Source organism: Silene latifolia, chromosome 1 (genome assembly GCF_048544455.1).
Source record: "Silene latifolia isolate original U9 population chromosome 1, ASM4854445v1, whole genome shotgun sequence".
NCBI classification, from domain to species: Eukaryota; Viridiplantae; Streptophyta; class Magnoliopsida; order Caryophyllales; family Caryophyllaceae; genus Silene; species Silene latifolia.
The window spans coordinates 76,650,914-76,723,002 of NC_133526.1; the positions used below are offsets into that span (position 1 = coordinate 76,650,914).

The 72,089-nt window shown below is 41.2% G+C and overlaps 2 non-coding genes across 2 annotated transcripts; one reads left to right on the top strand and one right to left on the bottom strand.

Annotated features, from left to right (window-relative positions):
- The first annotated feature begins 29,326 nt into the window (after positions 1–29,326).
- On the top strand, positions 29,327–29,433 carry LOC141618515 (small nucleolar RNA R71). The gene has a single exon (XR_012531416.1). It is a non-coding gene; the product is annotated as a small nucleolar RNA R71 (small nucleolar RNA).
- Positions 29,434–41,569: 12,136 nt separating this feature from the next.
- On the bottom strand, positions 41,570–41,676 carry LOC141618233 (small nucleolar RNA R71). Its single transcript, XR_012531336.1, has one exon. It is a non-coding gene; the product is annotated as a small nucleolar RNA R71 (small nucleolar RNA).
- Positions 41,677–72,089: the final 30,413 nt, after the last annotated feature.

Consider the following 72,089-nt stretch of genomic DNA (forward strand, 5'->3'; position numbering starts at 1 on the left):
TGACATACCTATTAGGGGGAAACTCAGCAAAAGACCGCTACCCGACTCAAGAGACGCTCTCCTAAGGCTCAAGAATCTTCAAAAGGCATCCATGGAGGTTTTGAGGTGAAGGGAAGGGGAAAGGGGCGACTGAAGGATAGGAGGAAAGTAGCGAAAGTGGTTTGCGGATTTAACAAAACGCGATATAAAACCCTCGCTGAAAACGCGGTACTCGATCGAGTACCCAACCTACTCGATCGAGTGGCCCCCTACTCGATCGAGTACCCTAGCTACTCGATCGAGTAGCCTCTACTCTATCGAGTACCACTCTCAACACGCAGCCCAAACAAGTTTTGGCACGCTTTCCTAAGACTACTTCCACTCCCAAGGTCGGTCAACGACGGTCAAAGGGTCCCTAAAAGGGCGGGTATTACAGTCTTCCCCCCTTAAAAAGAACTTCGTCCCCGAAGTTCACCTCACCCAACTCCCGCTTGAGACACGAGAACAACACCTCACTCATCCTCCCGCTCAACCCACTACTCCCTGGAAACACCATCCCCCCTCCATGTCATCATCATCACCGTCTATACTTATCTCTAAAGACTTTTACTACTATCATGCAAGCACTATTACCGTTAACCGTTACTCTATATACCTATGAAACATCAAGCTCGTCATGCGAATCACCATCTACAATCACCCGACATACGGTACCGATATACAGTATCGACTATCAAACTATCGATCAGGACATGTCTCACATTAATTATCATATGGTACAACCAACGTCACCATGTTACTTGGCGACGTGATTCGAGCACGATTTATCACACTATAACTATTTTTCATGACCGTCTCTTGAAACATACAACCCCTTCACTTTAAATAACTAAAGTAATTCGTTATATCACAGAAATTTTTGTAACTAAAGCAAAACATAATACCAACAACATTGCAAACAAGCAAAGCATTATTCAAAAACAGCCTTTTTATTTCGCGACATTACTCTTCCCCTCTAAAAAGGAACTTCGTCCCCGAAGTTCACCACCCAAATGTCAACGCGTATTGTATCTTAACATTAAAGGAAACCATATTATTTGTTGTGGACATTACTCGCTAACTACATACTCGTTAATTTAGAAATCATACGCAAGTCACCGGAATAACTAGTTACCGTTGACAACACACGTTAAAATGATATGCACGAATATAGGCGGAGTTACAACTCCGATAAGTAGATCGTAATGAGGCGTATGCAATATTAAAGTAACAAGGAAATGATTACCGCTTCACTAATCGTGACAACTATGCTTATAAAAGTTCAACCACAACTTGCAACATATGAATTAACGGTTTAAAGGTGTTACTACGCACTCACAACTACATTAAACATTAAACTCGCAATTATAAAACAGTTGAGCATTTTTAATTTCCAAAAACCCCCTGTAACAGTGCTACTCGATCGAGTAACTAGCGGTACTCGATCGAGTGCCATGATACTCGATCGAGTGTCTTGGCTACTCGATCGAGTAGCCCGAGATCAGAATGTCTTCTTTCTTCCTTTCCTGCAGCTACTCGATAGAGTGTGGGGTACTCTGTCGAGTACCTGCAGGTCAAGTACCTTTCATAACCCGTCGTAAACCAACATATAACACATGACTGTCACATAAATTGAGTCGGGATGATGCCCCGACTCTCAATAATCCTGCAAAAGGTTAGTGTAGCAATTCCGGCCTTATGGCCAATCATACAAATCCGACTAAGTTTCAATAATAAAAGGAAATAACTACCAAAGTCTAACAACAATATCACCATCTAACATCAACTACTATCAACAAAGATAAAGACGAGGAGTATCACTCCTCCTGCTGCTGCTGCTGCTGCTCGAACATCACCTCATCATCACCTCCACCACCTCCCCGCCATGCCCGCACTTTGATGAACCCACTCCCGCATCACCTCCCGCTCCCCGCTCCCGGGCCCACGTACCATGGGGTCAAGCCACCGTAAGGGAAGGACTGAGGTGCCCCCCATGTCGACTGATCCACCCCGTAGGAATGGAAAACCCATGTGTAGTCCCCGACTCCGCTCCACCACACCGGATGCGATCCCTCTGTCCCTATCCCCTGCGCGTAGGCCATCTCATGCATGTTCCGGAGTGTCAAAGTAGATGACACTCTCTCCGCCAGGTAACTGGATCGCGTCTCCGGGGTGTCGAGGTAAGGGTAGCATGGAAAAGGCTGCTGCTGCTGTGGTGCTACAGGCTGTGACCTAGTCTCCGAGGCCCTCTCTCTCACTCGACGGGGTCCCCTCACCACTCGGGTCTCTCTCGCCACCTGCACTCCCGCATTCTCACCCTTCGTCGGCTCCGGCATCTCCGTGAGAATGGCGCCGTCGATGAGATAGGTCTCAGTCAGGCGGGGTACGTCCTCATCCTCCTCCTCCTCATCATCGGAGTCCACCGTCACTCTTTGTCGGCTCCAAGGGCTCCGTGGGTGGGAGGTGCTCGGGAGCTGGAATTTTCATCCAACTCATCCCGTGCACCCTCCATGCTAGGGCCGTCGACCAAGGTCCTCAACCATTTCAGGTCGAGATAGTATTCACGATCCATGGTAGGCACTGGGGTAGCTAGAGGCACGTACGCCGAAGAAGCCTCAAAGGAGGTTAGCTTTTCAGCTAACCGAGTGGCAATGGCACCACAACTCAGGTACCGGGAAGAGGAAGAAGCCATCAAGGCAAGAGCAGCACAAACTATAGAAGGAGCATTAAAGACCACTTTCCTGGCCCGCTCCGGGTTGAGGTACGACATCAAGAGTAAGACTTCATGGTTGTTCAATTTACTGATATCCTTACGGTCATAGAGGAGGTTCGAGAGAGAACGGAGAAAGACTCTCAAGGTAATATGCTGAACATCATTAATCGAATCTGTCGCTAGAGGTGGGAGCTTGCTTCCCGGTCAAGCAAGGCATTAGGCGGCGACGCCGCACTCACCGGGGGATGTCGGTGAAGGAGTCCTTGGGAGGCTTGGCCAACCCAAGGTGAGAGGTAAACAGTCCATAGTCAACAGAAACTGGTATTCATCAATCTAAACTCGACAACGACCCATTGGGTCATAGTTAAAAGAGCTCATGAACTCCAAGGTAAGAAAAGGGTAAGTATGCTTCCTCAGCCTATACAAACCCGTAAAACCCAAGGTCTCGAATATGTGATGGACATCCGTCTCTATCTCTAACTCCTCTAATACACTGGTGTCTATACACTTTGTAGGTCTCAATTTGCGTTTTTGTAAGGCTACAAAACGCTCCCTTTGCTTAAAGTCAACAAAAACAACTGTAGGGTATTCAGGGACTGCGGGTACCACAGGCCCACTTCCTTCTCCTAACTCAGGTGGGTTACCCCTCCCTCGTTTGCTTTGGCGTAGTCCAAGGTTCAGTCTCGGCATCTGCTTAAGGCATATGGTCAAACAATTTGTGTAAAACATGTAGGCATATATTCATACGATTTGAGTTCTATATACTTAGCAAGTTCACTAACTCATCAACTAGTTCCATATTTGAAGCACATAAATCATGCCATTAAACTTAGATGCTCAGCTAGGTACACACATTTCATCAATAGTTCCCTCAATTTTAACATATAGTCTCAGTTTGTAGCCACTTAATAACCGCAATTATGAAAATTTGGCATGTGAACACATATTTTCAGCAATTCGAATATCCTAGCATGCTTCTAAAGGTCGTTCCATTTACATTGCTAATTTCATGTTACTACTTCAAGAGAAAGAATAATTTATGGCATATCATCATCACTTTCATGTTATGTTCAACAACTCAACTAAAATTTGCAGACGGTCTTTACAGCTGTGAAAATTTGGGCATATATTCATCACTCATCGATTCTATTAGCATAATGAAGTTCAACTCATGCTTATATGTCAATTACAACCTCAATTCTTCAATTATAAATCACGAATTTCCACTTAAGGCACTTTTAAGACGGAGTTTTAAGGCAACTTTCTAAGGTAAAATCACCAAAAATCTATCCCCCAACATGATATAAACCATACTTAAGGCTCAATTCTTCCATCTAATCATTGTAAAACAATCAAAAATCGATTTCAATTTTGGAAACCCTAGAAATTTCGGGTTCAATTTTGCAATTTCTAATCTAATTTACAGCACTTAACCACCAACAAACATGGAAAGAAGGCATGTGAATCATGTTTCAACAATTAAAAGCACCAAATTGATCATTATAATCGAAAATTTCAGATTATTACACTATTTTAACACATTCAAAGTAACAAATCACCTAAATTAAGAAGAATAACATACCTTGATTGATTAGTAAGGTAAAGAAACGAATTAAACAAGAAAATCAACCCCAAGAATCACTACTAACCCAAGAGAAAGAGAGGATTTGAGAGGGAATAAGGGATTTGAGAGTGATTTAGGATGGGTGTGTCGAAATATAGAGGAATAAGGAGAAGAAATAGAAAGATGGAGGGTTTTAAGAAAACTCGTAGGTATTACTGCACAGTAACCTACTCGATCGAGTGCCTGGGGTACTCGATCGAGTACCACCCTACTCGATCGAGTAGGGGCTAAATCGTCGAGTATCTGCAGGAAATTTTCCAAATCCCGACGTTATCGCCTCCTAACTAGATCGAGTGGGGTCTACTCGGTCAAGTAAGCACTCGCACTCGGTCGAGTATAGTTAAGTACTTGGTCATAAGTACGAAGTAACTTGAAGATTCCTGCAAAAACAACACCGCGTGTCGATTCCAACTAAGTTCGGAATTCGGCACTCATTGTCAAGTTCGTTCGCGCATTACTATTATTAACAAAGCCTACCATATTGTCAAACAAATGAAGTTCATTTCACGTACACTACACCCATTACTCTACTCGGTTTACCTCCACTCAAACCCTTCCGTAAACATAATCACGTCATCGTATTACATTTAAGCCTACTTTATATATTACTACTAAATCGAAACTTTTAACTTACCATTCGTTCTTTCTTTCATTTGTCATGTAATTGCATAATTTTCATAATAAATAAATCTATCACCTCTCGCATAATGCATACTTTTAAACAACTCATTCGATCATGTCCTACATTCTATCATAAGCAATTCACCTTGCATGAATCAAATATCATGCAGCGGAAAAATTTCGACCATCCTATAAGGCAATAACGCATTACCATACGCTATATCTCGAATTATAACTCACTACACTATAATTACTATCATGAAAGCTACATAAATTTTCGTCACATATCTCATAACCATCATATAAGCTCACTACTCATCCAACGAGCTTCAATAATCTTATCAATAATTACCATACTCGGCCCAAACATTACTATCACACCTCTATTAATTCTAACAAAACTTAACCGGAGGTAGCTCCGGCACAATTAACATACATAACACACATAGACACACGGACTCCACATTCCCACCCCATGTGACTGGCTTAAGCGTCATGGGGCCAAGATTTTGAAATGAGGGCGCCTACTCACCCAAAATCTAGCATCAGCCGGGGCTCCCATTACACATACACCAGGTTCATTTTATTAGACTCTCTACGTTCATTATGTTCATTTGTTACAGGTTCCAAAATCGTCGCTCTGATACCACTTTGTAACACCCCCATATCCAGAGGAGCCTTAACTAGGCCTTCCTTAGCATATAAGGGCGTTACCATCTCGGTCACCCGAGGAAAGTAGTTACCAAACGTCAATAAAAGAACTATTAAGCTTTATTACAAGTGATTCAAACCAAAATACAATACAAGGTACAACTCAAGACTACTCGCTGATGCGTGTCATTTATATGATGTTTCACATCTCTTTTTACACGCATTTCAGAGCTCAATTGTGCTATATATGCCCATATTTCTCTATTTTCCTCTACTTTCGTGCTTTTGTACTTTATTGCAGAAATGTGGAGAATTTAGCGGGAAATCAAGCCAAATCTGTTTCCGAGTAAGCTGCATTGCAAATGACGTAAAGGAGTTGCTTAAGGAACAAGCTTGGTGCGCGATCCAAGGCCCAAAGGACGAATCCACGAGTTAAAAGAAGTCAAGTAGCAGCTTAGCCAGTCGACCGACCAACCTAGTCAGTCGATCGACCAAGGCTCGGTTCCCAGAAGCTACTGTTTGCTGATATTCAGTCGATCGACCAGCCTCTTCAGTCGATCGACCAGACTTCGATTCCAGACGAGATTTAGAAAGCCCGTGAAGTTTTAGGTTTTGGAATAAGTTGTTGCGTGAGTTCCTATATAACGTAACATAAACATATCTGGAGATAAAGTCTTTTATCAGAGAATTTACATCAAGTTTTACATTCAGTTTTAGAATAATTAGGGTTTGGGTTATTATTGAGCATCGGATCTTTCAGTTCTAAATCTTAATCTTCCTTTGAATCTTGGTAATTGTTCTGCCCTAATTTCGGTTTCTTTATTTTACTTCTATTGTTAGTGTAGAATTGATAGTTAGCATTCCCAAAAGCCAATTATCGCTTCATCATTATTGTTGTTTACATCAAGTATGAATTCCGTAATAGACATTAGTCTTATTGTTGTTTTCACATTCACCATGAGTAGCTAAATAGCTTGTGCTAGGATGTAGGCGATTTATGGCTAGGCGGCAATAGGTTAGACACGGACTGAACCCGCGTGTCAGTCGATCGACTGACATTGTTGGTCGATCGACTGACCTTGTAAGGTCACCTTCGTTTTAATTGTTTTTAAACTTGTATTTAACGAATCGAATGCATGCGACCAGTTAGATACCTCCTTTGTGACTGACCCATTGGACCGAAAGGTAGGGTAGGTTATTTGACCGTCAATTAATTCGACTAAACTGTGCTAAAGATCGAAAGATCGGTATAGTTTAGACCATTAGTCGCTTTTCAGGACGAAAGTCAGTATTAGTGACATTAGGGACCTATAGCGAGATCGAGAGATGCTATCTGTTAGGAGTGGACCGAGAGGACCTCTTATTTCCCGCCTTACTTGTGTTTAATTCAGACCGACCTAGTTTGCTGCCGCCGAAGCTGTAATGACCCGATCATCCTAGTACCTTTCTTTTATCTGTTTAAATCATATTTTTAGTTTATTATCTTTGTTTGCCTTAGACTTAGACCAACTCAATTCAACCCCTATAATAGTTACCTTAGACTGATCATAGAACAACTAGAATTTACAACTGCCTCCTTGCGGATCGACCCTGTTACCACTAGCCTAGGTTAGTCTTAATAGGAGATTATAAATTTTATCTTTGGTACTCACAGCGACGGGTATCAAATTTTGGCGCCGTTGCCGGGGAGGCAATAGTCCTAATTTTAGTTGTTTCTATTTTTAGTCTTCCTTTTATCTCAGGGAACCTCGGTTCTTCGAGACCGTGCCCATGTCGTTCTTTGTGAGATTTCCGCAGAAAGAGAACGAACTCTTTGGGGCTTATGTCGCCAGGCTTATGGAGTGGGTAGAACCCAGAAGAGAAGCATTCTCTCCACTCCAAATATTCTTGACCATCATCCATGGGGTGACCGACCCTACGCGAGCATACCTAAACTCTAAGTTAGACTTCACAGGAATGTCCGAAAATGAGGCATTAGAGTTTTTTGATCAGTTCGCTGCTGAGTCTCTTAAACCCGATTTTGTGTTTCCTGAACCAACTGTCCCTATTACTACTGCTGTGTTAACCCCTCCGCCCCGAACTGGGGGCAAGAAGGAGGAAAAACTTGTTGTTTTAGACATCGCAGGAGCTGGTTTGGGGAAGGAAGAGCCGCTGGATGCTCCAGCTGCGACAGAGCAGATCGTCTCAAGAGGAGGCCTTGGATGCTTAAGCTATGGGACTGATGAAGAAGTAGAGGATGAGCCAGCCAAGGTGAGATGGGCTGATTTGGACTCCGATGGTTCTGAGGGAGTCCTTGATTGGGAAGACGACGACGCTGATCAGCTGAATTCTCCGTCTGTCGAAGCTGGGAAGGGTGCAACTGATAAGATGAGCACCATTGAGGCTACCTCTAGTAGCCAGAAGCCGACGAAGTGGGCCATCCCTTGGTCCTTTTTGATCAACTATTAGTTGATCAAATTCGTTATAAACTTCATTTTATTGCTTTCGAACTATTTTTTTTTATTGCTTTTGTGTGCGCGAAAACTTCGCTTTTATTTTGCTTGCTTAGGATTTTTTTATTTGCTTTAGACTTCGTTCTGGGTTTTGCGCAATTTTGGGCGCGTACTTTTGTGCATTTGCAGGTATTTAGAGCTTATAAGCTCAAATCATTGAGCAATTACGAAGAAATACGACAACTGCGAAAGATATTTGCGATCGATCGATCGTATCATTGGTCGATCGATCAACTGCAGATTCTGAGCTCTTTTCTCGCCACCGTCGATCGATCAGGTTAAGTGGTCGATCGACCGCTGCTGCTGCTGCTATGTTCTTTCACGACCTCTCCCCTGCTGTGTTTGGTCGATATGCGGACCTAAGGGAGTTTTCTACTCCACTTCATTTCCGTCATATTGTCTATTTCTTCTATTGCTTCATTTTTGCACAATATTTACGCTCCAAAATTGTTTCTCTCAGTCTTATGCGTGGTTTTTATTGTCCTTCAGGCACTCTTGTTAGTAGCACTGCTAGCTACTGAAACCTCCTAGCTCACGCTGGTTTGGGGAGGTTTCCTTTGCTGCGCTTAAAGTCTTGTGAGTTCCCAAGTCCTTCCTTTATGTCATTATGTTTTTCTTTCCCTTTTCTCGCAAATTCCCATTTCTCTTTGCTTTCATTATATGATTTTGCACAATGGGGACATTGTGCGATTTGGTTTGGGGAAGGGTTTTGCGTCGCACTTCATTTGTTTGCATTCACGTTTAATTCTGTTTTGCATTGTTTATTTCATATTCGCTATATACAAAATTCCAAAAAAAAAAATTGAAAAATTTCAAAATTTCCATAAAATGCATGTCTATTTTAGCATATAGGTAGAGTCGGAACGGTAGTAATTCTATGATGATTTAGCATTTGCATCTGTTTTGCCTGAGCCTTGCTTGACTTACATGTTACTAGTAGAATCATAAGTGCATACCTACGAGTTTTCGTTAAATTATTTGCTGAGCCTGAGACTTGACTTTAATAATTGGCAAGCTACATCATATTTCTGAGTTATTAGAGCCTATAACTGGTGTCATTCATGACCAGTTTATCTAGGAATGTGAGTAGTTACTCCTTATGAGGCATGTTTCCTTAATTTGCATAATTATGAATTTGATCTACTTAATACCTGTGTGCATTCGGTTTGTGGTTAGTTGACACATGTGGTAGAGGTTTCCTTTTCTCATTTTACCCATAAGCTTCACTATGCCAAATATATCTTTTTTTGTCCCATTACTACATCCTACATTTAGCCTGTCTTTGTCAAGCTAGTAGCCTAGTTTTTGGGATTGTTACGCGTTTTTGGTAGCATTTGCTCGATTGAGATGTTGTTGGGAAAATGGAAAAAAAAGGAAAGAAAGAAACAAAAGAAAAAAAAAAATGAAAAATGAAAAATATGATTCGAAAAAGAGATGAAAAAGAAGAGAGTTTCTGTACTGTTCAAAGCAGTCGATCGACTGCTCATTCAGGTCGATCGACTGACGTGCGTGAAACAAAAGAAAGAGAAAAATCAATTCGCATACTTTATCCTTATCTTTTGGCGATTTTTGCTCCCATGATTCATTTATTTCCTATGGGGAGTTTTATTGATTTGATAGTTGGAGATTGTGAGTTTTGTGCTCGTTATAGCACCGTTTCGTTCGTTATTGAGCAAGAAGTTGGATATTGTCCCTTGGTTCCGTTTTGGTACTAGCTTGATCACCTGTACCTCCACTTTACCATAAAATGTTTTGCCTCTTCTTACCCATACCTCACATTTCCATAATTATACCTCGGCATGTGTCAATGGTCATCTGTTTGGTTGGAATGCATATGTACGGTCATAGAGGTCGTCTTCATAATTTATTGCTGGCATGTTTTCATAGGTCGTAGTTAGGTGAGAGTCACTACAAAATTAATTCTTTCTATCTTACCAATATATCACCTGTGCTTAATTGAGTGATTTGAGCGACCCGCGAGAGTCCGATTTGATAAGTCTCTATAGTCAACAGTTCGGCAGTTTTTGACGACTTTATAATTCGTTTGCATGATTCATATTACTAGTTGATTGTTGGTTGTGCATTAAATTGGTTTAGGCCTTACAGTTTGCATTTCGCTCTGAGTTTGAACTCGTTCCATTAGGTCATTAGATCGAGTCTAGTTCTTGCTTGGGGACAAGCAAGGTTTGGTTTGGGGAGATTTGATGCGTGTCATTTATATGATGTTTCACATCTCTTTTTACACGCATTTCAGAGCTCAATTGTGCTATATATGCCCATATTTCTCTATTTTCCTCTACTTTCGTGCTTTTGTACTTTATTGCAGAAATGTGGAGAATTTAGCGGGAAATCAAGCCAAATCTGTTTCCGAGTAAGCTGCATTGCAAATGACGTAAAGGAGTTGCTTAAGGAACAAGCTTGGTGCGCGATCCAAGGCCCAAAGGACGAATCCACGAGTTAAAAGAAGTCAAGTAGCGAGCTTAGCGATCGACCGACCAACCTAGTCGGTCGATCGACCAAGGCTCGGTTCCCGAAGCTACTTGTTTGCGATATTCGATCGATCGACCACCTCTTGATCGATCGACGGACTTTCGATTCCAGACGAGATTTAGAAAGCCCGTGAAGTTTTAGGTTTTGGAATAAGTTGTTGCGTGAGTTCCTATATAACGTAACATAAACATATCTGGAGATAAAGTCTTTTATCAGAGAATTTACATCAAGTTTTACATTCAGTTTTAGAATAATTAGGGTTTGGGTTATTATTGAGCATCGGATCTTTCAGTTCTAAATCTTAATCTTCCTTTGAATCTTGGTAATTGTTCTGCCCTAATTTCGGTTTCTTTATTTTACTTCTATTGTTAGTGTAGAATTGATAGTTAGCATTCCCAAAAGCCAATTATCGCTTCATCATTATTGTTGTTTACATCAAGTATGAATTCCGTAATAGTCATTAGTCTTATTGTTGTTTTCACATTCACCATGAGTAGCTAAATAGCTTGTGCTAGGATGTAGGCGATTTATGGCTAGGCGGCAATAGGTTAGACACGGACTGAACCCGCGTGTCAGTCGATCGACTGACATTGTTGGTCGATCGACTGACCTTGTAAGGTCACCTTCGTTTTAATTGTTTTTAAACTTGTATTTAACGAATCGAATGCATGCGACCAGTTAGATACCTCCTTTGTGACTGACCCATTGGACCGAAAGGTAGGGTAGGTTATTTGACCGTCAATTAATTCGACTAAACTGTGCTAAAGATCGAAAGATCGGTATAGTTTAGACCATTAGTCGCTTTTCAGGACGAAAGTCAGTATTAGTGACATTAGGGACCTATAGCGAGATCGAGAGATGCTATCTGTTAGGAGTGGACCGAGAGGACCTCTTATTTCCCGCCTTACTTGTGTTTAATTCAGACCGACCTAGTTTGCTGCCGCCGAAGCTGTAATGACCCGATCATCCTAGTACCTTTCTTTTATCTGTTAAAATCATATTTTTAGTTTATTATCTTTGTTTGCCTTAGACTTAGACCAACTCAATTCAACCCCTATAATAGTTACCTTAGACTGATCATAGAACAACTAGAATTTACAACTGCCTCCTTGCGGATCGACCCTGTTACCACTAGCCTAGGTTAGTCTTAATAGGAGATTATAAATTTTATCTTTGGTACTCACAGCGACGGGTATCACTCGCTATGACCATCCTATCTCGTGAGGACTCATCCCTGCCCGGACTCCAGCTATCCACAACATCAACACCTGCTAAGACCGACTGCTCACCATAAGGGATCACGGCAGACACATAACAAACAAACAACCAAACAAGGTCAGTACTGAGATAAGACAAGACAATGGCAACTACAATCAACAATACGAACAATGACAACAGTCCCAACCACAATCACAATAATCCAACCAAACTCACATCGATCGTCCACTGGACCACCACGCCATGGGGGACCGCAGCCGTTCCCACCTAAGCCCCGCTCATCATACGAGCGATAACCCTGTCCCATTAATGTGCACATCCCCTTCCGTGGCGGGTTCCACGAAGGGCGAAACTAGGGCGTGAAGTCACTCCCGCAAGTGACCCCACTCAGCCGAGAACGCATCTCGAGAGCATCAACAACAACCACAACCATCACGATACAACAATTATAGCAGACAACCAACACAACACAGCCACAATATTCGACACACTAGACCATCTACAGAAACTGAGTAGGCGAACCTACCTTTACGCATCCGCAACCAATCCATGCCGACAAACAAAGTATCCAGCGCACAAGCAAAGCCTATCACCATCATGCAAATATCTATTACTACAAGCAAAACCCTAACTATAGAAACAAAGGCACGGATGATGAATATGACATACCTATTAGGGGGAAACTCAGCAAAAGACCGCTACCCGACTCAAGAGACGCTCTCCTAAGGCTCAAGAATCTTCAAAAGGCATCCATGGAGGTTTTGAGGTGAAGGGAAGGGGAAAGGGGCGACTGAAGGATAGGAGGAAAGTGGCGAAAGTGGTTTGCGGATTTAACAAAACGCGATATAAAACCCTCGCTGAAAACGCGGTACTCGATCGAGTACCCAACCTACTCGATCGAGTGGCCCCCTACTCGATCGAGTACCCTAGCTACTCGATCGAGTAGCCTCTACTCTATCGAGTACCACTCTCAACACGCAGCCCAAACAAGTTTTGGCACGCTTTCCTAAGACTACTTCCACTCCCAAGGTCGGTCAACGACGGTCAAAGGGTCCCTAAAAGGGCGGGTATTACATTTAGCTACTCATATCGCTAATTAAACTAACAACAATTAATTTTCCAGTAGTAAACATTATAAAATAAACGATAAATTGCATAAAAGAAATTAGGGCAAAGAAGTAAATGCAACGAAATGAATAATTAAAGCAACAAAAGGTTAATTATTAATAGGGGAAGAGAAAGGAATTACAATCCAAGCGATTTCGGCGTAAAGAACACAAAATCCGAGTAAAAGCAATCCCGAAATAAAGTTACAGTGAAGAGGAATAAAGCAACGTAACAAGTTTAGCAGTAGGAAGTTTGATAGATGAAAAGATAAGATAAAAGATGTTCTTAACCTAGTTAACATAGGTTTAAATAGAAAAGCAAGCAAAGTTTAGCGAAATAATTAACACACGGGTTGATTAAGCCCATTAACCATCGAAACCACTCGATCGAGTGGATTAAAACCACTCGATCGACCAACTCTTCAGCAAAATCCACTCGATCGACCAAATAGTTACTCGATCGAGTGAATGGTCCTTCTGCAACTTAAGGATCGAGTACAAAAGTACTCGATCGACCAACTTGGGGTGTAGAAACCACTCGATCGAGTGGAAAAACTGCTCGATCGAGTGCTTCATCTTCAATTCAGCTCAATTCCGCCACCAAATGCCTCGTAATGCGTGCCACGACGCCTTCAAATGCAGTATCTCACTCTGGAACAATCCCGTCTCCTCTAAATGCATGCAAAAAGGACGAAAAAGGGTACGATTCCGCTACTTTCGCGTTCATTTCTACAAAATGGACAAAACGAACCAAAGTAGCCAATTCGGGGCAAAATACCATAAAAGTAGTATGAAAATGCATAGAAATACGTGCTGAAATAGGCTAAAAAGACTATACATTAGGCACGTATCAAATCTCCCCAAACCGAACCTTTACTCGCCCTCGAGTAAACTCAAAACTAAGCTAATGGAACGGAAATGATAACTCAGAGCTAGCTTAACTTGTCTACTTGAACCAATTTAATGCAACGAAAATTAACAGTTAAAGCTAAGCAGTCAATACGCAAACGAATTATAAGCTGTTCAGAAATATAGCCAACCTATCGACCTTGCAAGACCAACAAAATCGGACTCTCTCGTGGTCACTCTTCTCTCATGAAGCAAAGGGTGAAAATTATATGTAAAAGAGAGAAGAAAAGACAGTCACTCACCTAACTGCGACCTACATAGCATGCATGCAACAAAAATGAAAGACAATTCAAGTACTAATGCACACACTCCAACCAATAATGTCCGTCACAGCCGAGGGCTTACAAATAATTTGGGAATAGTGAGGTTCAGGTGAGAAAAGGCAAAACATGTTATGGAAATGTGGAGGTAAAAGCGTCAAGCTAGTTCCTAACAGGACCATAAAGAAACCATCCTAATCTCAACTGACTGAAAAACGAAGTACAAGTGCCCTTCAATTGGCACAAGACTCACTAAACTCAAACACAATCTCCTCAAAAAATATGGGATAAAACGGAGGAGTCAGACGGTCACAAAATTCCCTTTTTTAATACCGTCTGAATGAACCAAATCAAATAAATCACCCTTTTTTTCAACTCTTCTTTTCTTTTCACTGTACACGTGATATTCTTTTTTTTTTCATTTTTTTTCCTTTTCTTCTGTTTCACGTTTTTCTTTTTATTTTTCTTTTTCAATACTTTTTTTTTTCTTTTCCTCCTTCCTCAATTCTTATACCAACTCCAAACAAGTAATACGGACCAAACTGCAATGGAAAATATACCTCAAAAGAACATACTAACTAGCTTGACTGGGCAGGCTTAGTTTGGATGTAGTAATGGGTCAAAAAGGCAAATTTGGCTAATGTGGAGTTAAATGGGTGAAAAATATAAGGAAAGGGAAATTTGCAAGCACCTCCCTGCATGTGACACCAACCACAAACCCGAATATGTGCATTTGACTCGAAATTGAATGTCATAAATGTGCAAAATAGATGAACATGCTATGCAAGGAGTACTACTCAAAATTCCTAATGAACTGGTCATGAATGTCACCAGTTATGGGCTCTAATATCTCAGAATTTTTAAGTAGTTTGCCAATTTATAGGTCAAGTCTAAACAGTCAGCTTATATTTGAACAGAAATTCGTAGACTATGCGTATGACAAAGCTAATAACTATCAATAAAGTGCAAGGCTCAAGTAAATTGACAAGTTATAGTGCATTGTCATCATGGAAATCTACCGTTCTGACTCAACCTATATGCAAAAATAAACGTGAAAATGTTTTGATTTTTTTGAAATTTTCTAATTTTTCTAATTTTTTTTTGGATTTTTGATGGAAAATAAAGAACAATGCAAGCTGAAAAGTAAACGTGAATGCAAAAACAGATGCAGATGCAGACTCAAAAGGATGCAATACCCTCCCCAAACCAAAACGGACAACGCCCTCGTTGTCCTCCAAAGATACACCAAAGATATATACGGGGGGAACGGAATATACAACCAACAAAATAAAAACAATGAAATAAAGGAGACAAAATAAAAGAGTAAAAGATACATACAAAAGACGAACTTCCCCAAACCAGCCAGAAAACTGGGGAAGTGAGTAGACCAGTAGCTACTCGTCGTCGTCGTCGTCCATCGCTCTCTCACGGCCAACCTCCGCCCCCGTACTCCGGGTCCTCCTCCTCCTCTCTCCTCCTCCGCTCCTCAGCGCGAGCTCTCTCCACTGCCACCTCTGGGTCCTCGTCCTCCTCCTCCTCCTCTGACGCCGGGTACCCCTCAGCTGGGTACCTGAAGAAGGAAGGGTGTGGCCAACCCTCCGGGATCGGTCTGTGTCGCCGCAAGTGGTACTCGTACAGAGGGTGTAGGGTCAAAGCTAAGTCCCTCTCCATACGAGCCTGACGCTCTGCAATCTCACGCAACAAACCGTAAACGGCGCCCCCTTGGTCTACGACCGCGGGCGCCACAAAGGGAGGAGGTAGTCTAAAAGTGGCCGGTAAAACCGGCTCAGTCTGGTCAGTGGGAGGTGGAGTAGGAGTAGGAGTGGTAGTAGTAGTGGGAGTAGGGGTCGGATCAGGAGTAGCCGTGGAAGGCTGGGTGCTCCCTGAAGGTGTGGACCCCTCTCCAGTGTCAAGTCGCCGCTTCTTGGCGGCAGGTGCGGCAGGAGTAGGAGTAGGTCTGGGTGGAAGGTGAAGGAGAGGTAGTGGTGGCAGACGGTGGCCCTTTGCAACAGTAGGCAAGGGCTCAAGACGGGGGAGAGTCTGACAGGGTAGGTCAACAAACAAGGAGCCATCTATCTTCCAAGTCTGGTAGTCTGGGGTCAGCCAATGCTGAGAAAGCATGGCGTCCAGACTCAGTAGCCTCTCTCCCTGGAGGTACTGCAGGTCACGAGGCCAAACGGGGAAAAGGCGGCGAGCAAGAATGGTGGCTATGCCACCGCAGGCAATGGTTCCCGCCTCCTTCTTCCCCTGGCTCAGAAGGTACTGGGCGGTCAAGTGGGCAATGTTGAGGGTGAAGGGACCCTCGCAGTCAACGTTCAGGTAACCACCCAGGATGGAGAGCTCATTGTTGGTAATGTTGTTTGGCTCCTTTCGGCCGAAAATAGTGCTCCCCATCAGTCTAAGGAAAACACGGATAGGGGGTAGGTGGACCTGATGGAGCTTTCGCTCCCTAAAAGTGGTCTGGGCCAGACACCGCCAAAGCTGACGGTAGACCTTCCTCGGGGCAGCAGTCAAGCCCGTAGAGGAAAGGTCAAGTAACCTACCAAACTCCGCTAATGGCATCGGAAAAGTCCGGTTAAACAACCGGAAGGAGACTGAAAGGCTGTCGGGGTCAGTCTTGTGCGCATCAGGGGAGAAGGTGAAAGAGCTGAGAAACTCGAGACTCAGCTCTAAAAAGGTACGGCCTCTCATAGTGATGAGGCCAGGCATCCCCGTGGCCCGTAGTAAGTCACAAACCGACTCGTAAATGCCGAGTCTCGTAAGCGCCGATTCCTCTAGAAATCGGGAAGGTACATACACACACTTAAGCAGGTTATAAAATTTTGTACGGTGTAAAGCGTTTACGAATAATACCTGCGGATAATCTGGGTGAGAGTCGAGGGAGGTGTCCCTCGAACGTAATGATGCGTAGTAGAGGCGGAGCGGAAGCGGCGGTGTAGAAGTGCTAGGAGCGGAAGTAGAGGTAACAGGAGCTGGCGTAGCTCGAGACTGTCTACGACCCCGGCCTCTGGAACTCAAGGCAGAAGCCCGTAAAGCGACGGTGTGAGGAACCGGGGGTCGCTGCTCAAGGCATCTGCGATCGATCGCGCGAGTCCGCCACAGTGTAAAAACAGGTGGTGCAGAGGTAGTGGCTACTGTGGTCACCGCTGAAGAGGAACTAGCAGCAGTGCTAGCTGTGGTGGTGACCGTAGAGGAAGAGGTAGCCTGAACTGGGCTAGCAGCTGAGCTAGCCGGAGTAAAAACCGTCCCTGCAGCTGAAACAAGGAAAACTGGGGCTGCAGTGGTGACTAAGGCGGTGGTAGTGGCAACAGCAGGGGCCACTGACTCACTCAAGGACGGGCTGGAGGACGAACTAGTAGATGGTAAAGAACTAGAATCCATCCTGCAACAGAGGGTAAGGGGTATGATAAGAAAATAGCTGCTAACCGTGGCTAAAACAGCACGTAAAACCAGCATGTGACAGCATATGAATCCCCTAAAAGTCGAAAAATTCGACTCTACAGCATAGAATTCCTAACAATCCTCAAACAAATTCGAATACAGCATGTAATGGCGATAAGGGACGGGGTGGCAGTTAACAACAGTATCAAGTGAGAACAACTGAGGTTAAATAAAGCAATGCAGCATATAAACCGTCTGACAGTCGAAAAATTCGACTTAACAACTCTAATTGCAGTTTTTGTGCAAAGGTTCAGTGAAAACATTTCTAAGCATCGACGGGAGTGCGATTTCAGCTAACAATCAACAGCAAAATCGCAGTGACAGATGCTAACTAGGCAAGATACAACAGCAAAACCGAAGTGACAGTCGAAAAATTCGACTGTCCTGAACCAAACCACAAAAATCATGTGAAATTCGAATTAAGCATGCAAGACAGCGAGGAAGGGGAATTATGATCATCAAGCAAGCTAAGCAAGGGCAATAAACTTAATTAATGTCGAAAAATCGACCTACAATGGATATTCAAACCCTAAATTCGATTTTTACCTCAGAAAATTTCAAATAATCGAAATCAAGATACAAAGAAGGTAAAAGAAATGCTTACGTGATGAGAATGATCCTACAATTGCAATTAATCTTCAAATAAACAAGCAACAATAGCGATTTTTCGAGCTTAAAACCGCAAACCCTAAAACCCTTTTAAAACCGAGATAATCAACACAAATGAAGGGGAAAATAAGGGGCTTTTGAAGATTAATATGCAAACAATGGAATGTAGGAAGCGGATTTGGTGATTTGGGCAAGAAATTGGGGATTTGGGGGAGTTGAATCGCAATATAGGGTTTATTAGACGAAAATTTAGGGGAAAATGAAAGTTAGAACAAAACAATAGAGTATAAGGCAAAATACTCCCTGTATACTGTTCATTTCACTCGATCGAGTGGTTTTAATACACTCGATCGAGCACTTTTATGGTCCAGCTGCTTGGTCGAGTAAACTTTTACTCGATCGACCAATCCCACTTATTGCTTACTCGATCGACTGGGAAAAAGCACTCGGTCGACCAACTTTTCACTCGATCGAGTACAAAAAGTACTCGATCGAGGACTTTTCTCGCGTATGCTCTTGAATTTTCGTCTTTCTTCCTTGGAATGCGTAAAAAATTCCCCAAACCTGCATAAAAACACACGCAAAAATTTCCCAATATGCCAAATACGCATAAGAACAGTCTATAGTCTTACGTCTATGCTAAAAACTGTCTAAAACTAATTGTCCTAATTAGAACGCAATAAAACAAATTCAAAAGAAATTCAAAAATTATCTATTACAAAGTGTTACACGGGGCATTTCCCCGTTTAATTCCCAACAAATTTCAGTAGCCCCTCGGAGGGCTCCTGACTGGAGGACGTCATCTCAGCAACATTGACTGTCCTCTTCATCTTCCATGAGCATGAATTATCACTTGAAACGGTAGGAGGGGAGTAGTTCACATCTACGTAAGCGCGAACTTTCCTCGTCCTTGCTCCTTTATCACCAGCTTTAGCGTCATCATCTTCAATTTGATTGATAATAATTACACCATGTCCTTTGACAGCTCCTTCATTGCTTTCATCTGTACCTGCAGCAAGGAAAACAGACGAACTTTCCTCCTTTTTGCTCTCAGTCTGAGGCGGAGGGTTAACAATAGCAGCACGATTCTCCAAATTTTCATCTGGAGTGTCAATAATAGGGTCAATAGAAGAGAGAGCATTGCAAGGCTGGGCTTACATGGGAGCTCTCCGGAACTTAGACTGATGAAAAATCAGCTCCTCGTCCCCTACCTGAAAGGTCAAAGTCTTGCCCCCGACGTCTATTACTGCACGGGCAGTGGACAAAAATGGTCTCCCTAAAATAATAGAGGTGTGTGTATCTTCGGGGATATCTAAGACGACGAAATCTACGGGAATAAAGAACTTCCCGATCTGAACAGGTACGTCTTGTACTACACCTAGTGGCCGTGATAAACTACGGTCGGCCATCTGGACAGTCATGTTGGTACAACTAAGCTTCGTCAAACCAAATCTCTTAGCCAGAGATAACGGTAAGACACTCACGCTAGCGCCTAAATCGCATAGCGCGTTATCAATCAAATGCATACCGATATGACACGGAATTGAAAAACTACCCGGGTCTGATTGCTTAGGAGGTAACTTATTTTGAAATAGGGCTGACCCCACCTCAGTCAAAGCTACGGTCTCACTATCATTAATAGTCCTCTTACGCGATAAAATTTCTTTCATAAACTTTAAATAAGAGGGTACCTTTGTCAGCAATTCAGTGAACGGCACAATGACTTCCAAGCTCTTCAAAAGTTCGACAAATTTGCCAAACTGTTGATTAGCTTTTGTATTTTGCAGCCGCCTCGGGAAGGGAACCGTGATGGGTATCTCAAGTCCCTTGTTCCTCGCTTCCAATGTATCTTCCGGTGCAAGTTCTGTATCCTTTGGACGCTTCTTACCTCTCGAACGAGGTCTTTCCGGTGATATCTCGCTTAAACGAGCACTAGCAGGCTCTCGAATAAGCTTCCCGTCGTCAATACTACTCGATCGACCAATTTGCTCACTCGATCGAGCAGTTCCTTCATCAATGTCAGTCGATCGAGTACAATTTCCACTCGATCGACCAACTCCACTTTGCTCTTCACTCGATCGAGCATAAAAACCACTCGATCGACCCGTTTCTTCATCATTTCTACTCGATCGACCACCTGAAATCAGTCGATCGAGCACTTTCTTGGCTGACAGCTCGTTATTTTTGGCAGAACACTGTTCATCATCAGTTTTAGACTTCCTTGGGTCTGATTTCAACACTTCTGGTCCCTCATAAGAAAGACCGCTTCTCAATTCTATCAGATTTACCGTCTCATGAGGATTCTTCTCATTTTGAGTCGGTAAATAACCCTGCTTTCTCGAGGATTGATTCGCGGCCAATTGGGCAACTTGAGTTTCAAGTGCCTTAATAGACGCGTCCTTCTGTTGATTTTGTTGATCACTCAGCTGCAACTGCTTTGTAATGGATTGCAACATAGACTTTATCTCACCTATTTCACTCACCCCACCGGAAGATGATGCACAATGGTTAGGAGGATTGAAAGACGGAGACTTCTGAAAGCCTTGTTGATTCTTGTGTGGAGGAATATACGGCTGCTGCTGGTTCGGAGGATGAGTAGGATTGAGCACATTTTGGCTTGTCCACCTCAAATTGGGATGGACATTCGGCTCATAATAAGTATTTGTCTGCCTGTAATGTTGATGCGACTCCGCTAAGTGTTCACAAATTAAGATGTGGTCGTTGGTCACGGTCGAATCAAAACACAATTTATAGCTTAACAAGCAACTCTACAATTAGTAAAGAGGCAAGTAAAGGTCGGATCCCAAGGGACGGGAGTTGAAATGAGATTTCTATTGTAACTAGTGGTGTCTAAGGGGTGTCACAAATTGGGTTGATGTAGAAGGTTACTAAACTAGAATAACAATGAAAATAAACAAGCAAGATGAATTAAAGGGGTGTAAACAATTGATTAAAGGCACTAGGGTGTCATGGGATCATAGGGGAATCATGGGATATGATCATACAAACATGTTCTCAAATTATAAGCAAGCAATTATTGTTGTGATGGATTGAGTTGGGTTATATCTTACAATCCTAGGAAAGTTTGGGTCCTGGAGCCGAATCGATTAGATTGTACAACACCTACAAGTCGACTTAATCTTCCCTACTCAACAACATGCATGGTCTAATGAGACTCGAGTTGGGTTATGTCTTACAAGTCTCATTGAAAAGATAGAAGATGATAGTAAATGCAAGGATTCATAGGCTTAGCATTTCATCAAATATAACATGTGCATGAGTTGAGATCAAGACAAGCAAGCAAATAAAACATGAAAGCATATTAATTTAAGCATGAATCATTCCCCATGTTGGTTTCCCCTAATCACCCATTAACCCTAGCTAAGAGACTACTCACTCATTATCATGTTGATCATGCTAGCAAGGTTGTCAATCATACCAACAATATGAAACATGATGAATAAATGAAAGTAATTAACAATAATTAAAAAGGGATTAAGAGATTATACCTACTAATGATTCCAATAACAAAGCAAGAATAATAGAAGTACTTGAATGCTAGATTGAGAGGTTGTCAATACCCCAATAATAACCCAAATAATCTTCAATTACCCAAAATAAAGGATGAACAAAAGAGAGATTAAAGAAATAAAACTTGGATTAAAACTTGATTAATACTTGATTACAATATTGAAGAGAGATTTGATTGATATTAACTACACTAATTATTGATAAGAAGAACATGCTCCTCTAATTAGCCTAATGGGGTATTTATAGTGAAAATTAGGAAGGATGCATTAGGGTTAACTAAGGGCTAAACTAGTAATTACACTTTTTAAGTTGAGCAAGGAGGACCCGGTATTTTCTGAGAGAAGGGCTTCTCTTTTCGTAGCTTGAAGAAGACAATCCGTGCTGTGAAGAAATCCGGGCGGAATAAGGTCGGGACGGACGGATTTGGGCGGTGGAATCCGAGCGGATTCTGGGGAATCCGGGCGGATTGTTGAGGGGGAATCCGAGCGGATTCTGGCGTGGGACGCTCGGATTGTGCAGGACGGACGGATTGTTGACAATCCGCTCGGATTGTCAGTCAGCATAGTAACTTCTTCTTTTCTTCCCTTTTCTTCATAAATTCCTTGGGGATTTCCTTGGGGACTCAAGGATCTTTCCTCAACATTGCTCTTCTACTATGATATGTACAAAGGCCTTCTAATCTTGTCTCTCCTTGATGCTTGGTCATTGAATTCGATCAATTTAGTCTCGTTTTGCCATGAAAATGCAAGATTCTTACTCCTTTCCTACCAAGGGATCAAAATCTCAAAGAATATGCAAAACAAAGGACTAAAGATAAGAAATGACCCAAATAAGCACTAAAAAGCATGGAAACAAGGCTAATTCGGGGGCTAAATATGCGCCAATTATGGTCACATCAAATATCCCCAAACTGAACCTTTGCTCGTCCCGAGTAAAGAGGTGACAAAGACTAGGACCAATACTAACCTATCCTAATAATATAGCCGATATGAGACAATTAGCGGGTCTCACTCCGCCCCTTCAACTCACAACAAGACAACCATGAGGTAGGATGCCTTCTTGCAAGGCAAGGTGGGTCTTGCCAAAATGGCGACACATCCAAACATTAAGCACACAAAAACACATAATGGATGAATCTACAAAAAGAATAGCCACTCCCTCATTAAGTGGCGGAAATTATCTACAAGGGAAGCAATTCAAGGGTACACAATCCTTCATAGATGCAATTTGTTCAAACTACTAAGCCTAGAAGGATACCAATAAATCACCTCCAAGTTGTGTCAAGCTAGGGTACCTTTGTCCTCAATCGTTAAATGCTTTTGTCAAGAGTAGACTCCCTATGGTGTTAGAAACACTGGAGGATCGCGGAATTCCCCCTCTTGCCTAGACAAGAAGAAGGGTCGTCCCCTCTCTACCATGCACAAAAATGGATAAGATGGATAAAGGGACCAATAGATATTTGAGTTTCATTTTGGGAGTTTGCTTTTGTTTTTGTTTTTCCCCCCAATTTCTTGTGGCATTTGACATTTGAGAACACTTTCTTTGCCATTTCTTTTTGATTTTTGGCATTTCAATACTTGACAACTTTTTTTTTTTTTTTTTTTTTTGCATTTCTTTTTGAACATTTTCAAAGTCACCCCAATTAGTAACGAGGGTGCCTTGTATTTGAAGCTTAGGAGTTCTATTTTTCCTCCTCTTTTCATTTGATGCATTTTTGCAAACTTTCTTTCACTTTTCATTTCATTGAACTCAAATTGATTTCTTTTTGTGCCCATTCCCTTTTGTTGACAAAATGTATGGTAGAACATGGATGATGGATGTATGGGTGCATGGTTTCAAGGGTCACCTTGGAATAAACGGTAGCCAAGGAGTTATCACACCACAAGGTACTCTTGACTCGGCCTTAAACCATGGGTCAAAGGATACTAGCATGACACATCCTAGGGTGTTTTACAAGCATTCTAACAAGCAAAGTCTTAAGAACAAAGGGCATCTACTAGGGCCTATATACACTTGTCAAGCTTCCCAAGTAGACGGTTTCGCAAAATTTTTCTAACATGCAACTACATGCCATGATGCAACTAGCATATAAACATCCTAATGCATATGATTCTACCAACTAATATGACATACAATCTAAATGCAAGTCCTAGATTCACATTGTTATACCGCATCAATCAAAATAAAACCACATAGTCATTAACATAAAGAGGAAAAAGGAGATTGGAAAGATCATACCATGCGGTCTTCAATATCCTCATGTCTCGGATGTGGCGTAGTCAATCAATGTGAACAAGGATAAAACAAACACAATATATACAAGACAATATATACAAAGGAAATGAACTTGTTTTTGGGTTTTCAATTTTTTCAATTTTTATGATTTTTGAAATTTTTCAATTTTTATGGGTTTTTGAATAAGAGTTAAATGTTAGAATTCTCATCCCCACACTAATATGGGCATTGTCCTCAATGGCCAAAATGATGGAAATTATGCAAAGATGATGCATGATTTCTATACTAAATGCAATTCTATACTAAGCTACACTACATGATGCATGGTTTTTGTTATGACGGAGAGGATAATTTAGATTACCTCCCGTTGCGTATGCATTAACTTCCCCAAACCGAGTGAGACACTATTGCTAATGTCCAAGGATGGGTATAGTTCATGCTCACACTATGCTATGCATGAAACTAGTTTGTCATTTTGGATTTTACAAACGGGAACAATAAAATAAGAACACCTCAATGGTACCGAGGTGTGAGTCCTTTGATGTTGCTAGGACTAAACCAACAATGATCAAAATGAAATAAAATACAAAGAGATATAGACAAACCATGGGAGATTAGGAGTCTCCAAGGCTTGCTAGTCTTCCATCATGCTATCATCATCATCACTGCCCTCATGAGAAGTGGTCACATTGCCACTTTCCTTGTCATTTGCTTCTTCACTTTCTTCCTCATCTTGCTCATCATCATCTTCACCATTTCTTTCTCCATCTTCACTTGCATCTTCCTCAATATTATCATCAACTTCTTCATCATTTCCAACAACCTCATTGTCTCCCACAACGACCCTAGATGCACCCGGAAATAAGACTTCTCTATCCGCCCAACTAGGCAAAGGACAAGATGGATCAAGGAGTCCTTGCCTAGCTAAATGTAGGAGGGGTGGATATTGAGCCAAATAAGCATTTTTACGATCTTCATAGGCTTGCTTGTGCATTGGTTGCATGAGAAGAGTCACATAGTCTTTCCCAACTTCAATTCCTTCCGGCTTGAACTCTTCATACTCAAAGGGGTAAGGTGGTATGACAATGGAAGAGGAGGGGGTTTCAAGATCACCCTTTTGTTGTTGAATGATATACTCGGCTTCTTCGGAAAGGGGAAGTAGATAATTGGTCCGGTGGACGCTTAGACGACAAATCTTCGAGGGCAAGGTGAACGATCTAGCTTCACTAGTTAGCCATCCATACTTAGTGTCAAGGGGGTTTTGAGCAACCCACTTGAACTTGTGAATCATAATATGCATATCAATAAGATGGCCACCTTCCTTTGCTTTGTACTTGTTATCCTTATTGAAGTTAGGATCAAAGTGCTTGGCTAGGAGTGTGACTAGGCCGCCATTGACAATAACGGTCGTGCCATTCTTCCCACTATCAACATTAAGCCATCTATCTACCAAGAGCCTCAAAGAATTGTAAGGCTTGGTATGAATTCTTCCGATATTCAAAGCCGATTCAAGGAGAATAAAATCAAGTCTTGTGAAATGATTGGTGTCTTTCCTAGCAATTATGGTATTTCCCACAACCTTGTGCCATACTCTTATGCCCGGATGATGGACCAAAAGAGCACGACAAGCATGAAAATCCTCAAATTTCTTCCCGGAGATTGCCTCCCAAAGAGGCTCGGGGTCATACTTTCCATAATGCTTAAGATAACTCGATTCATCACTAAGACCCAAAATTCCACCTAATTCCTTAAAGGTAATGCGTCTACTAACATTAGCTAGACGAAACTCGAGATTTTCCCTATTCTCAACTTTGGTGACTTTCAAAGAACTTAAAAATTCCAAGACAAGGGAGGGGTATGTCAATTCCTTTGTTTCAAACAATTTCTTCAACCCCATGGCTTTGAAAAAGGCTTTTGTTTGTTCAAGAACACCCAATTTTTCCAAGGTATCCTCACATATGAATTTGGTGGATTGTAATGACTTCATAGCAAACTTGACAAAGGTATTTCTATGGGTATCGGAAATAAAAGTTACCTCCGGATAATGCAAAAGTTGATTAATTATCGGAGTAGAAGGTGTTGTTGCTCCCATAGAAGGTTGTTGTTGTTGTTGCACTTCCAAGTTTGGTGTTGCTACCACCATAGCCAAAGCTTTCTTTGTTTGAAGAGCCTTTTGCCTTTGTGAGAGTGCCTTAGCCTTTGGTGCCTTTGTTGCCTTTGTTGCATCCTTAGTCCTTGCCATTGATGAACTAACCAAGAAAAGAATGAAAAATCTTCACTTTGTAGTATGCCCAAATCGATTTGAAGGTGAAAGGCTTTGCCTTTATGAAAACAAAAATCGACTCAAAGGTTGAAGATTTTGTTCTTGGTTTTGATTTTTGTTGAAGAAGGAGTGATTAATTTGTTGTTGGAAGGATGGTTTGATTTGTTTTTGTTGAATGTTGTTGAGGGTTTTTGTTTTTATGATGGAGAGGATGAGGGTTTTGATGTTGTGGGTAGTGTTTATGAATGAATGAATGAATGAATGAAGGTGGGAGGGGTTTTAAAGAGGCCGAAATTTTCAAAACTGCAGGGGCAATCCGTGCGGATTAGGCTCAATCCGTGCGGATTCTGCTTCTTCTACTTTTGCAAAAACTCGCCTAAAGACGGGCGGATTCTGTAGAATACGCTCGGATTCTTCTGTTAAGGGACGGGCAGATTTCTTCAAAGACGGACGGATTTCTGTCCAGAGAAATTTGCTTGTTTTCCTCAGTTGCAAAGACGGACGTCTTTTCTCCTGGACGGACGGATTCTTCAAGACGGGCGGATTTTCAGAAATCCGCTCGGATTCTTTAACAGTCAAGAAAATTTCAAAATTCAGCTCAGTTCAGGACGGGCGTCTTTTCTGCAGGACGCTCGGATTGCATAAGACGGGCGGATTCTGGAGAATCCGCTCAGATTCTTCCCCTATGTACACGGATTCAGTTCCACCCGTGCACAGCGCATTCCCTTTATCATTCTTCCATTCTCTCTTCAAGTCTTGTGTTCTTCATTGTGGGGGCACTACTAAGGCATGGATAGCCCAGGCAATTGCCATCCCCACACTAAGGTAAAGCACTACACATCAATTGAAATTGTTAGTCCCTCCCTCACTTCTCTCTTATATGACAATTATTTTGATCAAAGTAAATAAAAATCCAAAAATGACAAAAATGCAATACAAGAATTTAAATGTAAGTTAGGGAGTTAGAAATATTTACAAGTGGTGGTTTAAGGAGGACTCCACCAAACTCTCATTCTTGATGAGATGTCAAGGGGGCATGTTCAAGGTGTTGTTGATGTTGCTCAACACCTTGAAGAAGTAATCAAAAGCTTGTTCATTATTATGGTAGAGGTCCTCAATAGACCGTGGCCCTTGTTGTTGATCATGATCGATGACATGTCCAATGTAGGGATTAAAAATCCCTTCAAATTCGTCGTCCCAAAGACCACAAACTTCATTGAGTTGATCATTGAAAATCTCTTGCTTAGATGGAGACAACTCTCCCAATTTCTTCTCTTGGCCAATGAGGCCATCCTCTTCTTCCTTGGTGGATTTTGATGAGCTTTGCAAGCTCTCCTTGTCACAATTCACTTGCTCTTTGAATGGAGCATCTTCAATTTTCTTCTTCCATTGGAGTTCCGATTTCTTCCTCTCATCTTTTCGGCTATAATGATCAATCATGAAACATGGCTCATGCAAATGAGGAGCTCTCATGGTCTTGTCAAGATTAAAAGTTATGCTTTCATCTCCCACTTCTAGAGTGAGCTCTCCATGTTTCACATCAATCACCGCACCGGCGGTGTGTAGGAAAGGTCTTCCTAGGATGATTGGAATGTTGGAATCTTCCTCCATATCAACAATGACAAAGTCCACCGGGATGAAAAACTTCCCAATTCGCACGGGGACATCTTCCCATATCCCTAACGGTGTCTTCGTCGATCTATCGGCCATTTGGAGTGTGATGTTGGTGCATTTAAGCTCTCCCATCCCCAACCTTTTACTTACCGAGTACGACATGACACTCACACTAGCCCCTAGATCACATAAGGCTTTGTTGATCGTCGTGTCACCAATGGTACACGGTATTGAGAAGCTTCCCGGATCCTTCAACTTTGGAGGTGAACTCCCTTGAAGTATTGCACTGCTCACCTTAGTGAAGGCGATAGTCTCAAGTTTCCGGATCGACTTCTTCTTTGTGAGGATATCTTTCATGTACTTCGCATAGGCCGGAACGTGATTGATTAATTCCGTGAAAGGAATTGAGACTTCTAAATTCTTCACAATTTCCATGAACTTTCCAAGTTGATCATCAAATTTGGGCTTGGCTTGACGACTTGGAAAAGGAAGTCTAATCACAATGGGCTCCTTCTCCTTGGCCTTGTCTTCATTTTTCTTTGAACTTTCTTCTTTTGATGATTCTCCATCTTTGGAGTTTTGCACAATTTCTTCCTTTTCACTAGCTTCCACAACTTCATCCTCAACTTGCTTCTTCGGTGCTTCATACCTTGTACCACTTCTCAAGTGAATGGCACTAACCGTTTCATGTCTAGGGGGATTACTCTGAGGTGGTAATTGCCCCTTTTGTCTTTGTGAGCTTGAAGATGCTAGTTGAGTCAATTGTGTTTCCAACATCTTGGTGTGAGCTAGAATGTTGTTGATGGTGGTTTCTTTTGCTTGGCTATCTTTTTGCATTTGGGTGAAAAATTCTTGTTGATTCTTTTGCATTTGGAGGACCGCTTTTTGGACATCAAAACCTTGGTCATTTTGGTGATTGTATGGATTTTGATTTTGGTAACCTTGGTTTTGATTGTAAAAGGGTCTTTGATTTTGATTTCTCATGGGTGGTGGAGTGTATGTTGTTTGAGGGTTTTGAACATTTTGGCTTTTGTATGAGAGATTTGGATGGAATTTGGTGTTTTCATTGTAAAAGTTGGAATAAGGGGTACCACTCTTGTATGCTTGGAAAGCATTCACTTGTTCATTTGTTCCCCTACATTCACCTTGGTCATGTCCCAAAGTTCCACAATTCTCACATATCCCACTTGGGATTGATGAGGATGCCGTCATGGCATTAACATGATGCTTCGATGATTTTGAGTTTTCCTCAAGTCTAGCCATAGCTTGTTCAAACTTCAAGTTGATTGTGTCAATGTGAGCACTAAGTTGAGCACCCAATTGAGTAACGGAGTCCACTTCATGCTTTCCTCCTCTAGTAGCCTTGCGAGGTCTACTATATTGTGAGTTATGGACCGCCATTTCCTCAATCTTGTTCCATGTTTGATTGTCATCAACTTCGGTGAACATTCCATTTGATCCCATATTGAGAATGTTCCTAGAATCTTCATATAAACCATTCCAAAATTGTTGCACCAAAAACCATTCGCTAAGTCCATGGTGAGGACATGAGCGACAAATTCCTTTGAACCGCTCCCAAGCTTCATACAAAGACTCTTCATCCCTTTGCTTAAAACCCGTAATTTAAGCTCTTAGCATGTTGGTCTTTTCCGGTGGGTAGAATTTTTTGTAGAAAGCTAAAGCCAAATTCTTCCAAGAATCTATTCCAAGGGTGGCCTTATCAAGGCCCTTCAACCATTGCTTTGCGGTGCCGATTAAGGAAAAAGGAAATAAGACCCATCTAATTTGGTCTTGAGTCACGCCCGTTTGAGAGATAGCATCACAATAATCGCAAAAGGTTTCCATATGAGAATGAGGGTCCTCACTAGGCATCCCCCCAAATTGGCTCCTCTCAACTAGTTGGATGAAGGCGGACTTGGCAATAAAATTTCCGGTGAGATGTTGCGGTGTAGGAGTACCATTTGGTAGATTCTCCTCGGTGGGTACGGAGTGTGACGAGAATTTTGGCATTGTAGGTGGATTTTGTGGGGTATTGTGTAATGGGTTTTCTTCTCCTTCTATTGCGAAAGGATTGACAAACTCACTAGTGGGTTGGACAACTTCACCAACACCTCTCAAATTCCTCCTAACAAGTCTCCTATTGTTCGTCAAGGTTCTTTCGATTTCACGGTCAAAAGGTAACAAATCACTTTGTAACCTTCTAGACATGCAAAATATCAAACAACTCAAAAACAATTAGAACAAACCTTGAGGGGTTTTACTTCCTCAAGGCGAAGAAAGACACAACTAATAACAAAAAGGAAATCTAAGTCAAACAAACACCGTCCCCGGCAACGGCGCCATTTTTGATGCGACTCCGCTAAGTGTTCACAAATTAAGATGTGGTCGTTGGTCACGGTCGAATCAAAACACAATTTATAGCTTAACAAGCAACTCTACAATTAGTAAAGAGGCAAGTAAAGGTCGGATCCCAAGGGACGGGAGTTGAAATGAGATTTCTATTGTAACTAGTGGTGTCTAAGGGGTGTCACAAATTGGGTTGATGTAGAAGGTTACTAAACTAGAATAACAATGAAAATAAACAAGCAAGATGAATTAAAGGGGTGTAAACAATTGATTAAAGGCACTAGGGTGTCATGGGATCATAGGGGAATCATGGGATATGATCATACAAACATGTTCTCAAATTATAAGCAAGCAATTATTGTTGTGATGGATTGAGTTGGGTTATATCTTACAATCCTAGGAAAGTTTGGGTCCCGGAGCCGAATCGATTAGATTGTACAACACCTACAAGTCGACTTAATCTTCCCTACTCAACAACATGCATGGTCTAATGAGACTCGAGTTGGGTTATGTCTTACAAGTCTCATTGAAAAGATAGAAGATGATAGTAAATGCAAGGATTCATAGGCTTAGCATTTCATCAAATATAACATGTGCATGAGTTGAGATCAAGACAAGCAAGCAAATAAAACATGAAAGCATATTAATTTAAGCATGAATCATTCCCCATGTTGGTTTCCCCTAATCACCCATTAACCCTAGCTAAGAGACTACTCACTCATTATCATGTTGATCATGCTATCAAGGTTGTCAATCATACCAACAATATGAAACATGATGAATAAATGAAAGTAATTAACAATAATTAAAAAGGGATTAAGAGATTATACCTACTAATGATTCCAATAACAAAGCAAGAATAATAGAAGTACTTGAATGCTAGATTGAGAGGTTGTCAATCCCCCAATAATAACCCAAATAATCTTCAATTACCCAAAATAAAGGATGAACAAAAGAGAGATTAAAGAAATAAAACTTGGATTAAAACTTGATTAATACTTGATTACAATATTGAAGAGAGATTTGATTGATATTAACTACACTAATTATTGATAAGAAGAACATGCTCCTCTAATTAGCCTAATGGGGTATTTATAGTGAAAATTAGGGAGGATGCATTAGGGTTAACTAAGGGCTAAACTAGTAATTACACTTTTAAGTTGAGCAAGGAGGACCCGGTATTTCTCGAGAGAAGGGCTTCTCTTTTCGTAGCTTGAAGAAGACAATCCGTCTTTGTGAAGAAATCCTGGCGGAATAAGGTCGGGACGGACGGATTTGGGCGGTGGAATCCGAGCGGATTCTGGGGAATCCGGGCGGATTGTTGAGGGGAATCCGAGCGGATTCTCGCGTGGGACGCTCGGATTGTGCGGACGGACGGATTGTTGACAATCCGCTCGGATTGTCGGTCAAAGATAGTAACTTCTTCTTTTCTTCCCTTTTCTTCATAAATTCCTTGGGGATTTCCTTGGGGACTCAAGGATCTTTCCTCAACATTGCTCTTCTACTATGATATGTACAAAGGCCTTCTAATCTTGTCTCTCCTTGATGCTTGGTCATTGAATTCGATCAATTTAGTCTCGTTTTGCCATGAAAATGCAAGATTCTTACTCCTTTCCTACCAAGGGATCAAAATCTCAAAGAATATGCAAAACAAAGGACTAAAGATAAGAAATGACCCAAATAAGCACTAAAAAGCATGGAAACAAGGCTAATTCGGGGGCTAAATATGCGCCAATTATGGTCACATCAAATGTTGAAAGGCAGCACATTGCTCAAAAGGACTAGGACAATTCTCTGAAACATGCCCCTCAGCTCCACATCTTCTACAGACGAAAGAACCGTCTGAAACAGCATTTACCTGATACATCCCTCCTTTGGAAGCTCCTCATAACTCATATTTGTCAAATCTCGCAGTAAGAGCTTCTAGTGCAGCTACAGAAGAAGATTCAGCAGCTCTTCTTTGATTACCTCTGGAGTTCCCATATTCGACCTTATGGGTGGCCAAATCATCAATGATCTTCCACCCCTTAGTCTCTCCCATGTTCTCAAGAAATCGGCCATTGGTCGCAAAGATCCAAAATAGCCCTCTGATCGTAATACAGCCCGTTATAGAACTGATTGCATAAACTCCACTTTTCGAAACCATGGTGCGGAATGGTTCGCACCAGCTTCTTGAAACGGACCCATGCCTCATGAAAGTTCTCATCAGGCCCTTGTTTAAAGCTCGTGATCTGAGCTCTAATGGCAATAGTCTTCGATGCAGAAAAGTACTTCTTGTAAAATGCTAAAGCTAGTGAATTCCAGTCTGTTATCCCATGAGCAGCCCGGTCTAGATTCCTATACCACTCCCTTGCAGCATCGCGGAGTGAGAAGATAAACATGGTTTCTTTTATCTGATCCGGGGTCACGCCAGGTGGTGGGGGTATGGAGTAGCAATAATCGATAAAGGTCTCCATGTGCTTAGCTGCATCTTCATTTGCAGCTCCCCCAAATTGGTTTCTCTCAACCAAATTGATATAAGACGGCTTTGGCTCGAATTTTCTTGCGTCCCCTGGTAATACAAATCCCTTATAGAGATTCGCCGCTGTCGGCTCAGAGTGACTGGCAATAGTTGCTTCTTCAGCCATTTCTAGAAAGTCCGGAGAAGTGACTGCCTCAGTGATGAATTGAAACGGAGATGAAGGTGGATCCTCCTCAAACAGAGCGTTCTCGTAATAACTAGACAGAGTACTCAGCTCTTCCTCTGTCGGTAATACCCTAGTTGATCGCCTCAACTCGCGCAAAGATTTCTCAATCTCAGGATTATAAGGCAATAATTCACCACCCTGTGACCTGCGCATAAGAAGAAGCTACAAATAGAATATAAGAATAGTTTAAGGAACGGATGCCCCTTAAACTAAAAGAAGGACTAAAAATTAAAACAACAAATAATTTAAACGATTGCCTCCCCGGCAACGGCGCCAAAATTTGACACGGCTATCGCAACCCTATCAAAGATAAAACCTAACGGTCTCAACTAAAATGTAGCAGAGGCAGTCGAGTATCGAATCCACAGGGAGGTAATGTAATTATCAGCTATCTAATTCTAGTCCTAAGGTAACAATTGGGGGTTTTGTTGAATTGATTTCTAAACTACGAGATTTAAAGGAAGAGAAATAAAAGTAAGAGTAATAAAAGCAAGAAAATCGGTTTAAACTATCAAGAAGAGAGGGACATGTCGGGATTTCGGTTCACTACGGTAGTCCAATGACTCAGCTGTAAATGATTCAGACGAACTAATGTGAGACGGATGTTGAAAGGTCCTTTCGGTCCACTTTCTATCCTAAAATACCACTAACTTAACTTTCATCCTCATTAGGGTAGTCTACTGTTTATAGCAGGCCTATTTAGTCCAATCTTTCAATCCAGGATTAATTTTAGCCAGATTAAAGGGTGACATAGAAGCGTGCACTCAACTAAGTCGAATAAATACAATTAAATTGCTATAGTGACAAGGTCTCACAATCAATTCATCTAATTCATTTACTACATCGTCACATTTCTACCGCAGATCCCCTAATCCCAACATGAAAGGGGTTTAGCTACTCATATCGCTAATTAAACTAACAGCATTTAATTTTCCAGCAGTAAACATTATAAAATAAACGATAAATTGCATAAAAGAAATTAGGGCAAAGAAGTAAATGCAATGAAACGAAGAATTAAAGCAACAAAAGGTTAATTATTAATAGGGGAAGAGAAAGGAATTACAATCCAAGCGATTCCGGCGTAAAGAACACAAAATCCGAGTAAAAGCAATCCCGAAATAAAGTTACAGTGAAGAGGAATAAAGCAACGTAACAAGTTTAGCAGTAGGAAGTTTGATAGATTAAAAGATAAGATAGAAGATGTTCTTAACCTAGTTAACATAGGTTTAAATAGAAAAGCAAGCAAAGTTTAGCGAAATAATTAACACACGGGCTGATTAAGCCCATTAACCATCGAAACCACTCGATCGAGTGGATTAAAACCACTCGATCGACCAACTCTTCAGCAAAATCCACTCGATCGACCAAATAGTTACTCGATCGAGTGAATGGTCCTTCTGCAACTTAAGGATCGAGTACAAAAGTACTCGATCGACCAACTTGGGGTGTAGAAACCACTCGATCGAGTGGAAAAACTGCTCGATCGAGTGCTTCATCTTCAATTCAGCTCAATTCCGCCACCAAATGCCTCGTAATGCATGCCACGACGCCTTCAAATGCAGTATCTCACTCTGGAACAATCCCGTCTCCTCTAAATGCATGCAAAAAGGACGAAAAAGGGTACGATTCCGCTACTTTCGCGTTCATTTCTACAAAATGGACAAAACGAACCAAAGTAGCCAATTCAGGGCAAAATACCATAAAAGTAGTATGAAAATGCATAGAAATACGTGCTGAAATAGGCTAAAAAGACTATACATTAGGCACGTATCACCGCCCACTGAGGTACTCGGTCGAGTACATAACATACTAGGTCGAGTACAGGATACTCGGTCGAGTAACTATATTACTCGGCCGAGTTTTTGAATCCAGAAGCAAACGTAATTATCACAGAGGATTACTCGGTCGAGTATTGGGAATACTCGGCCGAGTAGCCCTTACTCGGTCGAGTACTACTTTACTCGGTCGAGTACCAACACAATTCTCAAAGATCGTCCGTTTTAAAAAACAGTCATATCTCACTCGTTACTTGGTCATTTTGGGCGTGTGACCTATCGTTAGAATCGTAAGAAGACAAGCTATCACTTAAATTTGGAATCACAGATATATCATTTCTAGAACTTGACTTATGACAGTTTTAAGACAACCCTTCCGTAATCGATCTTCATACAAATCAAATTTTCTAAACCCAAACAATTTGAACATGCATAAGGCAACAACAACAACTCAATACTTCAAGAAAGCAGTACATAATTGAACTCTTATCACACTCACATGAAAATTAAACACAACATTCATATATATATAGACGCATGACCTTAATCACATGCTACTACCAACAACCAAACATTAACATCATCATGATCATATACGCATGTACCACCACCCTTTTGAAAGACACATAATAAACACTTAATATGCCAACATATTCCCTACTAAAATTCAAATCAGTAAATCTCGCCACGCTTTTCACATGTTTCCACATACCACTTCTCATACCGCATTATCCAACCATTCAAGTTCCAAGTACCACACACATACATGACTCGACACATAATAGTCCCCCCCCCCCATGTGACCGGCTTGAGATCGTAAGGGCCTTAATGCGACTTCGGGACGTCTCCCAAGTCTTTGCGGTAGCTCCAAACAACTCTCCCCGGGTTCATTTTATTTAGACTCCCTAAGTTCATTGGGTTCATTAGTTTTAGGTGCCGGAATCGTCGGCTCTGACACCACTTTGTAACAACCCCTCATACCAAGGTACCTTACCAAGGACTACCCTAGTATGAAAGGCTGTTACCATCTCGGTTGCCCGATGTTAGTATATCAAAAGCAACAATCCAAAACAACTTTAATAGAGTATAAAGAGTTTAACGATTACATAACCTCAGACCAACTCAACATAAAAGCGTAAGGAACTCAATACAACTGAAATCAAAGACAGCTAAACTCGTAACAGCGGAAGCTAGACTCGAAGTGATGACTCCCCATGACTGTCCCATAGCTAAACATCTGCATTACCTGTTATAATCTGCTCACCATCCCCGAATGGATCACCGCAGGTTTTACAAAACAACAACACGGGGTCAGTACCGCTCAATCAAGATAAGACAAACAAATATTGTAACCGGCTGATCATCCTCCACAGTAACCGACTACACACCGAAGTGTGTAGCCCTGCCAGATTACCCATCGCAACAGGTAATCCACTCGCCGATGGGTGACCGCAGCCCATCCCCACCAAGTCCAGCTCATCAACGAGCAACTAACAATCCCTGTCCCTTAATGTGCACATCCCCTCCCGTGACAGGTTCCACGGAGGGCGAACTACGGTGTGAAGCCACTCCCGCAAGCGACTCCACCACAATCACACAACACCACAGCATCACAGCTGTCACAACACCACAACCGTCACAACACAACCACATCACCACCGCCATCACAACACCCATACTCCGATGATCAACAGATAATAACAATTACAACACAAGCACGTCTTAAATCGCTTAACGAATCGAGTAGGAAACCCTACCTTTTCGCAATCCGCTTACGCTGCAATCAACCATACAAATGCATAACAATTACCACATCTTCACCTACACCAACAATCACATAATACAATCACTAACTGCAAAACCCCCATTTCCCCCAATTCATAATCAAGAACAAACCCTAAAATATAAATCAGTGAATATGAAGATGGGGACTTACCGACGACGAATCAAAAGGAATGAATGCAATTGCTATGATCACCCACACACAAGGAGAGTTTAGGAGATGATTAGGGCGTCGTAGAATGTTTTTAGGTTTGTAAAGCGTAATTAGAAACAGTCTAGCGTAATATATATAATGCCCTAATCATTTCCAAATCAAACCGCGGAAAAACACTCGACGGACCGGATACTCAGTCGAGTATAGAGTATACTCGGCCGAGTACCCTCTACTCGGCCGAGTATTCCACATACTCGGCCGAGTATTCCTAGGCAGTAGCCAAACAGGGACCACGACACACTTTACTCGACCGAGTAGGCCATACTCGGTCGAGTACCAGCCTATAAAATCTGTAGTATTACAATAGAGTACCCAAAGACTCATAAAACCGTAGTATTATAGTCTTCCCTCCTTAAAAAGAACTTCGTCCCCGAAGTTCAACCCATACCCAAAACAAACATACTAACTCGATCAAGACACAACAACGCAACTAACAACTCAAAACAAAACTCCAACCTACAAATATGAACTCGTAACACCAACTCCACCAACTATTCCTACCTCCACAACATGGCTCACGATATCGTATCAACTACATCATAGTCTCCCTCGACACTAACTCCATACACTACCAACTACCATCCACAAACGTTTCTAGCTCCGTTTCACTAACATATTATCAACCTTAAAATCCAATATCAAGACACTCATAAATATCAAACGGAATGTTACATTCTACCACCCTTAAAAGGACCTTCGTCCTCGAAGTTTACTCACACTCATAAACATCATCATCCCACTGTCAACACTCTCCAACTCCTAAACATCATCATCCAACTGTCAACACTATCAAAGTATTCTCCCATTCCTAAACATCGAACTACTACAAGCACGTCCATGACCTTTTAACACTATCAACCACAATATATACAAATCCATTCTTTATGCTACACCAACACTCTACTTCCAATTATACTACGACATGCACAACCCTAAAACGCTCTTTGCCGCATCCTACTCCTCTTAAGACACATGTTACGTCCTCGTAACTCACTAATACTAGATCCTTAGCTATATCCTCTCATTATCTTCATCACCACCACATGTCAAAGATAACCGCCTATACCCTCACACCTATAACCATTCCTATTTCCAAGGCTCTCTTACTTAAACAGTTCTCATACCTCAACTCATTCTGCATGCCATCTAACCAATACCACAAAATCCAGATCATAACAGACACTCTAACTCTTCCACATTACAGCAACACGACATACCTCTCAATATAAACTATATAAAACTCCTATCGCCAAAAGCATAACTCACGATCCACACTTGTTACGTACACTCACACTAGATCCTCAAGTTCCTTTCTTTCATTACCACAAAACTCATTCATAACTCAACATGACACCAATTCCCAACACCCTATACTCACTGTCTCAACGAAAGATTATGAACCACCCGCAGCTTTCAGATCATTACCACACATGTTCTACGAATCACTTGCCATGACTATGTCTACCGATGCCTCATCTTAAAACAAGATCAAAATTACTGTAACAACCTCTCACAACTGTGTCCTATCAACAGAATATCACTATGCCATGACAACCACGGAAACAAATACAACTCTCTTCCATATCATATTCTACCCTCACTCCCAAGCTGAAACTAGCAAGAAACATCAACAAACAAAATAACAATCTATATATGTCTAACCGAAACTCACAAGGAACAACAGTAAACAAACAACAATCTATGTATAACTGGTATGTACTTTCGAAAACTCGTATCGTAATCATCCCGCCTACTCCACCACAACCGGTGACGGCATCGCAACACCGCCACTAACAGCCGCACCGCAGCGCGAAAATACCCGCATCACAACACGAAATACCATGCCCGGATCACCACCCGAGGCACAACAACCACATCGATAGACATAACCACTTACACTATTCTCATGCATACTGACTCAAGACAACTTCCTGGACAAGAAAACTTACTCAAAACCATTTTACTAGCTCACAACACAACATATTGTACGGAATAAACAGATAAGAACCTCATGAATACCATCCATACCTTTTCACGAAATAAACATATATCATGCATACACATACAAGTATAACTAGCCATGCCAGATCACTCGAATTATTACCTTTTTAAACATCATTCCACTAGGTTACCGTATCCAACATATATTACAGAACATTCAGATAACAGCTTATAACTATCGCACCATACCACTTCTCGTGAGGTCAGAACTCCACATAAACATTTATATATATATTAGACCCGTAATGACATGTGAGCCATGACAATGGATGCTAGCTGGGAAATTTGGACGTGATGGGTATCACCACAGGAGTCGACCGCTTATTAGCTAGCTTTATATTGGCATTATTCTATTTTATTTAAGTTTTCCGCTGTAAGTTGTAAGATAGTTTATTTTACGATTATGCAATAAAGAATTACATTATTTTTCTATTGTTGTTTTTTATATATACTACCTCGGGAAACCGCGATAGTAACCCCTCTATTTACTCGGAATTGTCTTGCTAAAGCCCCCTGGATAAATGAAAGTCATATTAGAGCGATGATAGACTATCACGCACCTAACAAAGATAAATGCCCTAGTAACAAATGAATGTAGTAGTAGGGGTCGAACATAAGGAGACGGGAGTTGCTAAACAAGTTGTCATGGAGCGAATTTTATCAAGGTTGATTAACGATTGGGTGTTGGTTTGATTGCTAAAACTTGTGATAATATAATGTAAAATCGATAATAATCATAAAATAGTCTAGGGGAGTCGGGTCACACATGCAAATATGTAAATACTCATGTCAAACTAGGAATTGATAATAACGATAATTGTTTAGGTTTAAAGACGACCACCTCTCAGCCTTATTGTCAACCATAGAACATGTTCTAGCGAGCTCTCGCTATTACTAGATCGGTCTACTAAAACATGCTTAGTGTAATTCAATTTCGTGCCTCTCGATTTATAAAAGTGAATTTACAAATTTAATCTAAGATTGTGATCAATAATCAAAGAATAGCAAACAATACAAGCATGTGGTTGAAACGGTTAAAGGATATTATAGCATCCTAATTCAACAATAACAAATACTAATTGTGCATGACTTCCCTATTCCCTAGACAAAATGAACTACTCGCTCATATTGAAAATTAAACTAATAACATATGATATAATAAACATGATGAAATGTATTTATGAAAGTGCTATGAATAAACTTATGATAACAATAACTTAACAATGAAATGTAATAGACTAATAACGATATGGAAGTGATAATGATAATGAAAACAATGTAACAATAAAAATGATGGATGAATTAACGAAGTAATGCTAGAAACAAAATTACCGTAACAAGGTAAATAGAACTTGAATAAGAAGAACACAAATGAGAAACCCAAATAACTTGAATGGAAAGTTTGAATTAATAACTTGAAATGCCTAAAGGAAATTTTTTATAACAATAAGGAAATGCTTAAAGGAAATATAAACTATTCTAAAAACTGAAATAAAGTGTATGAAGGTGTGTAAAAATGGTATCCGAAATGACGGATTCAACACCCCTTATATAGGAATAAGGGGTGAAACGTAAAAAAAAAACTCAAAGAGGGGCAACCCCGATCGGGGACACCTCACCCCGATCGGGGTCGTGGTGATCCGGGTTTAATGCCTTTAATTCTTGATTAATTGGTGCATGGAATACAAAGCTACGTCTTAATGCTCCTTAATTCTTCCGACTTAAAGCACAATTTGGAATCCTAAGCTTGCAACTTCACTTGATCATTTGGACTTTATTTGGGCCTCATTTTGATTTCTTTACTTGTGCATCAATCCATGTTAGTTTCCTAATATCGCTCTATAAGACCACCTTATCACTATAAATAGATTGTATGACCTAATAAGAAACTTATTTCTCACATAAGGACACGATATCACATAAAAGAAAGAGAGGGAGAATAAGGAGAAAAGCAAAGGAATTTATCATCTTTTATTCGCCTCAAGGTAAAACCGTCTTATAAAATAATGTATTGATTTTGTAATTATTACAACTCGTAAACTAGACCATCGTATGACGAACTAAGACCGTCACCATGACCGCGGACCACCAGGGTGTGACCAGACCCACCAGTGACCACCGTTGACCGGCGGGAGAGGGTAGTTATTAGGGTTTTCGAATGATGGTTATGGGTTGTTAGTTACACGATGAACACGGGTTTGCAACCCCTAGTCTGACTCGTCTGACCTGGGCTTTGTAGGGTAGGGTCGTGGTGATTAGTCGGTCCTATTGGTGGTGTTAGGGTGGTCGGAGATGGTGGTTTTTGTGGGTGGTTGATGGGTTGTCGAGTAGGTGTTTGAATTTGTGGGTGTCGTGAGTTGCTGCTAGGGTGTGTCATTGGGGGTCGTGTCATGGTGGCATTACTGGTGTTCAGTGTGGGGTGATGTAGCAGGTGGTGGTGGCTCATGGTTGCTGCGTGGTGGCCGTATATGGCGGATTGTTTACATGGGTTTGGGCGAGTTGTTGTTAGTGTTAATTGTTGTTGTTGTTGTTGTTGTTGTTGTTGTTGTTGTTGTTGTTGTTGTTGTTGTTGTTGTTGTTGTTGTTGTTGTTGTTGTTGTTGTTGTTGTTGTTGTTGTTGTTGTTGTTGTTGTTGTTGTTATTGTTGTTGTTGTTGTTGTTGTTGTTGTTGTTGTTGTTGTTGTTGTTGTTAGGTCGTGGGTGGCATAAATGCCAGTATGGTGGTCGTGACGGGGTTATTGGTGGTGCTGGGTACTGTGGGGGCTAGGTCTGGTAGTGGTGGTAGTAGTGGTGGATATTGCTGGTGGTCGTGATTAGTGGTGTAAATCGTGAGTTATTTAAGTTGCGTCGGTTTCGTATATTTTTTTTTTGCGGGATTAGGGCAGGTGTTTAAGGTGGGCTCGGGTGGAGGTTGGTCGAAATTGGCTCTTGCTTTCTATCAAAAGTTTTTTCCACCGGAGAAAACTTAAACTTTGAGGAGCCAAATCACGGGATTCCGTCAACAAGCTCTTGAGAGCTTATATGAAGCTTGGGAGAGGTACAAGGAGTTGCAAAGGCAATGCCCACATCATGGGTTGGATGCTTGGTTCCTAGCTATAACTGTGACACCCCCATACTCCAAGTGCCTTACCAGGACCACTTAAGGTATGAGAACGTCACCATCTCGGTTACCCGAGGCAATGATAATCAAATGACAATGAAGAAACATAATTTAAATAACGATATAGTTTATAGTGATTACATGATCAAAACCAAAACTGTTAAACTGAAATACAAGGTTCTCAGACGGTCTACTGATAAAACTATCAAAGCTATAAAACATCGTCCGACACAGCGGAAGACTTCTAAATGCCACGTGATGGCTCATCCCAGCTATCCCATACGCGTCATATCATACCTGCTCAATAACTGCTCACATTCCCCGAATGGATCACCACAATTTTTAAAACATTTAAACGGGGTCAGTACTAATTACACAATCAAAGTCACACTGAAACAATCATACAAACAGCTCATACACAAACTCAGTCTCCATCTCCAATCGCCTCATAACTGACTACACACTAAAGTGTGTAGCCCTACCAGAGTACCCATCGCAATAGATACTCCTCGCCGCCAGTGGGGGACCGCAGCCGTTCCCACCTAAGCCCCGCTCATCTCCATCGAGCGATAAACCCATGTTCATTAATGTGCACATCCCTCCTGTGGCGGGTTCCACAGAAGGCGAATCAAGGGCGTGAAGCCACTCCCGCAAGTGACTCCACTCAGCCAGGGACGCACCCCGAAGAACACAGACAGATACAACAACAGTCAACGACAATAAACAACAACCGTCACAACACCAACAATTACCAACAACCAATTCCGATTTATAATTACTCAATAACAATAACAATCACCACACAATCATGTAACTAATACTGAGTAGGGAAACCCTACCTGGAATGCAACACAAACAGCAGACGATCTAGTAGCTGTCTCAAAACCTTTCCTCTACGAACCCTCCTCCTATGCACATAATCATACAATCACTACCACATCAACATAAACATAGAAAACCCCCAATCCCAAAATTAGGGTTTAAACAACCTTAACCAAATGCTATAAAAATGGTACGTAGGACTTACCCTTGACGCAAGGATCACAATGATACAAAGAACGATGAAATCCGACCTCTCTAGCTCCGGGATTTGCCAATAATGCGAATAGGAAGAACAACGTAGTTTGCAATCTCTTTTGAGTGTATTAGGTTTATAAAAAGTGTTTATGAAAGATGACGGCGTAATATAAATACTAATTCACATTATTAACAAAACCCGTCGAGATATAACCCGTTAACCGACTTACTCGATCGAGTAACTAACATACTCGATCGAGTACCAAGGCTACTCGATCGAGTACCCTACAGGCAGAACACTGTTTCGTAAATCAAAACATGCTTACTCGACAGAGTAAGCCCCGCTCGATAGAGTACCCAGAGACTCATAAAACTGTAGTATTACAGTCTTCCCTCCTTAAAAAGAACTTCGTCCCCGAAGTTCAACCCATACTCAAATAAACACACAAACTCGACCAAGACACAACAACATAGCTAAGAACTCAAACGAAAACCCAACCTATAAAACATGAACTCTCAACACCAACTCCACCAACTACGTCTACCTCCACAACATGATTCACGATATCGTATCCACCACATTATAGCCTCTCTCGACACTAACTCCATACACTAGCAACTACCATCCACAAACGCTGCTAGCTCCGTTTCACTAACATATTATCCACCAGCAAATCCAAAACCAAGACACCCATAAACATCAAATGGAATGTTACATTCTACCACCCTTAAAAGGAACTTCGTCCTCGAAGTTTACTCACACTCATAACATCATCATCCAACTGTCAACACTATTGAAATATTCTCCCATTCCTAAACATTGAACTACTACAAGCACGGTCATGACCTTTAATAAAATCAATCAAAGCAAATATCCATCCTTTGTGCTACACCAACACTCTACATCCAATTATACTACCATATGCACAACCATCAAAATCTCTTTTATCGCATCCTACTCCTCTTAAGATAAATGTTACGTCCTCGTAACTCACTAATACTAAATCCTAGCTATTTCTTCTCATTATCCCCATCACCACCGCATGTCAAAGATAACCACCTATAATCTAAACACTCGCCATGCATATATCTAAGGCTCTCTTACTTAAACAACTCTCATACTTCAATTCACTCGTCACACCACCTAACCTATACCTCAAAATCTTTAGCTTAACCAAAACTTCAATTGTTCCCTATTACTGCCAAAACGACATAATCATCTATATCTGCACCTATCTCCATACTCATAACTCACGATCCACAATTATTACATGCACTCACACTAGATCCTCAAGTTCTTTTCTTTCATTACCGCAAAACTCATACATAACTTAACATGACACTAATTCCCAACACCCTACACTCACTGTCTCAACATAAGATTATGAACCACCTGCAGCTTTCAGATCATTACCACACATGTTCTACGAATCACTTGTCATGACTATGTGCACCAATGCCTCATCTACAACAAGATCAATCAGTCTTTGTAAATAACTTCTCAACAATCGTGTCCCATCAACGAATATCACTATACTATGACAACAACGAAAACATATACAACTCTCTTTCATACCATATTCTACCCTCACTCCCAAGCTGAAACTAGCAAGAAACATCAACAAACAAAACAACAGTCTATATGTCTAACCGAAACTCACAAGGAACAACAGTAAATAAACAACAACCTATGTATAACTGGTATGTACTTTCGAAAACTCGTATCGTAATCATCCCGCCTACTCCACCACAACCGGTGACGGCATCGCAACACCGCAACCAACAGCCGCACCGTAGCACGAAAATACCCGCATCACAACACGAAGTACCGTGCCCGGATCACCACCCGAGGCACAACAACCACATCGATAGACATCACAACCACATACAATTCCCACAAACATTGATTCAGTATAACTTTCCGGACAAGAAAACTTACTCAAAACTGCTTTACTAAATCACAACACAACATATTATGCGGAATAAACAGACAAGAATCTCATGAACATCATCCTTACCATTTCACGGAATACACATGTATTATAAATACACATACAATTATAACTAGCCATGCCAGATCAATCAAATTATTACCCTTTTTTTTATTCAATTAGGTTACCGTACTCAACATATAGAAAATTCAGATAACAACTTTATAATTATCACACCATACTACTTCTTGTGAGGTCAGAACCTCACACAAACATTTATACACATTATAGACCCGTAATCACATCCAACTAGTCAATCCTGATCACGTAAGTTACCACTTGATAAAGGTTACCTCTCGCCCGAGCTTAACTCGTATGCCCCTCATAACATATTCTCCCATTCGCATACCATCACCTCCTGCCAAGTATTACCATACCATTAATATTCAACTACTAGCACCCGCCTCATATAACCATATTTTATACTTCCTCCCAAATGTACATATCAATCCGGCCTCTACAAAATCAACCTCTTTAGAATTGTTATCCTTCTTATCTATCATCACCCTTAACCACTAGTGACAATACCACAATACCCCCACTGCTCGTATAACAAACCCTTTTACATTCATCTCTAAACTTCACGGTTTCTTTCTATCTTTGGTTAACATCCCAAATAACGAACATCAAATCCATCAACAAAAATTACCTCAACACTATTCCCAATTCCATCCTTAATTGCATCGTCACCCAACTCACCACTAAGATCTCATATCGTGTAAATTCTTTACTCGGCTTCTTACTTTCCTTAATTCCCCGAAACTCATGACTAATCATATTGTCCTGAAATTCCTATATAACCATTTACTAACATCCTCATGATATTATCATACATCTGGGCGATTCCTGACTTCCATATCAGATAACTCCGATCGACATCTTTCTCAGCTTACTTTTATCCTTCTTATCTCTTTACACTCAACAATACCAATTAATGATTCAACTCCTTATTCCTTCTACCTAACTCTTTAGTGCTCCGGTTACCTTCTCATTGCTCAAAAACTCAAATCCCATTATTTCATATCAGTATCATCTCACTCTTTCTTACTACGGATCTTCTCTTATCATGCTATCACTCACACTTATCACCAATCAATCAAGACCATCTCATGCTATCACTCACACTGATCTTCAATCACCTTTTTTTTTTCTAGAATCCCAAAACTCATTTCATCACGTTACTTGCCCAAGGAAATTACACATTAGTTTCACCTCTTGATATTACAAATTCCCAAACTCACTCACTATCTGCAAATCCACATCGCGACATGTCTCCATTGAGTTCGCTATATACCACTCTTCTTAATCCCTCTAAAACGGCCTTTCACTACATATATTCTTAACCCACACGATTTCTAACCATCTCCCTCCATAATTCTTTACACATCTCAAGTTGCCACTATCCACATCCTTCCTTTCAATCTTTTCATTCTCACGTTCCTTAGACTCACATCATCCCTTGCCCATATTCACTTACTTTTACATTACTCAACACACAATGATATCACTCATCTCATCTCACAAAACATGCTCCATGCCTTAATAAACCTTACCAATCCTTCTTTTCTCTTCCACTGCCTATCATAACCGCATATCACTCATGCCCTCCCCACCGAACTCACACTCGCCAAAAGTGCCACTCTTTACATCATAAGATTGGGTAACTTACGCATCAGGACCATTATATACATAAAACAATGCATAACGAAGTAAAATAACACATTTGAATCAAACATAATATGCAACGAAGTCAAAAGATAAGCATATGACCCAAAACAGGGGTCACTAGATCGAGTACATGCCACTCGATCAAGTGAGTGACTTACCTTGTGCCTGTTTCATTTTTGATTTTTAATTTTCCAACTTTGCTTGAAACGATTGACATGAGCCATTTTATTGTTGTTTACAGGGTGACCGCGAGCTGGAGCGAGAGTTGACCCAGTCTCGAGAGGAGACAGCTGAAGCGCTCCATGTTTAAGTTATGATGGAAGAAGTGAATCTCATGTTTAAGTATAACTTCCATCGTGGACTTCTTTCACGGGTTATACAAATCCATGTTTAAGTTATGGATTTGTGATCTCATGTGAGGACCGCATTCTCCATCGTGGACTTCTTCCGTCACGCGTTTTATTGCTTCTGTGGACATCTGGACAATACGTCAAATTCTTGTTTATACAAAACAACATCATCTGTCGATATGGTTGCCCACATGAGATCATTAGTGATAATGGATCACATTTCCAAGCTGAGGCCGAGCAATTGCTAGCCAAATACAAGATTAGGCATCACCACTCTTCGCCCTATAGACCACAGACTAACGGCGCGGTAGAGGCGGCAAACAAGAATGTTGTCACGATTCTCAAGAAAATGATTGACAACTATAGAGATTGGCCAAGCAAGATACCCTTTGCTTTGTGGGGGTATCGTACATCTGTTAGGACGCCCACTGGGGCTACTCCTTTCTATTTGACCTACGGCATGGAAGCTGTGCAACCAGTCGAGCTAGAGATACCATCTTTGCGTATTTTACTCGAAAGTCAAATCCCGGAAGCCGATTGGATGAGGGATAGATATGAAGAACTCATCCTCCTGGATGAACGTAGGCTACGCGCCTAGCATAATGTCCAAACATATCAAGCACGTATCAAACGAGCTTTCAACAAAAGGGTTAGGCCAAGAAACATCAAGGAAGGAGACTTAGTGCTCAAATCGGTTAGAGCTCTTCTACCTGTTGACCCACGGGGAAAATTTAAACCTAATTGGGCCAGACCATTTCTAGTCAAATCCATACTCCCAGGGGGTGCGGTTAGAATCACTGACTTAGACGGGAATGAGTTTTCAAACCCAACAAACCTTGACCAACTAAAACGGTACTATGCCTAGAATAGGAACAAAAACGCGCCTCGCGTAACCCCACGTGTCGCTCTTGTGACACTAAATTAACGGCCCCTGGCCAAGCTGAAATAAGCTAATGTCACTGTGCTCTTGCATTTTGACAAATTTGTCATCCTCGTATCATCAAATAAACTAAATTTGCACCTTCAGAGTAAGCAAAAAGCTCATGCTTATTTTCTAAGTTCATTACAAGCTCTTGCTTAGAACAATTATTCTTTTACATTTACTCGAACTACGCGCAAGGGTTTGATTTCATTTTTTAAGTGAATACGTAGGCAATCCTTCACAGGATTCAACCCGTTATATCTAAAATGTAAATAGAAGGACATTTGCATTGCATTTGGAATTCGACAAGAATAATAAATAGAAAATCACAACGGTTTCATAACCATTTAACCTTTTTTTTATTTCATCCATTTTCTAATAATAATAGTACGCTACATAATAAAAATAGAATAGGCTAGGATTCTAAAAACCCACCTTTTTATTACAACAACAATAATAATAATAATCAAATAATAAATAAAGACTCGGGCTATTCCTCCATCTTCCCCTTGCCCTTGTCATTCTTGTCATATTTCTTGTCACGACCTCGAGCCGGACGCTCTTGCGCCACTTCAGACCTAATCACCAACGGTCTTTCTCGAGGCCTAGCTTTTCCATTCTTGCCAATCACCATTTCCGCGACAGGAGTAGTCTTTGGTTTCTTCGAAGGATGAACAACTTGAAACCCGGCTTCTTCTTCTCCCTCTGTCAGATGCTTCTCTTTCTCTTTCTCTACCTCGCGCACCTTGTAGTCAACGGGCTCGCGCTTCCTCAATCTCTCGCGCTCTTCCGGAGTAGTAGCCTTTCTCCATCGCAGATAAGAATCCGACACCCATAAGGCATTGGCGGAGAAATTCAAGAACCACATGTTTCTTTGAGCCCATTTAATGGCCCATTCTCTTCGGCTCTCTGTAGTAAGCGCCATAGCAGTCTGCGGGATGGTATCAAGCTTCGGGATCGTCTGTTTCAGCCCAACTTGTCTCATCAGCCTTTCCGGAAAGATACACACCATAAACTCCAATCCAGGAATGCGCACGGACCTAGTGGGATCCAAAGAAGACACTCCAGTGACGGATTTGAGGTGCCACCACGGTACGACCCACCTAATTAAGGGACCATCGTCGCTCTTCAGCTTGTTCTTCCAGTAATCACAGACCCGAGTGAAGTCCACCATATACAACCTCGTCCTCATCGCAATCGAGCGGGCATGATAAGAAAGAACATGAACTGGGGGCTCGATCAATCGGAGCCGTTCCATAAGCCAAACCTACCAAAAGCGGGTATTAGACATCAAAAAAAAAAAAAAAAAAAAAAACGAAAAAAAAAAAATGAAACAAAAAAACACAAACATGTCTTTTACCTGCAAAATGACGGGACTTCCCAAATACGGTAGATCACAGTTGGATTTCCTATTATCCAAGCCCAAAAGAATCTCTCCTAAGCATAAGCAAGCTGGGCTCCTGCGCAGCTCCATTTGCTCAACAAGGCCCAGAAGACGGGGATCACCTCTCAAGTCTTCATCAACATGCCCTTGGAAGATATGCAGATGCAACAAGCAAAAACCAAATGCCCTCCGCCTAGCAACATGAGAAACGGTGGGGTCGGCCCTGTTGATGAATCGATCTATGAAGTCCAACATCCTCACGCCTTTCGAGGTAACTAGACGGTCCACCTCAAGTCTAGTCAACCCAAGCAAGTCTCTAAATTTGCTCTTGTACCCTTGCGAAGTAGAAGGAATGACAGGCAAGTGTTCGGGATCCCACCCGCCAATAGCAGCAATTTCTTCAGGAAATGGGCAAATATCACCTCCAGGGAACGCAAAAACATGGTAATTCGGGTCCCAATAGTCAAGACAAGCATCCAAGAACGGTTTAACAACCTTGATGAGTTTTAGACTCAACAAAGACCCAAAATTATAAGAGCCCATATCATGTTTCTCCATGCTCGAAAATTCGTTGGTCCATTCCTTCAAGCGAACCTCCAAAGTATTCATAATGAGAAAATTATTTTGAGAATTTTATGTGAAATTAGACGAAGAAGAGACGGAAGATTTGTGTGAATAAAAGCTCCATTGACGTTTCTATTTATACTAATTTCTGTTTCTAAAAATCCGTCAGAGCAGAACACCTTGGGAACAGGCGCAGCACCTGCTGCGCCTCTTCAAAGGGACGCAGCTCATGCTGCGCCTCTTCCTCAGCTTCACTTCTGTGATTTTCCGCGTTGGATCTTTCCTAATTCCGTGACGAATAATTTCCTATTCCTACGGGTTTTTATTTTGGTAAATACGTGAAGATTACCATGTTTCAGGTTTCCTAATTTCGCGGGCACGCATTTCGAGGCGACATCGACATTTTCGCCATTTTATCACACTTGTACATTTTCATTTTAGGCAATAATTTTCATTTTAATTCATCATTTTAGGAAATAATTTTCATTTTAATTCATCGTTTTAGGGAATAATTTTCGTTTTAATTCATTTTAGTTTTATATTTCTTATTTAATTCATTTATTTTAGAAAATAATTTTCAATTTACCGAATTTCAACATTTATATATTAATTTCAATTTCCTAATTTCATTTCTACATTTCTAACTTATAGATTTCTATTTTTTTCTTTTTTTAGGGGTAACCCTCCCTACCGTCCGGTCATTTCCTGCAATTTTTTGCATTTTTTTTGCATTTTTGCATCTTTTGAGTCTCTCATTTTGCGCTAATTAAGGCCATATGTATATATACATGTATGTTTTGCGTGATTTCTATGTAAATTTCGGCAGCATGACGGCGTAAACCGTCATCTACCAAACTGTTCGAGCTAACTGCGGATACAAGCAACGCAACCCAAAGAAAAGGGCTCTCAAGCCATCTCATATACACCAAACAAGGGAAATGTACAACAAACTGGGGGCTCTCGCCCCAAACAAAGTCCAAAAATGTCCAAAATCGATGTCCAAATGTGCAAATCTACAAAAGCTACACAAAACTACTGCTGGTCGCCCTCCAACTCTGCAACTCTTGCCGCAAGAACGGCAATCTCGGCGTCCCGAACCTCGAGCTCCCTCAACAAGCGAGCTGTCTCCTCTCGAGACTGGGTCAACTCTCGCTCCAGCTCGCGGTCACCCTGTAAACAACAACAAAATTGGTTCATGTCAATCGTTTCAAGCAAAGTCGGAAATTAAAAAATCAAAAATGGAATAGGCATAAGGTTCATACCTGACGACCTCGACCGCCGACAAGTGCCTCGACGGCAGTAGCTCGCAGCCGGTTGGCCACACTCCACAACGCCACAAACCGAGACGGCGCAACCTGTATTTTCAAAAAGAAATTCTCAACAATCGAACAAACTCAATCAAATGTGTTCTTACACAGAAGTTATACAAGTTAGAGGCTCACCCTCCGAATCGATGATCTTTGCGCCGATCGTCTAGGCCAAAGATCCGTCACAGCCACGTCAAAGTCACGCAGCTCGGAGATCGTCGTACTCCCAGCCGCGTCAGTGTACTCGAGGCTCTCGGGGTACTATGGGGGCTCGATGCCCGCCGCCTCGACCTCCTGCAAAGTCAAGTATTTCTCATTAATCGGTGATCTTTCATCATAGTTCTCAAAAGGAAATCAAGTCAAGAGAGAGAGTAAAGATGCTCACCACTACCAGCCAGTACGCCAATCTCCCGTAGAGGAACGCCGAGTAGTCCTTGCCAGGAAGAAGGAGGGCGTCACCACTGGCACCAGCCAAGTCCGCCTCCCTCTCAGCCTCAGAAGGCTCCCTGAACATTGTCCTGGGAAGATCGACGGGAACCGTCAACACGTCCCGAGAGCACTGACGAGCCAAGCGCTCGCCCAAGTACAACACAGGACCCATCGACGTCCTCAACAGCAGTCGGCTCGAGCTCCTGGGTCGAAGGACCTCAGCCACGAAAGGAGGCGCTTCATCGTACTCCGCGCAAGGTCTGGGCACCCACTGTGACAAGATAAACAAGGATCATTCCTATGATCAATTAAAAGACAATATAAGAAGCAAATGAATATAAGTAAGAAACTTACGCTGTCCAGCTGAAGAGCGTTCACATCCCGCCGGTAGACACCGTGAGAAGAACGCTTGCTCTTCGTCCGACACATCACCCAATCCCTCACCACGGGATAGGCCTTCTCCAGCGGCTCCGTCCTCTTGGGCGCGAGGCCCGGGAAGTAGGAGTACACCCACGCCTGCAAAGCAATATAGTTAAGGACGATCTTTCGTAATTTGATAAGGAAAGGAATTGATTTCGGTCTAAAGGAAGGTTCATACCTCCGGCGAGTCCGGGCCCGACAAAGACCAGGAGAAGTCCCCTTCTCCATCAACTCCCGACGAACCATGGCCCTCATAAAGCGGATGAGGACCGCAAAACCAGCATGACCCGGTCTCAACGCCCTAGGGAACTCGGGTCGAAAGGAAGGGAAGAAGCTTCGTCGACGACCTCTCGCCCTTGTCTCCGAGGTAAATCGAAGACGAAACCACCGAGCCACAAACGGGCCCTCTCGCTTAGGCAGTACGGGGAGGAGGAGCCGTCTCCCTCCCGTCAATCGTCACCGGGATCTTTCCCGCAAAGTAGTCTCGAACGTAGGAACTGGTACCAAACCCGATCAGAATGTGACCTTCGGCGACAAGTTCCAGCCGATCAATCTCCTCGCCTCGGCCGAGTCCACCCTCATGGCGAGTCTCGGCCACGCCACCTCCTCGGTCCCACACGGGACCGAAAATCATGTCGTAATCCTCCAAAGTGACTCCCACCTCACCGAAAGGCATGTGGAACGTGGAAGTCGTATCCGAGAATCGGTCCAAGAAAGCGCGGACCAGGCTAAGGTTAGCCCGCAGCTTCCTCTTCGCGATATCCCTCCGGACACTGCGCACAAAGGACCGAACGCTCCGCGCTCGATCATGGCCCGCTCCTCCGCCGACGGTAGCTCGTAGTGCTCCATCGCCGTCGTGTAACCCGAGAACGACCTGATGTTCCCGGCCTCCTATTGTGATTTGAAACAAAAGCTATCTTTAATTTTGAATGAAAATCGAAAGAGATTTGAACGAATAAATGAAAGAGGATGAGTAATGAGTAGTGAATTCCTATTTACCAAGCTCTTCACCGTCTCCGTAGGGACGGGTGACCCTCTCGCGACCCACAACAGTGCCTCGCTCTCCCAAGTCTCAGCCACGCAGAGCTCCTCTCGGCTGACGACCTCCTCGCCCAACGTTGGCCCGTCTCGGGCCTCCTCCTCCTCGACAGCCTCCTCCTCCTCATGGGCCTCGTCCCCGGCCAGCCATCACCGCGGCGGTAAAGGCCTGCTCTAAAGCCTCCTCGACAGTAGCAGCGTCTATCTCCATGGGAGCTCTCCCAGAAGTAGAAGCCTCATCACCTGCAACATTAAAGCAAATTTAGGCCGCGTCACGTGACGACAAGCCTTGGTTAAGGGATTTTCGAGCCTTCAGAAGCCCTGAAATCGCTCTTTTCTCGCCATCCTTGGCCATGTCCTCACCAACCCGATCACTCATGTGGTAACTTGGGTCAAGTCAAGCCTAATTTGAAGCCTAGTTCCGGGTTCGAGTCGAAATTTCGGCAGCATTTCGTTATAACAGCGATTATGCCCTAGAAAAGTGTCCTGAAAAAGCCGTCACAAACCAAAATTCCGAGATGGTAGGAAGTTTACCCGTCATTCAAGGATCGCAAATATCAAGTTTCATCGCAAATGGGCAATCCTAAGGCTATTTTCGAAGCGATTTACGGTTTAGCTGTGAAACCGTCTCAAATTTCACTCAAAGGCTCAAAACTCAACGAAAATTCGAGACAAATACATGGTTATGTTCCTAATATTACCAATTATCCATTTCCAATGTCAATTTCACAAGGCAAATGCATTTGGGGGAAAAGCCCCAAATTTTCGATTAATTGGGTCATAAACCCTAATTTTTTCGGCTCAAAATTCGACAAATACAGAAGATTAATGCAAGAATGAGACACATACCTCGATTAGTCATGATTAATGCAAGCTTTTGGATCAAACTTTAGCAGAAATGGTGAAGATTTGAGAGAGAAATTGCGTAATTTGTGTTTCGAAATAATAATGAACATAAACCTCTAATTATCGCGTTTTTACGCAGAAGAAACACTTTGGGGAATAGACGCAGCAGGCGCTGCGCCTCTTCCAAGAGACGCAGCTCTTGCTGCGCCTCTTCCTTGTGTTCCCTCCATACGGATTTTCAAAAATTCGTTATGAGTTCGTTATTTGTGGGCCCATCTTTGGTGCGCCTCTTCCCCGATGCAATTTTATCCTTTTGGTCCGTTTGGCTATTTTATCTTTCGTTCCGGCCCATACTTTCCAAGCCAGCAGCAGACTGTTGCATATTATTTATTTCTTCCAAGACCTTTTGCTTGCCGCAACGAGCATTTATTCCTTCACAGAATTCGATACGCCTTTATTATAAGCGAGAGTAAGCGGATATACTTTCCCTCTCATGACATGGAGATTAATTCCCAATCATGTCTCTAGCGAGAGTAAGCGGATGTACTGTCCCTCTCAAGACATGAAGATTAACATCTACCTAAGCAGATTTCTCCTCAGCAGTTCCCGACTGTGTCCTGCTATTTATAATGTTTCTCGAAGACTACCCAAGCAGTTTTCTCCCAGCAGTTCCCGCCTGTGTCCTGCTATTCGCCAATATTTCTCGAAGACTACCCAAGCAGTTTTCTCTCAGCAGTTCCCGCCTGTGTCCTGCTACTCACAATACTTCTTGTTTCCCCGCGGAGTTCGACAAAGGTGTCGTTCTCAAGAAGTTCCCAAACCGATAGAGTTCCTATACCCAAGCTTTAGTTACCCTTAAGTTGAACTTATATTTGGCCTCCTTCCCGTCGATGCTTTCCTTTAGGGCCCCACACCCTAGCACAATCCTTATATATCCTTTAGGTCTTAACCTTAGCTCCTATACTTAACCTTAGCTCATACGCACCTCCGGAAGCATCTTGAGAAAGAAGTCTCAGGTATGGTCTCTTCTTATGGCTGGCGAGCCTCCTTACGTAGTCTAATGGACTTTAAACGACCCTCCCCGATAGTCGACAGACTCTAAAATGTTCCCGACGACAGGTCCTTGGTTCAGACCCCTTGAACTGCCTCGTGTCGCCATAGTCGTCAGGTTGTAATCTTCGATTGACCTGATGGCTATACTTTGACTTTCGACTTGTCCAAGCCTCAGTCAAAGTGGGGGCTCTGTAGATACCTCATTTCTGCACCCCTCGTCAAACACCCGGTGATGATTGGGCCGCATGTTTGCTACGCGGAACGATTTGTGACAATTCGTAAGATTATCGTCAAGTGATTGCTCAAACATTAATATCTACCTCTTAGTTGTCATCTACGTCCCGATACGGTCGTTTTGACAGTAATTAGAGTACATTTGGAGTCCGGGCCTAAAACCGTCTCCATTTTCTGATAACCGTTAAATCCCGAGTCAGAATGTTCTGGAATGTTCCGGATATTTCTATTCCATATTTTTTATAAATATTCCACAATCTTTATTCTTTGGTAAACAATTTCCCGTAATATTCACGTTAAATATTAAGGAAAACCGAATTATCTCTTTATTCCATAATTTAAAGACGGAAATCTTGCTTTCGCAGGAGGAAACCACTTGGGAACAGACGCAGTAGGTGCTGCGCCTCTTCCAAGAGACGCGATGGGCTGCTGCGCCTCTTCCCGTGCCCTTTTCTCGCGTATTTCTCGTATCTTTTTCATATCTTTCCGAGATTCACTTCCAAAGAGTCTCCGAAACCCTAATTCCTTCACGTGATTAGTATAAATAGGAGCCTTCGCTCCTCATATTTCTCACGCGAGTGTCCGCCCTTCTCTTCTCCCTTTGCATTCTAGACCTTTGTTCTTACTTTTTGGCGTCTACGTGCTTGAACATTCGACCACGTAAGCTCGGATCCTTCTGAGTACCAGCCTCGTTTGCATGACCGACCAATTTGACCAACTCCACAATCAATCAACTTAATTAATCTAATCGTTTTTCCTCTTACGAGGGCACTTTCATTGTATTCGCGTCGAGCATCACTAATCGATATCTTAGTCCTTCTCGTTTCGTCAACATGTAAGTCTGGGGGTGTATAATCTCTCTTTTATTTATTGTATTTTAATTATTGTATCACAATTGTAAGGTTTATGTAGAAAATACCTCATTAAAACCGATTTCTAAAACCGTGCTTTAAAACCTCTTTTACGAATTTCCAGAAGACTGACCGTCGAGAAAGGACGCAGCAACTGCTGCGCCTCTTCGAAGGAGCGTAGTTCCTGCTGCGCCTCTTCGTGAGGCTGCCGCAGTTCCTGCTTCCTTTCTTCTTCCTTCGTTCTCTGCAATTCGTCAAATTCTTGTTTTTGTTTCGTCTGTTTGTTAATTCTTCGTCGTAGTAGCATATTAATATCATATGTATAATTCATCATTAACATGTTTAATTCGCCATAAATCCGACTTAAATCCCTTATAACCAATATTTGCGGGTTTTTTGTCATCAAACTCAAATTCGGGCTTTAGAGGTTCAATTTGTTCATATTGAGTTTCTGGAATTCGTCATTGATATATTTGCATCTGTTATTTATCGTCACAATCATATGTTCGTCATTAACTCATCATGTTAGTCTAATTAATTTGTTTAGCTAGTTTAGTTCATTAATCGATCGTTTGTTCATGTAAATAATCCGTCTTAATTCCGTCTCATCCATGTTTTATTGTTTTATGACCCCATCATTCACATGTAAATAACCTATTAATCACTTTCATCCGAGTAAATAATTTAATCCATCATTAAATTTACCAACGAGTATTAACAATTCGCGATTCCGGCTTCACAGCCAGAATTCAGGTCAGGAACAGACGTAGCAACTGCTGCGCCTATTCCAAAGGACGCAGCTCTGTTGCGCCTGTTCCGGGTTGAATTCTTTCCCTGAACTCCCGTTTTTTTGCCTTGACCTAGTTTAATTAGCTTACGTATTAATTAACTATTAATCGTATTATCATCTTCTGATTTGTTCGTTAATTCTTTCCTTTATTCGTTTTCTCAAATTGTCCGTTTTAAAGGTATTTTCGACATAAATCGCCTAATCCATTGTAATTATTGTAATTTTCATTATTGTAATTTATAATTATTGTATTTCTTTTATTGCTTGAATGTTTTCACATGTAATTGAACTTAAATCCTACTTCGACATTAATTGTATGCTAATTACGTGTTAACCGACTTAGCCTAATTCTCACATGTTAGGATTAAAACTTGGATGTTGCATTGCATGCATATAACCGACGGTATATCGATTACGAATAACTTCCCTAATCATTAGTAGAGGCCGCTATCGAGGCGGGCGGGATTAGGTGTTCGATCAAAAGAGCTTCCTAATACGTACCCTCACCCCTTACTCCAGATATCTGTGAACACCCGTGTTCATTGGCATCCACGAGAGTCATTCTAGACATAGAATGCTAAGGGTAACGATTTCTTAGTGTTCATGTCTTTACTTTGTGTCTAGACATGACACGAGGTATTCGAACGGTACCAATTTCCCATAAAAATTGGTGGCGACTCCATACAAAAATGCAAACGCTTGTTCCTCTTCTCTCCCAAGCGCCCCCGTGGGCACCCCCGCTGTCCACAGTTTGGCGACTCCGCTGGGAGGTAAACCCAACAACACTCAGAATCGTTACCCTTAGCATTCTATGTCTAGACACAAAGAGTACGTCATTAATTGTATGCTAATTACGTCATCCATAACATCCAAGTTTTAATCCTAACATGTGAGAATTAGGCTAAGTCGGTTAACACATAATTAGCATACAATTAATGTCGAAGTAGGATTTAAGTTCAATTACATGTGAAAACATTCAAGCAATAAAAGAAATACAATAATTATAAATTACAATAATGAAAATTACAATAATTACAATGGATTAGGCGATTTATGTCGAAAATACCTTTAAAACGGACAATTTGAGAAAACGAATAAAGGAAAGAATTAACGAATAAATCAGAAGGTGATAATACGATTAATAGTTAATTAATACGTAAGCTAATTAAACTAGGTCAAGGCAAAAAAACGGGAGTTCAGGGAAAGAATTCAACCCGGAACAGGCGCAACAGAGCTGCGTCCTTTGGAATAGGCGCAGCAGTTGCTACGTCTGTTCCTGACCTGAATTCTGGCTGTGAAGCCGGAATCGCGAATTGTTAATACTCGTTGGTAAATTTAATGATGGATTAAATTATTTACTCGGATGAAAGTGATTAATAGGTTATTTACATGTGAATGATGGGGTCATAAAACAATAAAACATGGATGAGACGGAATTAAGATGGATTATTTACATGAACAAACGATCGATTAATGAACTAAACTAGCTAAACAAATTAATTAGACTAAACATGATGAGTTAATGACGAATATATGATTGTGACGATAAATAACAGATGCAAATATATCAATGACGAATTCCAGAAACTCAATATGAACAAATTGAACCTCTAAAGCCCAAATTTGAGTTTGATGACGAAAACCCGCAAATATTGGTTATAAGGGATTTAAATCGGATTTATGGCGAATTAAACATGTTAATGATGAATTATACATATGAGATTAATATGCTACTACGACGAAGAATTAACAAACAAACGAAACAAAAACAAGAATTTGACGAATTGCAGAGAACGAAGGAAGAAGAAAGGAAGCAGGAACTGCGGCAGCCTCACGAAGAGGCGCAGCAGGAACTGCGCTCCTTCGAAGAGGCGCATCAGTTGCTGCGTCCTTTCTCGACGGTCAGTCTTCTGGAAATCCGTAAAAGAGGTTTTAAAGATGGTTTTAGAGATCGGTTTTAATGAGGTATTTTCGACATAAACCTTACAATTGTGATACAATAATTAAAATACAATAAATAAAAGAGACATAATACACCCTCAGACTTACATGTTGACGAAACGAGAAGGACTAAGATATCGATTAGTGATGCTCGACGCGAATGCAATGAAAGTGCCCTCGTAAGAGGAAAAACGATTAGATTAATTAAGTTGTGAAGGAAATGTAGATCTATATACATACTAACATACTCATATATGTTTAAATTAATTTGTCATAGAATTAAACATGGATTTTATGCATGCAAACAAATAAACATAATAGAGAAGAAATCATGTTCTTACAATGGAAGTGTTGGTTTTATGGGCACAAAAGAAATCTCCTTTTCTTTTGTTCTTGAGCTCTCCTTTAATGGAAGAAACAAGATCCAAGTGTAGGATCTCTCCTTAGGAATAATACCCAAAGCTTACTCTTAATCAAATTAATATTATATGATCTAGTACAATATTAATCTTGTGAAAAATTGAACCAAAAATTGTTTGGTTTTGGCTCCTAAAACCGGGTAGGAGAAGAGGAGAGGAAGAGTGTTATTTTTATCTCTCTAAAAATAATTTTTATCAAGTGAATGAATAATTATCTAACACACCACTCCATATGGTGAATGATAAAGATAATAAGTAAAAGAACCCTTGTTCTTTCCAAGGGAAAACCGGGTAGGGTGAAGGGAGATGGCCAATGCATGGTCTTTGTGCTCTTACACAAAAGACACTAGGTATGCATGCCTAAATTAGAGGAATAATTACATCTTCCACTAACTTAATTAACATTATAAGAATATGTTAATTATGCCCAATATTTCGGTCCATATGGATAACATGAATCCATTTTATTTTTGTCAATTGTCAATATGTCACATGTCACATGTAACATAAAATTGTCATGTATTTTTAACATATTAAAAATCAACGTATTAATAAAAATACGTCATATACAAAAATCGACTTAGTAATTCATAATTACTTGTACCAAAATATTTTACCAATTTATAAATCATATTTATAATAATTCATTCAATTCCGATTGTTTCTTTAAACAATAATTTCATCCGAGTAATGATACAATTCGATTACTCAGACCGCATCTCATTTAATCACATTTTAATTTGATACGTAAATTTTACTTCCAAAATCGTCCGTCAATTTTTCAATTAATTTAATTAACTCGTAACGTTATACGATTAATTAAATAATCAATTAAGAGTGTTGCCCTATAGGTATGACCTAGGGGGTCAACTGATCACCACCGTCATACGACAGTAATGTCAAACTCTAGTCAGCCAATCATTACCGATATATGTTGACCAGTTGACAGTATAAATACTTCCCAATGGTATTCTTTAAAATGAGATTTTAATAATGACATTTAAATCATATGATCGCACTATTGTTGAGGACACATTTCCCAACAATCTCCCACTTGTCCTCGACAAGTGTGCGTCACCAATTCTCTTGTCCTATTACTATCTCCCACTCAATGCAAGGTGTCTTTCAGGTCATACTTGCAAGTGATCATATCGAGAGTGGTTTCCTTGATCTGGAGAATAACTGTTTGACCGGATTTATCCACTCTGGATACCTTCCGAGAGTGGCCACGCATTTCCAGTTCATTACTCCTCGAGTGGCCCTGAGATTTTGTTATAACCCTGACTAGGGGTGGACAATTCCTATCGCACTCATTCCCTTTGACTAGCCACAGCCATCATAACCCAAAATATGCCCATTTGACCCCATTTACGAAGGTCGTAGTAACACAAATCAAAGTTAATCTGAAACCGTGCCATCTTAGGTGAATAGTCTTTAGTCAAAAGAATCGACTCATTAGAATACTATAGTAGCTCTCGCCACGACCAGGCTATATAAATTTGCCAGAACTCTATAAGCGGTCATTAGGCCCGACAAAAAGTTCCTAACAGTCTGCCTATGTGATCGACTAGTCATCTCACATGACTCTATGGCACTTGAACTTGCCATCAATCGCCTCACACTCTAGTCACTTCGAGACGTCACCTCATACAAGTGACTATGGGCAAATACTATGTTAATCTGTGTTCACTTTAACGGGGTTCAATTGTCTTCACAACCCGTTTGGATGTAACAATGTATAAATTAAAGATAAAGACAAATGTGATTGTGAACATGAACAAAAACAACACTTTTATTTCATTTCAAAATCTAACAAAAATTTGGTACACGTTTAAGTCCCGTGGACGTAACATGTCCATCATGTTTAGCCTGCGATAAAGGCTTGGTGAGCGGATCGGCTATGTTGTCATCCGTCCCAACCTTACAAATCGCAATTTCCTTCCTTTCAATAAAATCTCTTATTACATGATATTTTCTAAGTACATGTCTAGATCTATTACTAGACTTTGACTCCTTAGCTTGGAAGATCGTCCCACTATTATCACAATAGAGAGTGATGGGATCATTGGCGGTAGGTACTACTTTTAGACCTTCCGTGAATTGCCTGATCCACACAGCTTCCTTGGCGACTTCGATCTTTGCTATGTACTCAGCCTCCGTTGTAGAATCCGCGATTCTGACTTCCTTGAAGCTTCTCCAGCTAACGGCACCACCATTGAGCATGAAAACAAAACCAGCTTGTGATTTCATGTCATCTCTATCTGTTTGAAAACTTGAGTCCGTGTATCCATTGACACGCAACTCAGTATCGCCTCCAAACACTAGGATAGAGTCCTTAGTTCTTCTTAAGTACTTAAGGATGTTCTTGACAAAGAATCCAGTGACTCTCACCCGGATTTCCTTGATATCTACTCGTCATGCTCAAGGCATACGAGACATCGTATGCGTGTGCATATCATGGCATACATGATTGATCCGACAATGAAGCGTAAGGGATCTCCTTCATGCGTTCAACATCATGGGGTTTAGAGGGAGATTGAGTCTTGCTCAATATCGTCCCGGTTACCATAGGTACCAAACCCCTTTTGGATTTGTCCATGCTGAACCGTCGAAATGTTGGACACGAGAAAGGAAACTACCCCAAATTATTGAAGAATCAACAAGTTAGTTGTGGGACATCTAATGGGACCTTCTTATTTAAATGTTTATTTGATTAAACATAAATTTTGCTAGTACCACTTCGTCAATATTAGAAACCAATGGAGGTTTTCATCATTGTACTTGATACATAGGATGATTAGAATATGACGACTAGCAACATTCATATTGAGAGATAGAGTCATTGTGTAATCAATCTAGTTTTGGGTTTATAGTTGTACTTAATTGTGACTATTAAGTGCATAAACTCTAAATAAGAATATAAACTTGTTAAGTTACAAAAGAGGTTTTACTTTTGTGACCCTATACACCACGATTTGATATATGGCTAGCCCATTATCAAGGTGATTATATTCTAAACCAAACTAGAATGATATATCATGAAGATGATGCAAGACTCAAATTGGTAACCCAAGATTAAACCTTAAATTTTGGAATAATGAACGCAAAGAGTTATCGAGTACTCTTGAAACCATTAGATTGTTAATGATATATGCGTATCTTGTATTCAAAGCAAGATGTCTCGTGCCTTTTGGTTGAAAAGGAGATCGAGGTTGTAAATCATCGATCCAAAATAGGTTGATCATTTTCTTTTACCAACGATTTAAGTTGACGCTAATATGTTCACTTAATAAGGTAAATAGAGAAATCTTTGAAGAATTTCAAAGAGTTCAAGGAATCACGATTTAGTCGTGATGGGATTATCAAAGTGAAGACTTTGATATAAGCCAAAGGAAATGTGATATAGCATCACAAGTTAATCTCTCTTAGCACGCATTATGGAATAATGTGTGGTTGGATAAGAAATCAAACGCTATTCGATATGGTTTGGACTTCAATCAGGTTACTTTGAGTTACTTGATACTTTTGGGGATTTTATCATTTTTGTCTAAATTATTTTTCCACTAAATAGAATCATATGAGATATGAAATGGTAAGGGTACCATGTTTGTAAGTTTTCACAAGAAACAAATGCTCATTTTTCTTATTATAATCACGAGTACACCGGTTTGTGGCTCGTGAAGTCATCTTTCTGAAATACAAGTTTATTTCTAGAAGACAGAGTGGGAGAAAATTATACAAGAGCCACAAAGAATGTTATGTCGCAAGAAACTGGTCTTTCTTGGCTACATGAGACGTTGCCACAAAGAATGTTATGTCGCAAGAAACTGGTCTTTCTTGGCTACATGAGACGTTTTGTGTAAGACGTTGTTTCTTTAAAACCTAGGAGGTTAAATTCGTCACTTGTTAAAGATGATGAATTCATGCTACTTTTAAGAAAGTAAAGAGCTTATAACTTACAAAAGAAATTGTTTGATTCAAGTTGATAACTTCTAGAAAGTAATGAACATATGACTTACATAAGAGTGTTTAAGTCACAACTCAATACAAGGCTTAGAGCCATGAAAATCCGAAACAAAAGGGCTTGATTAGTGACAAAGGGTTTTGCACTAATAAAGAGAGATTTCAAAGCAAGATTGGTTTTGCACTAATTGAAATGCTTAAGTCTATTTGGATCTTCTTAGAGATTGTGTTTCATTATGAGGATACGCATACAACATGTGAATCTAAAACCCACTTCTTCAAAAGAAGGAATGTATTCAATACATGTCATGAGTTTTATAGATTCTTGCAATCCTAAGATAATGTGAAACTTAAGAGAGAATCTTAAGTAGGACATCAATGAGTTGGAATCAACATTTTGATCATGTGATAAAACGTTCTCGATAAGTCGAGAAGTTGTGTTTATACATGGAGTTTGGTGGGAGTTACGGAATTTTTAATTAGTCCGATATGTGGATGACACATTGATCATTGAGAATGATTTAAGACTTTTGGAGTATTATAATACATCTTGAATATCCGGATTTATGAAGATAAATCCACATGATATTAGCGTCAGTAAGAAGTCTTATGTTGATAAGATTCATGACTAGTTCAATTAAATTGAACATATTTGATTGATTTCATTTGCTTCCGCTGCCGGATCAATTAAATGAGTAATGATGTATAACACTTCATATGCTTTGAGTATGATGAATTGTTTTCAAAATCGAATTTAAGTAATCTTTACCAAGTAAGCTATAAAGATTACCCTTAAGTGCTTGCAGAAGCATTAAGGAAGTAAAGCAAAGTGTTTATGATGCAATATTGTGTAAGGGTGTTACACAAGTGACAATTGACAATTGAGATTGCGCATGGTTTCCGACAAAACCATAATCAAAACACATTAGGATGGTTAAGATACCATTGTGGCAATGTTAATTAAGAAGTAGATTTTCTAGAATCGTTCTAGGCAATAAAGAACAATGAGAGATATTTATAACGGAAATTGAGTACACTTGCGATCATGAGATGTGCAAGAAAGATGAGTCCCGCACCTTTGTGAAAACAAGTGGGAGCTATTCTTAGGCTAGAGGGCCTATGTCTTGATTGGATCTCGACACGTACTCCGAAAGTTTTGTAATGCAAATGTATACATTACAAAGGAAAACGAGTATGTAGTAAGGTTGAGTAAGGTACAAGAAGTTGATAAAACCTACTAACCAAAGCCTTCTCAAAGGCTAAACATGATGAGTCATGTCATTTCAATTGAATTGAAATGAACAACTACGTACAAGATCAAATTAGATTATAGAATATGAAATAGTAATCAGGCATTGACTATTCATATGTGATAATCACATTTGTCGTTCGAGTTTTATTTTAAAACTCTTTTATTATACTTTGTTACATCCAAACGGGTTGTGGAGACAATTGAACCCCGTTAAAGTGAACACGGATTAACATTGTATTTGCCCATAGTTACTTGTATGAGGTGACGTCTCGAAGTGACTAGAGTGTGATGCGATTGATGGCAAGTTCAAGTGCCATAGAGTCATGTGAGATGACTAGTCGATCACATAGGCAGACGGTTAGGAACGTTTTGTCGGGCCTTATGACCGCTTATAGAGTTCTGGCAAATTTATATAGCCTGGTCGTGGCGAGAGCTGCTATAGTATTCAAATGAGTCGATTCTTTTGACTAAAGACTGTTCACCTAAGATGGCACAGTTTTCGATTAACTTTGATTTGTGTTACTACGACCTTCGTAAATGGGGTCAAATGGGCATATTTTGGGTTATGATGGTGTGGCTAGTCGAAGGGAATAAGTGCGATAGGAATTGTCCACCCCTTGTCGGGGTTATAACAATATCTCAGGGCCACTCGAGGAGTAATGAACTGGAAATGCGTGGCCACGCTCGGAATGTATCTATGATAGATAAATCCGGTCAATCAGTTATTCTCCAGATCGAGGAAACCACTCTCGATATGATCACTTGCAAGTACGACCTGAAAGACACCTTGCGTTGAGTGGGAGATAGTAATAGGACAAGAGAATTGGTGACGCACACTTGTCGAGGACAAGTGGGAGATTGTTGGGAAATGTGTCCTCAACAATAGTGCGATCACATGATTTAAATATCATTATTAAATCTCATTTTAAGAATACATGTGGGATGTAATATTTTACAAGTCAACTGGTCCACACATATCAGTAATGATTGGCTGACTAGAGTTTGACATTACTGTCGTGCGACGGTGGTGATCAGTTGATCCCCTTAGGTCATACCTATAGGGAAATACTCTTAATTGATTATTTAATTAATCGTATACCGATACGAGTTAATTAAATTGCTTAAAATTGACGGATGATTTTGTGAGTATAATTTACGTATCTTATTGTAAATATGATTAAATAAGACACGGTCTAAGTAATCGAACTATTTTATTACTTGGATGAAATTATTGTTTAAAGAAACAAATTGAAACGGAATGAATAAATTATTATAAATACAGAATGTTGTAGTTTATAATTTGGAAACATTTTTGGTACAAGTAATTACGAATTACTAGTCGATTTTGTAAATGACATATTTTATGAGTATGTTGATTTTTAATATGTTAAAAATACATTACATTGTGACATGTCATGTAATATGTTACATGTGACAAATTTGACAAATTACAAAATAAAATGGGTTCTCCATTTTATGCTTAAAAACCGAAAATGAGGAGGTAGTGTAAGATATATATTGTGTTTTTTATCTTGAGTGGAAAACACAATCATGATATCTAAGTACTAGCCTTGCAAGCCTAAGCTTTTGAGAAGAGCAAAAACAAGAGGCATTGGGCATACTACCCAATGCTCTCTTTTTCGGCCTCCCACAAGAAAGAGAGGAGAGCTCTTCTCTTTATTCAATTATTCATTCTTCTCATCTTTTTCTAGTGTAAGAAAATCCTCCAAAAGAACTCTCTACAATTTATGATAATTCTAGAGAAATAAAATCTCACAAAAACATCACCTCTTGACCGAAATTTTCAAGAGCCAAAATACAATTTATTTTGTGTCATTTTTATGGTAAAACCAATATTATTACTAGATCTAAATAGTATTGGTTTATTAAGATGTATTCCTTGGGTATATGCTTTTGGGAGGGATTCTACCTTTGAGTCCTTGTTCTTCCATTTGGAGAGCTCAAGAACAAGTGAGTAGGTGAAACTCACTTGTGCCCATAAATCCGAAAATCACATGGTGAGATATAGATTTTTCCATCTCTTTAATTAATGTTTGCATGCATAAAATCCATCTTTAATTTTATGACAAATTAATTTTAACATATATGAGTATGTTAGTATGTATAAAGATCTACATTTCCTTCACTTCACTACTTGAGGAAATGGACTAGGAATCGGCCTTACTCTTGTTTGGTACGAGCCTCTCCACAGACTTCGGGTTTGATTGTTCGGTATGGCAACCCACCCTTTAAACCAAAACCCTTTTAAATGCACTCAGCATCCCGTTATAATGCTTGTATAAATGTTTGTACCTTACGTGATCACCATTTCTAAACGAAACCATGACGATTTTTTGTAAAATCAAAATCCTTTTAAAATGTAAATTTCGAAAAAGCCAATGATTAGCGCAAAACCGAGTCAAAACTCTGTCCATTTGTCAAGTCAAATTTCGGGCCCAAGCCCATTTCAAAACCTCACTTCGAGTCCACTCATACAACTACACTAAAGTTGACTAGGACTAACATTTTTCAAATCTTGTCATTTCTTCAAAACTCACTGACACAAGTGGCACACACCCACTTCACGAGTCAAAACATTTCTTTCTTAGTAAGTGTGTTAGAATGGTCGATCGTGTTTTGATTCGTCATCGATCTCTTATCCAGTTTCCAAGATGCTTGAAACAAGCGACGTGAACTTCAATCAACTCCAAGATGGTAATGATCGAATCCTAACCGCGCTAGCTCAACTCCAAGTTACCCAAGACCAAGTGTATGATCGCCTTGACACCATCGAGGGCCGGATCTATGCCGTAGAGGCGAGGTTGCCTCCTCGAGAAAGTAAAATCGTTGATGACTTCGTGAACGACTTCAGGGACGAAAACCCTCCCATGGGAATGACTGCAGCTGAGAAAAGACTCCAATACTTAGAGGAACAATTGATGTATCTTAAAGCGGATGACATTTATAGGGAGAATAATCGCAAGTATGAGGTCGTGAGTTCCAAGTTGCCAACCAACTTCAACATGGCGGATATCCCTAAATTCAAGGGGCATGAAAACCCTTTGAACCACATCCGTGCCTTCAAGGATTACATGTCTATCGAAGGCATAAAACCCGAGATGTTCTTAAGGATCTTTCCTTCATCTCTTGACACCATCCCAAAGCAATAGTTCTACTCTCTAGAACACAAGAAGATCGCTACTTGGGAAGACGCCGCAATCGAGTTTGCTAAGCAATATGCGGATAATGCTGAGATCTAAGTTAACATGCGCACTCTAGAGGTTCTTACCCAAAATGACAAAGAAGGTTTCACCGACTTCCTAAGTAGGTGGAGGAAGACTAGTACTCAACTATTTGAGCGCCCGGATGAGGTTACCCTCATGGAGAAATTCGTGGACAACTTAAAGCCCATCTATGCAAATCATTTGAGGTACCAAAACATCAAAACTTTCAAAGACTAAACCGTACTAGGAACAAGGATCGAAGATGACATCCGTAAAGGGCTCTTGTCCAAAACGGTAGGTCGAGGATATCAAGGCTCAACAAGTCGTTCTTACGGCTCCACTAGCAAGACCGATGAAGTTAACCTCCTCGAGCCATCCAAGAAGAGTGCCCCACCAAGGAAATTTACAAATCTTGGGGACACTTACTCCAATGCTCTAAAAAGGTTAATGAAACAAGGCAAACTCCAACCCATAGAACCTATGCCCGAACCAGAAAAGAAGTCCAAGTTCTGGGACGAGAATTCATACTGCGAATATCATAGTGGTAAGGGGCATGACACAGAAAAATGCTACAAATTGAAGAATGTGCTCCAAGACATGATTGAGGATGGTCGACTACCAATACTGCCGGGAGGTAAGCCCAACACCACTCAGAATCCTCTTGGAATTCTAGTGATCACAAGTGAAGAATCTACCTTAGATTGTTCACACCTAATTTCTCCAGTCAAAGATGAGATCCACGCGATCGAGACTGAGGGGTTCTACTCTACCATTTCCCCTACCATTGCCGACTTCATCGCATGGGCAAGGAGTGTGGATAGGCAAGTCTGGGAATTGGAAAATGTGGTGACGACTTTACATAACCCCAATGCGACGCCTAAAGAACATGCGCCACTAATCTTTTCTCAAAATGCTACTATGCAAGAAATAGTCGCCGTGGTTGATAAACTAGTCGACCAAATCACACAATTAGAAGACGAGATCATGAGAATGAGGGAACTAGCTACAGTCAATGGAGTATGGGCCGATGATGATGAAGACGAGCATCTCATTGAACACTCCCTAATCAAGGAAATAGTCCAAAAAGGTGAAGACCAAGATGTAGATCACCTAACTCGTTCGGGGCGTCCATATCAAAATACTACTCAAAATGGTCCAACCAACGTTGTCACGCCAAATGATAACGAAGATGACTCTACTGATCATTTGCTCAAGCAATTACAGAAGACAAAGGCTGATCTTTCAGTCTGGCAACTAGTAGCAAGCTCATTCCCACATCGCCAAGCTTTAATGCAAGTTTTGGCCAAACTAAATGTAGCACATAACTCCACACCCGACGATGTAGTCAACTTGGTCTTCCAAGAATCATCGAAGCTAAGTAATCCTATTACTTTCTCAGACGAAGATTTGCCACCCTTTGGCGCTAGTCACAACTTGGCTCTTTACATCACTATCATTTGCTTAAAGAAGAATGTGCCAATGACCTTGGTAGATGATGGCTCCGCGGTCAACGTCATACCCCTCAAAACGGCATACAAACTAGGCATGAAAGAGTCGGATTGGACCTCTACCAATCAAGGTGTTCGCACATATGACGGTACACGACCAAAGGTAGTAGGACTCGTCAACCTAACCATAGCCACAGGGCCAATTGAGCGGAAGGTTAACTTCCAAATAGTGGACATTGAAGCTTCCTTCAACATACTTCTGGGGAGACCTTGGATTCACGCTTCCAAAGCGGTAACATCCACCCTTCACCAAAAGATCAAAATCCCACTGAATGGCAAAGTGGTGACGATCACTTCGTCACCCATCAAGGCAATAATCGAAAAGAAGTCAAATAATCAAGTCCTTGTGGATCCAGTATACGAACTTGGGGGCTTTCAAAGCATAAGTGTCATAGAAAGTGAGTTGGCACCCCTATACTACGATCCCTACTCCAACTCGGTGGTCAACCACATACTCAAATCCCAGGGATACTTCCCTGGAATGCCTTTGAACCCTGTCCGAAGAAACACCTTCGCGCCCTACAAGGAAGGCAACTAAAAAAGAATACCACTTGGACTAGGGTACAAACCCACTAAAGAGGAAGTTCTCAAGATGCTCGCTCAAGTTCAAAGCCGTAAGCACATAGGAGTCCAAATGCGACCATATTTTCCTACCCTAAACGGATACTTTGTTAGGGAAGGAAGTCAAGAACTCTTTCACGGATTTCCCGAACCTTGGCACTACCTCGGAAGGAAGCTAGCCAGAATCGAGATCTTTCACGATTGCTACTTCATTCCTCCAGAAACGGTTCCTACCGTCAAAGCCCGTCAAGCACCTTGCTTAGACGAACAAGCTGTTAGTCTACTATTTGGAGAAGATCGATTTGTTAGAGCCGCGCAGGATGAGATCATTACCATGATACTTCAAGACAACCACTTCAACCCTACCGCGTTAATCACAGAAATAAACGCGAACCAGCAGAAAGGATGGAGAAAATCAATCAAGTGGACCAACAATCAAGGAAGACTCTTCAAGCTCACCACTGAAGAAGGAGAGATGTTCAAAGGAGAACCAGAAGACGATGAATTCGAATCAGAGTCAGAGTCGGAGTCAGAGTCGAAGTCTAGAGAAGTCACTAAGGAGTCTCCTCCTGTTGTCACCCCCCTTCCCTTTGTTTCTCCTAGCTTAGCCTCAAATAGTAACAGTAGTTCGGGAAATGTCCCAACAACTGTCCCTTTACCGCCGCTGACCACAGATCAGATGGCTTCTTTGTTTCAACTTTTCTCAAACTTTAATATGAATAAATCAGGTTCTACTTACTCTGTGTGTTATCTTGAATGCAATTCTATTTACGATGATACTGAGGATGACCCAGACCCAGACTCAATTGAGATACCTCCCTACATAGCCAAGGAAATACTACAAGAGGGGGAAGGGGGACCAGTAATAGAGAACACCGAACCCATCAATGTAGGAACCGAACTAGAACCTCAAGAACTTAGGATAGGGACAACCCTGAGCCCCACCGAAAGAGCCAGTTTCATAGACCTCCTACACGAGTTCAAAGACGTTTTCGCTTGGTCCTACAAAGACATGCCAGGGATCGACATGGATATCGCCGAACATAGAATCCCAATCAAGCCAGGTTTCAAGCCCGTGAAACAGAAGCTTCGTCGAATGAGAACAGAATGGGCTCTCAAGATTAAGGAAGAAGTCGATAAGCAAATCAAAGTCGGGTTCATCAAAGTTTCTGAGTACTCTGACTGGGTAGCCAACATAGTACCCGTACCCAAAAAGGATGGGAGAATCCGTGTTTGTGTTGAGTTTAGGGACTTAAACAAAGCAAGCCCTAAAGATGACTTTCCTCTACCACATATCGACATATTGGTGGACAATACCGCAGATCACGCGTTGCTATCCTTCATGGATGGGTATGCGGGTTACAACCAAATAAAGATGGCCATAGAAGACATGCATAAGACCGCCTTTGTCACTCAATGGGGAACCTATTGCTATACGGTCATACCGTTTGGGTTAATCAACGCCGAAGCTACATATCAACGCACCACAACTACACTCCTACATGACATGATGCACAAAGAAGTTGAGGTATACGTAGACGACATGATTGTCAAGTCCAAGGATAGAGAGGGGCATATTGCGAACCTTCGCAAATTCTTCTCAAGGCTACGAAAGTACAACATGAGGCTCAATCCTCAGAAGTGCGCATTCGGAGTAACATCTGGCAAACTCCTGGGATACGTCGTTAGCCAACGTGGTATAGAAATAGACCCTTCCAAGATCAAATCTCTGATCCAAATGCCACAACCTCAAACGGAGAAAGAAGTCAGAGGATTCCTGGGAAAAGTACAATATATAAGTCGATTCATATCGAAACTCACCATGATCTGTGAACCTATCTTCAAGAAGCTCAAGAAAACAGACCACACCATGTGGGATGATGACTGTCAGAAGGCATTCGACCGAATCAAGGAGATATTAGCTAAATCACCCGTGCTCATGCCACATCAACGAGATCAACCTCTTGGTTTATATCTCACAGTAACCGAAACAGCCATGGGCGCCATGCTAGCTCAAACCGTAGGAAAGGAAGAAAGGGCTATCTACTACCTTAGTAAGAAGTTCTTGGAGTACGAGTGCAAATACTCACAACTCGAAAAGACATGCCTCGCTCTTGTGTGGGCAACGAAGAAGCTACGTCACTACATGCTTAGCTACTCCGTCAAAATATACTCCAAAATGGATCCAGTCAAATACCACTTCGAGAAACCCGTCCTCAACGGACGCCTAGCGAGATGGACTTTGATGCTCTCAGAGTTCGATCTCAAATACGTGCCTCTGAAGGTTATAAAAGGGCGCGCCGTTGCCGAATTCTTTGTAGAAAATCCCATCAATGATGCACAAACAATAGATACTTGGTCATTTCCAGACGAGGATATACTCCAAACCGACGTAGACTCCTGGGACCTTTACTTTGATGGAGCATCAAACTTAAGAGGATTTGGAATAGGAGTGTTGCTCATTTCTCCTGAAGACGAGCATACACCGATCTCTGTCAAACTCGACTTCGAGGTGACAAACAATGCTGCAGAATACGAAGCCTGTCTCATTGGACTACAGGTGGCAGTGAGCTTAGGCATTAAAAACCTCCGAGTGCATGGGGATTCGTCCCTGATCATCAATCAAGTTACGGGATCTTGGAAAATCCGAAGCGAAA